Source organism: Myxine glutinosa, chromosome 1, assembly GCF_964187855.1.
Source record: "Myxine glutinosa chromosome 1, kmMyxGlut1.1, whole genome shotgun sequence".
Taxonomy (NCBI): domain Eukaryota; kingdom Metazoa; phylum Chordata; class Myxini; order Myxiniformes; family Myxinidae; genus Myxine; species Myxine glutinosa.
In genome coordinates, this window is record NC_136261.1 from 38,058,578 (window position 1) to 38,130,442 (window position 71,865).

Consider the following 71,865-nt stretch of genomic DNA (forward strand, 5'->3'; position numbering starts at 1 on the left):
TTGTCGAACTAGCCGACATGGATACTACTTCTCTCCGTTCCCCCAGTAATTCCAGCTCCTTGAGTTTAAGTTCCTTCTGGTAATCCATGTCCAGTTCCTTTAACTCCCTTTCGGCTCTCCTTTCCTCTGCTCTTTCCTCTGCTCTTCTTTCCTCGAGTTCTCGTTCCTGTTCTGTTCTTTCCTTTTCAGCTCTCCTTTCCTCTGCTCTTTCCTCGGCTCTTCTCTCCTCGAGTTCTCGTTCCCGTTCTGCTCTTTCCTTTTCCACTTTCCATTCCAACTCTTTTATCCTTTCCTGGCTCTGCAGTTGCATCTCCATTTTCCAGGGCTCCACATTTCCTTTTTCCTCTGGTAACCAATCCAAGGCTACCTCTTCCCATGTTCCTTGTCCCACTAGAGAATCTACCACCAAGGTCTGAATCTCTGCTTTCTTCATACGAACTCGGACCTCCAAGTTACAATATTTGGCCAATATCATGAGTTCCGATCTTTTTAACGCCTGGAACTGTGCCTCATTAGGGGACGCCGCAAACTTTTCGGCGTCAAACACCATGGTGACTATTAGTTAGCACCTGTTAACCTTCACACAAAAAAAATCCAATTTTTTGAAAAATTTGGGAATGTTAGAAAATTCCAAATTTGGGAATTTTGGGAATGTTTGGGAAATCGATCCCGGACAAGGCCCCCAATTTCTGTTACGTGCTCCTCCCCAAACCCCGGTCACGGTGTACCTCCGAGCCCCGAAAAGAGTCACGGCAGAAAGATGTGTTATTCTGTGTGTCAATGACCAATGGTGAAACCACACCAATTGTTCCCAAAAAACAAGTACTGTATTAAGGTCACACAATAATAACACCACAAGAACAATACTAATCAATTGTACAACAAATATTATATCATTCCGATAATGGTACCATCAGTTTCTTACAATATAACTCACTGTGCTCCAAGTGAGCGCAAAAAACATTCCCAAAGTCTGTGTCCCGGCACCAAGCCAAAGTCGATCCACGCTCAGGTGATCGCAAGAAAAATGCCGTATCGAGACCAGAATCTAGTTCGGCTGACAGTCAACGCTGCCAAAGAGGCGCAAAGGTGCCCTCAAAAGGCGACTGGGAAATCACACCTTCGGGTATGAACGTTCAACGGCTCCCAAACGTAGAACCACAAATTCCGAATCGAAATCCACGTTACACATGCAAACCAGGCTAACGGCTGGGTGCGGTGAAATGGCTGGAGCCCGGTGAAAAGGCTGGAGCGATGTGAAATGGCGAAAGCGAGGCAAAATGGCCAACGGGCCCGTACCGGAGGCGTACCTGCACTCCAATGATTCTCTTCGGAATCGACCGCAAAACCCGACACTCAGGTTTATCTGTCACAGCGATAACCACTCTGTCACAGGAATCCCTTTCCCAGGAAACCCAAAGTTCGCGCATGACCCCCGTTCGCCAGCGTCTACTTGAGACCTCAAAGCAGCTCGGCTTTTCTTCCCGACCTCACTTGCTCCGCTTTTCGCTTCCTCATCTTCTTCTTCCGGTTTTCTCTCGATCCGATGTCCGGTTTCTTTTAAAACACTAATTTTTTCACCTTTTGCAAACAGTTATCTCCATTTCACTTAAACGATAACAATAATAGTACATGGAACCAAAAATGCTTACAGTGGATGAAAACCACAACGACGGAAGTGACGAATCCGTAACACCTGTTTCGGTTATAGTCCGTCCTTTGTCATTGAATACCGCTCGCTCGTGAACCATCGTCGTCTCCTGACTTGTCCATCCCTATAATCACCAGTGATTTTGTTAATCCCTCATACCTTTCGCATAGTGAAGGGTCACGGCAAACGCATTTGTCTGCTTAAGTTGAGGAGAGGCTGATGGACCAAGCCGCACTCTGTTTCTTTCTTCTTTGAACTCTAAATTTGTTCGGGTGTGTGTTTGATTGGTACCATTGTGTTGTTTAATGCAGGTAGAATTGTTAAGGGAATCTTTAGACTGGGTTAAGAAATGGACATTGGCTTGTTTCTTCTACATTGCTATCCCCTCACATATCCGGTGCGTGTCTGGCCATTCCACTCAGGTGGCTCACCTGATAAAATAGATAAGCACACATGCATGGATGGTGCAATCTGCATTCAGGTCAACCATCTCATCTTCAGGTAAACAGGTACTTAGACGGAGGATTCGGGGAGATCTGCTAGACTGATTGGAATGCGTGGTTGACTCGCAGCCCGCAGGACAGTGGAGTTATCTGCGACCGGTGACCTCAGGACCGGAGGTGGAGCAGAGCCCGAGGAGTCTTTTGGAGCCCCCTATTGGTGAACACTCTAACCCAGGGGCCGTAAGAATATATATATATTGTTACGGAACCCAGCGTCGGCCTATGGTTCCCCTTTGAGGGGGGATTAGTCCCCTCGTTTGTCACTGACCGACGGGGTCCCTGAAGCTGCACCACGACCTCCGGAAAGGCCGGTGAGCAGCTTCGTTCGCGACCGCGGAAATTTCCATGGATACCAAAGGAGGAGTGTTTGGTGAGCAGAGCAGGGTGCCAGACCGTATCGAAGGCACGTGATATGTCAAGGGAGACTGCTCTAATTTCCTGTTTGGCATTGAGGACCTCCATCCATTGTTGAGAAAGCAGAAGCAGCATGTCCAGAGTAGAGTGACCAGGTCTGAAACCAAATTGATGATCAGAGATCAAGCCATTGGAGAAGAGGAAAGATTTCATATCTGAAGCAATGATGGATTCCATGACTTTGCTGATAATTGGGAGAAGGCTGATTGGTCTGTAGTTGCTAGGATCTGTTTTTGCACCTTTTTTGTGCAAAGCGGTGATGTTGGCTGATTTCCAAGCACATGGCAGATCACCTTGAGCAAAAGAGAGGGTGAAGAGAACAGAGAGAGGGAGTGAAAGAGCGGGAGAACAGGATTTTAGGACCCATGGTCAGGTCCAGTTGCAGAATCAGAGTCGAGGGTTGACAGGAACTTTTCCACCTTGTCAGGAGGAAAGGACACAGAGTCCAGGAGCAGCTGGGTACGACTGGGTACGGTGGGTACAGAGAGGATGGGTTTGGGACACAAGATTTAGAGGCAAACACAGAGTTGAGGCATTCAGCTTTTTCACGTGCGGAGTCAGCCATGTAGCCGTTTGAGGTGAGGGAGGGGATGGAGGGGGAACAAATATCAGAAACAGATTTGACCAGACGCCACCAGGATTTGGAAGAGGGAGACAGATAAGAGAGTTCGGTCTTGAGAACGGAGAGATATTTTTTCCTGGCTCTCCTAAGGGTGGACACACTTGTTTCGGGCTTTGTGAAAGGAAATGAGATTTCCTTCCGTTGGATTTGCTTTCCAGGAGACGAAAGCAAGTTGTTTCTGGGCAACAGCCTCACCACAAGAATCCGTGTACCATGGACGGGAGGAAGGGTATGACAACTGAAGGCGAGATGGGATAAATCTGTGCATGAGAGAGAGAAATTTACTTTGGAAGAATTCCCAGGATGAGTTGATGTCAGAGGCGGTAGAGATGGGAGACCAGTCCAGATGATTGATGGCTGCTTGAAGACCGTGCCAGTTGGCCTGAGTGAAATGCCAGACTCGTCGACGCTGAGGAGGCTCTCTGAGAATGGTCAGAGAGATGTCCACTTTAACAAGCACATGATCAGATGAGCCGATTGGATCAGAAGAAGAGCAGCAGACATTTTCAGGGAAGTTAGTCATAACCAAGTCCAGAAGAGAAGATGCTCCGTTGACAGAGATCCGGGTCGGGAAATTGACAGATTGTGTCAGTCCCAGTGAGTCGCAGAAGTCCTTTGCTGAAGAGCCATGGCTGGTGGGAGAGGTACCCAGGGAGAGGTTAATGAAGAGGAAGGGGGATCATCGGTTTCAGAACAGGGGGGGAGGGGTAGGGTAAGATGTGGAAGAGGAGGAAGAGGTAGGGAGAGCTGTTGAAGGTGTGTCAGAGATTTCAGAATAGCTTGGAGAAAGGGAAGAATGGGGTGGACAAAAGGTTTGATGGTGATTGGGTGAGGCACAGTGGGATGTTATTTGAGGAGGGGGAAGAGTGAGGCAGAAGGTTGGGGGAGATGAAGGTGAAAGTTGGAAGGGGGAAAAAGCGGGGAGGACGCTTTGAGGAGGAGGGGTGAGAGGGGCGTCTAGGAGGGGAGGCGCGAGGGAGAGTCTCGGAGGGGAGGGGTGTGGGGGGAGTTTAGGAGGGAAGGGGCAAGGGGGGAGATTTGAAAGGGATGGGTGATGGAGAAGATTTGGAGGGGAGGGGCAAGGGTGAAGATTTGAAAGAGATGGGTGATGGGGAAGATTTGGAGGGGAGGGGCAAGGGGGTAGATTTGGAGGGGAGGGGTGATGGGGAAGTTTTGGAGGGGAGGGGTGATGGGGAAGTTTTGGAGGGAAGGGGTGATGGGGAAGATTTGGAGGGGAGGGGCAAGGGGGAAGATTTGAAAGGCATGGGTGATGGGGAAGATTTGGAGGGGAGGGGCAAGGGGGAATATTTTAAAGAGATGGGTGATGGGGAAGATTTGGAGGGGAGGGGCAAGGGGGTAGATTTGGTGGGGAGTGGTGATGGGGAAGTTTTGGAGGGGAGGGGTGATGGGGAAGTTTTGGAGGGAAGGGGTGATGGGGAAGATTTGGAGGGGAGGGGCAAGGGGGAAGATTTGAAAGGGATGGGTGATGGGGAAGATTTGGAGGGGAGGGGCAAGGGGGAATATTTGAAAGAGATGGGTGATGGGGAAGATTTGGAGGGGAGGGGCAAGGGGGTATATTTGGAGGGGAGGGGTGATGGGGAAGTTTTGGAGGGAAGGGGTGATGGGGAAGATTTGGAGGGGAGGGGTGACATTGGATTTTGAAAAGTGTACGATTAATGGGAAACGAACATTTATTGCAAAATGAGTTTCTTGAGACCTTCGAGTCAAAAATACGTTTGAGGACGCTGAAGGAGGGGTGGAGTGCAGGAGAGTTTCGGGAATGTAGAAAAGAGGAACTGAAAGAGATGGAATTTTTTTTTGGAATGAATAGATTTGGTGAGCAAGTCGAAAGCATCCTTTTATATAAGAAGAAGAAAAAGGTGTTATAATATACGATAGAATACAGTTCTTCAGGTGAAAGTTTAAACATTTTTAACAACGTGATCACGTGATCTCGAACAACGTGGTCGAAGAACGAACGAAGAAATAAGAACAACGATTAAATGAATAAGAGCAGAGAAGGAAAGATTTTTTGGGTTTTTTTTTTCTGAGTTGAGATTTTAAACAAGGAAGTATGGGGTGAAAGACTGGGACAAAAAACAGGGAACGAAAGTAATTGCAGCGCAATCGACGAACCGCTGGGAGAAAAACAAAGCCTCAAGGTTGGACACGGAAGCCTACTAGGCCTCAGAATATGCGACACGAATTAACCGACGATTTTGTATGCAGGTATGAAAAATTAACACCGAGAATCTTACTAAAGACACACTATAAGTATACACACCGAAAGATAGATACAGTTACGACAAAAACACAATTGTAATATTCTTGCAGCGCGTAGTGACTGGGGATGAAAGCTGGGTCCACTACTTTCAGCCATAAATGAAGAGGGCAAACAAAGAGTGGTGCCATTCAACTTCACCGAAGCCCAAAAAATTCCGCACACAGCCGTCCACTGGAAAGGTGATGCTGATGCTCTTCTGGAATATCCGACGCCCACTTGTCGAGCATTACATGCCCAGAGGGACCACAGTCACCAGTGCATCATACTGCGACCTCCTTAAAAATCATCTGAAACCAGCAATAAGATAAAAACGTCATGGACTACTCACTACCGGTGTTTTGCTGCAGCAGGACAATGCTCGGCCCCATACTGCCCGCGCTACAGCTGCAACAATCGGGGACCTGCATTTCGAGTGTATTCCTCATCCTCCCTACTCGCCAGATCTCACCCCTTCGGAGGACCACATCTTTTGGCCACTTAAAAAAGGCGCTTGGTGGAACTCTACTTTCCTGTCCGACAAAGAGGTCCAAGAGGCGGTGCACGAGTGGCTGCAAAAGCAGCCAAATTTTTTTTTTTTCTAGAGAATCCAGGCCTTAGTAAAGCACTGGAAAAATGCATTGAATGCAATGGAGATTATGTTGAAAAATAACACAGAAAACAAGATGGTGGTCATATAATTTAATCTCGGCACGATGGTGGGTGGAGTCAAACTGAAGATGTGGACGTGGTCCAGGAGCTCTCCGACCAATTGGTGCACATTTTAAAAATCAACCCACAACAAGAACCCCAAACTGCAACAGCAACATGAAGCTCTTGTAGACCTGCAATGTCGCAGGCATAAATAACTAACGGGTGTAGGGACGAATGAGGGCCTGGGGGAGGACACATGGGGTAGACCGGTTAGGTTGACAATATATGGATACCAACCGCAAGTTCTCAGGAAGGAAAAACTAGAAATTTGGAAAGGTGGGCTTTGAGATGGGGGTTAACGAGGGTAGCAAACATCATGGTTTTGGATTGGGGATGATCTATGATGTGGTGAACAGTTTCTTGAAGACCTGGTGGGATTTGAGATCTCGCGAGATCTTGTCGGGGTGGTAATGGTTTTCCGAAGCTGTTCCACGATCTCCATCGAAATCGAAGTTAAGTAATTGTTCCCATTTGTATTTTCGTTATAACTGTATTTATTTTATGGTGTATGTACGTATAGTGTGTCCCGAGGAAGATTTTCGGTGCAAATCTTTCATACCTGTATAGAAAATCGTGTTAATTCGTGTCGTGTCTTTTGAGGCCTTGTACAGTGTCCAACCTTGAGGCTTTGTTTTTCTCTCAGCGGTCCGTCGTTTGTGCTCCAATAACTTTCGTTCTCTGTTTTCCCAGTCTTTTCACCCAATAGCCTACTTCCTTGTTTAAAATCTCGACTCAAAAACAAACAAAAAAAACAAAAAAACCATTTCCTTCTCTGTTCTTATTCGTTGTTCTCATTCGTTTATTCGTTCTTATTCGTTCGTTCGTTCTTCGACCACGTGTTTCTCCCCCATTTCCCCAGATAGTTTTCACTGTTAAACTTAAAATGTTTACACTTTCCCCTCAAGTTCTGTATTCCGTCGTATATTATAACACCTTTTTCTTCTTCTTCTTTAAAAGGTTGCTTTCGACTTGCTCACCAAATCTATTCATCCCCCAAAAAAATTCCATCTCTTACAGTGCCTCTTTTCTACATTCCCTAAACTCTCCTGCACTCCATCCTCCCTCCAGCGTCTTAAACGTATTTTTGACTCGAAGGTCACAAGAAACTCATTTTGCAATAAATGTTCGTTTCCCATTAATCATACACTTTCTAAAATCCAATCTCACCCCTCCCCTCCAAATCTTCCCCATAACCCCTCCCCTCCAAATCTTCCCCATCACCCCTCCCCTCCAAATCTTCCCCATCACCCATCCCTTCCAAATCTTCCCCCTTACCCCTCCCCTCCAAATCCTCCCCATCACCCATCCCTTTCAAATCTCCCCCCTTGCCCCTTCCCTCCTAAACTCCCCCCACACCCCTTCCCTCCAAGACTCCCCCTCGCCCCTCCCCTCCTAGACTCCCCCCTCCCCTCCAAATCTCCCCCATATCCCATCCCTTTCAAATCCCTCCCCTTGTCCCTTCCCTCCAAAACTCCCCCCTCGCCCCTCCCCTTCAAATCTACCCACCCTCATTTCTTCTCAATTTCCCCCCTCTCACTCCCTCTCCTCAAAGCGTCCTCCCGCTTCTTCCCCCTTCCAACTCTCACCTCCATCTCCCCCAACCTTCTGCGTCGCTCTTCCCCCTCCTCAAATAACTCCTCATTGTGCCTCACCCAATCACCATCAAACCTTTTGTCCGCCCCATCCTTCCCTTTCTCCGAACTATTCTGAAATCTCTGACACACCTTCAACAGCTCTCCCTACCTCTTCCACCTCTTCCACATCTTATCCTACCCCTCCTCCCCCTGTTCTGTATCCGATGCTCCCCCTTCCTCTTCATTAACGGTATGGACCTCAAACATCCAGGGCCTTCGTTCAAACTTAACTGATCTCTCCATACAGGTTGCTTCTGACAAAACAGACATGATCTGCTGAACAGTAACTTTCCTCCTTCATGATGTCTCTGATTCCTTAGTATCTCTCCCGGGTTACTCCCTTATCCGGTATGATAGACCTGAGCCTCGTCCTGGAGGTGGGGTTGCTATCTTTATCAAAAACTCTCTTCCTCACTCACCCTGCACTGCGCTCTCTCCACCTCACCCCCAGGAATACCTCTGGCTACGGCTTCCCCTTCGCTCCCACCTCTTGTTCATATGTGTGTTGTACAGTCCACCTAACAGTGATGACTCCATCTACATCTCGCTGCCTGATAATATGGACCAACTTATATCTACTCATCCCAACTCTCTCTTCCTCATATGTGGTGATTTCAATTGTCACCATGCCAGTTGGCTGGGTGTGGGTACCTCTCTCACCAGCCATGGCTCCTCAGCAAAGGACTTCTGCAACTCACTGGGACTGACACAATCTGTCAATTTCCCGACCCGGATCTCAGTCAACGGAGCATCTTCTCTTCTGGACTTGGTTATGACTAACTTCCCTGAAAATGTCTGCTGCTCTTCTTCCGCTCCAATCGGCTCATCTGATCATGTGCTTGTTAAAGTGGACATCTCTCTGACCATTCTCAGGGAGCCTGCTCAGCGTCGACGAGTCTGGCATTTCATTAAGGCCAACTGGCACGGTCTTCAAGCAGCCATCAATCATCTGGACTGGTCTCCCATCTCTACCGCCTCTGACATCAACTCATCCTGGGAATTCTTCCAAAGTAAATTGCTCTCTCTCATGCACAGATTTATCCCATCTCGTCTTCAGTTGTCATACCCTTCCTCCCGTCCATGGTACACAGAAGCTTGTGGTGAGGCTGTTGCCCAGAAACAACTTGCCTTCGTCTCCTGGAAAGCAAACCCAACGGAAGGAAATCTCATTTCCTTTCACAAAGCCCGAAACAAGTGTGTGTCCAGTGTCCACCCTCAGGAGAGCCAGGAAACAATATCTCTCGTTTCTCAAGACCGAACTCTCTTATCTGTCTCCCTCTTCCAAATCCTGGTGGCGTCTGGTCAAATCTGTTTCTGGTGTTTGTTCCCCCTCCATCCCCTCCCTTACCTCAAACGGCTACACAGCTGACTCCGCACGTGAAAAAGCTGAATGCCTCAACTCTGTGTTTGCCTCTAAATATTGCGTCCCAAACCCATCCCTCTCTGTACCCACCATACCCAGTCGTACCCAGCTGCTCCTGGACTCCGTGTCCTTTCCTCCTGACAAGGTGGAAAAGTTTCTGTCAACCCTCGACTCTGATTCTGCAAATGGACCTGACGGCATCAGCCCACGGGTCCTAAAATCCTGTTCTTCCACTCTTTCACTCCCTCTCTCTGTTCTCTTCACCCTCTCTTTTGCTCAAGGTCAACTGCCATCTGCTTGGAAATCAGCCAACATCACCGCTTTGCACAAAAAGGTGCAAAAACAGATCCTAGCAACTAGAGACCAATCAGCCTTCTCCCAATTATCAGCAAAGTCATGGAATCCATCATTGCTTTGGATAGGAAATCTTTCCTCTTCTCCAATGGCTTGATCTCTGCTCATCAATTTGGTTTCAGACCAGGTCACTCTACTCTGGACATGCTGCTTCTGCTCTCTCAGCAATGGATGGAGGTCCTCAATGCCAAACAGGAAATTAGAGCTGTCTCCCTCGACATATCACGTGCCTTCGATACGGTCTGGCACCCGCTCTGCTCACCAAACGCTCCTCCTTTGGTATCCATGGAAATCTCCACGCATGGCTGGCAGACTTCCTCTCTAGTCGTAGTCAACATGTGGCCCTGAATGGGTTTCTCTCATCTCCTCTTCCTGTTCAGGCTGGAGTTCCCCCAAGGCAGTGTTCTGGGCCCTGTGCTTTTTCTGGTCTTCATCAATGATCTCTCTGACTCTCTTGAAAATCCTCTCTATCTCTTTGCTGATGACTCCACTCTCTGCCGCTCCATTCCTCATCCCTCAGATCGGCAGTCTGCAGCCTCCTCACTCTCTGCAGACCTGGACAAAATCACAGCATGGGCAAACAAGTGGCACATGTCTTTCAATCCTGACAAATCTCACACTCTTACGATGTCTCTCCGAAAACACCGACTGGACAACCATCCCATCTACTTTCTGAATAATCCTCTTCAATAAGTTCTGTCACTCAAGCTTTTGGGTCTCACGATCTGCCATGATCTTTCCTGGGAAAACCACATTTCCAAGCTGGCCTCCAAAGCCAGTCGCCGACTGGGCATCCTCCGTCGTGCGAAGTCCTTCCTTGGCACACCTGAGCTCCTCATCACATACAAGGCTTTCATCCGCAGCTCAATGGAGTACTGCTCTCCCTTCTGGGCTGGTGCTCCTGCCTCACACCTAGCTCGTCTTCACGCTGTTGAAACCAAAGCGTTCAGAATCATTGGAATCTCCCGCGATGACGCTATCTCCGAGGGCCTTTCACTTACTCACCGCAGGCAGGTTGGTGGTCTTTCCGTCTTCTACCGACTCCTCTCCGGCCTTGCTCCCCCAGCTCTCTCTGGGCTCTGTCCCCCAAATATTCCTACAGGTCGCACAAGATCTGCCTGCAACCCTCTTATGGTTAAACTGCCAAAATCAAGACTCTCTGCTCACCTTCGCTCCTTCATTCCTCTTTTCTCCCGCCTCTGGAACAAACTCCCTCACTCTCTTCAATCCCACTCCTCCCTACAGGTCTTTAAAACGGCTGTTCACCACCATCTCTTATCTTCCCCAATCCAAAACCTTGATCTTTTCTACCCCCGCTAATTTCACCCCAAATCCACTTTTTTGAGGTGCCGAATTCTTTCCTGGAAGTCCTTGGTGTCCTTGCGTTTTATACCTATCCTGCCTCCCCCCAGGCCCTCTCCCTCCCACACATCTCCCGATGTCCCTGCTCTCAAATGTTGTGTTTGTGTGCTTCCTTTCCTTCTCTCCCCATCTTGTCGACCGCTCCCCTTTTTATATACTTTGTTTGCTTGTTTGTTTGATTTGTTTGTTTGATAAATGTTAGCTCTTTCACGAGCCTCGACTCTGTATACAAAAAAGAAAGAAAGAAAAAAAGAAAAAAAAGAATGAGATTGACGAGAACGTGGAAGTTGGTTCATGGGCAGAAAGAAAAGAAGAATGTGAAGTGTGGTGCTGCGCACACAACTTGCTTGCCAAAGAGGTAGGCCACAACGCGTTTGACAATCAAAAGAGTCTTTATTAAGAAAGCTCAAACTGCAGCACTGGGCGGGCTCGAGCCTGGAGCCCGCATATATGTGCCGAGGCCACGCCTAGTCCCCGGGCGTGGCCGATCGGTCGATAGGCGGGGCATGCCTTCCATTTCCCGGCCTGGACGTTCGCGCCACCTGCTGGTGCGCTGAATTAGTGTCCTCTTGCTTGTGTCCGCCACACGCGCCCCCCCAGAATTCCCGCGCACCTGAAGGGTGAGTTTGCGGGGAAGCCGGATGACCCGGCCGATTCGCCCCCTGGCGATGGGTGCCGGTCTGGGGGGTGGCGGGACGGCGGGGCTGGGGGGTGCCGGGGGTCCGACCGCCGGGGGGCAGCCTCGACGCGGAGGAAGAGCTGCTGGCGGGGGGTGGTCCGGATCGAGGTGGGCCGGCTTGAGGCGGTCCACGGAAATGCGATCCGGGGCACCGCCGATGTCGACCGTGAAAAATTTGTCCCCGGTCTCCAACACGCAGAAGGGCCCATCGTACGGGGGCCGTAGCGGTGCCCGGTGGTCGTCGTGCCGGATGAACACGTACTTTGCCGTGCGAAGCTCCGGGGCGACGCGGGAAGGCGGGCAACCGTGGTGTGCCGTTGGCACCGGGGCGAACCTCCGGGCGGTCTCCTGAAGGGCGGAGCGCTGTTGTGCCGCGGACCAAGAAGCCGTGGAGTCGGGGATAAATTCACCCGGTACCCGCAGTGGTTGCCCGAATACCAGCTCCGCCGAGGACGCGCGCAGGTCGTCCTTGGGCGCCGTCCTGAGGCCCAGCAGGACCCAGGGGTGTCTGTCGACCCAACCGCCGTCGCAGAGGCTGGCCCAGAGCGCGGCCTTCATGGAGCGATGAAAGCGCTCGCACAGGCCATTGGCCTGGGGGTGGTAGGCTGTGGTGCAGTGTAGTTTCACCCCGAGCCCTTGCGTCACCGAGGCCCAGAGCTCCGAGGTGAACTGGGGGCCGCGGTCAGACGAGATGTCCGAGGGGGCACCGAACCGGGCAACCCAAGTGGCGATAAAGGCTTGTGCCACCTCAGCCGCAGACGTCGCCGCCAATGGGACGGCCTCCAGCCACCGTGTGGTGCGGTCGACCATGGTGAGGAGGTGGGTGAACCCTCGCGAGGGTGGCAGAGGTCCCACCAAGTCGACGTGCACGTGGTCGAACCGCCGCTCGGGCACCGTGAATGGGGCCAACGGTGCCTGGGTGTGGCGGTGGACCTTTGCGCACTGGCACGCGTGGCACATCCTGGCCCAGTCGCGGACGTCTTTCCGGAGGCCATGCCAGATTAACTTTGCCCCGACGAGTTTCTGGGATGCCCTCGCGCCAGGGTGGGACAGGCCGTGGATGGCGTCGAACACCGGGCGCTGCCAGCCAGCGGGCACGATGGGGCGAGGCTGGCCGAGGGAGATGTCGCATAGGAGGGCCGTGCCCGCGGCGTCGAACGGCACCTCGGTGACGCGGAGGCCCGTGATGGCGGTCCGCAAGGCCTGGATGCCGGGGTCGGCGGTCTGGGCCTCCGCCATCCGGGCATAGTCGACCCCGAGGTGGACCGCGTGCACGACGGACCGGGAAAGGCAATCCGCCACCGGGTTGTCCTTACCCGCCACGTGACGGTTGTCCGTCGTGTACTCGGACACGGCAGAGAGGTGGCGCTGCTGCCGTGCCGACCATGGCTCGGCGACCTTGGCCATCGCGAACACAAGGGGCTTGTGGTCAACGAAGGCCGTGAACGGGCGGCCCTCCAGCAGATGGCGGAAGTGTCGAACCGCCAGGTGGAGTCCGAGCAACTCGCGGTCGAAGGTGCTGTACCGGCGTTCGTGCGGGCGAAGCTGCCGGCTGAAAAACGCCAGCGGTTGCCAAGCACCACGCACCCATTGCTCGTGCACCGCGCCCACCGCGTAATCCGATGCGTCGGTGGTGAGGGCGATCGGTGCATCGGGTGCCGGGTGCGCCAGCATGGTGGCATCGGCCAGAGCCAGCTTTGCGCCCGTGAACGCCGCGGCCATCGGCTCCGACCATGTGATGTCACCTTTGCCCGGCTTGCCCCGGAGGGCCTCGTGCAAGGGGCGGAGGAGCTGGGCGACGTGGGGCACAAAGCGGTGGTAAAAGTTTACCATGCCCAGGAACTCCTGGAGCCCCTTGATCGTGCGGGGCCGCGGGAAATCCCTGACCGCCTCCACCTTGGCCGGTAAAGGGACGGCCCCGTGCTCGGTGATGCGGCGCCCCAAGACGTCGATGGTGGTGACACCGAAACGGCACTTGGCAGGGTTGATGATTAGGTCATGCTGGCCCAGGCGTTCGAACAGCGTGTGGAGGTGGAGCAGGTGGTCCTCCCGGGACGCGCTCGCGACTAGGATGTCGTCCAGGTAGACGAACAGGAAAGGTAAGTCGCGCAAGACGCTATCCATAAGCCGCTGGAATGCCTGAGCCGCATTCTTCAACCCGAAGGGCATCCTTAGAAATTCGAAGAGGCCGAAAGGGGTGATGACGGCCGTCTTCGGGACGTCGTCCGGTTGGACGGGGACCTGATGGTAGCCCCGGATGAGGTCCACCTTCGAAAACACGGTCGTGTTGGCCAACCGGGCGGAAAAGTCCTGAATGTGTGGGACCGGGTAGCGGTCGGGGGTGGTGGCATGGTTGAGCCACGAGGCCACAACGCGTTTGATAACCAAAAGAGTCTTTATTAAGAAAGCTCAAACTGCAGCACTGGGCGGGCTCGAGCTTGGAGCCCGCATATATGTGCCGAGGCCACGCCTAATCCCCGGGCGTGGCCGATCGGTCGATAGGCGGGGCATGCCTTCCAAGGTCCAGTTCCCCGCCTGGACGTTCGCGCCACCTGCTGGTGCGCTGGATTCGTGTCCTCTTGCTTGTGTCCGCCACAAACGAACGATATAATGACGCTTGCTCTCAAATATCTCCAAACTATTTTGGTTGTCTTTTTAGGTTATTTTAGTTCTACAAATATTCTATAAATCACCAGGTATTTAAAACAAATATACTTGTTTGACAAATTGTGATAATCGTTTGAAAACGCCCCATTTTTCTGTGACGGAGGACAAATACTCAGAGGAGGGTGATACATCGACATGTCCACCGTCCTTCGGATGGACCTGAAGCTGGGTGTCCCTTCTGCCGGCATTAGTTGGTGGACCTTAAAGATCCAACGATGCCCTTCGTGAAGAACTAAAGGCTCTTCCTCGGAAATGATGCAACCAGCAGGCTTAAGTCAGATTTCAATCCCAGTCCATTGTGTGTTTTTGTATGCATTTCCTAACACTCAGAGGGAATCTACTTATTACGTATGCAAATGTACCGTGTACAACGCAGATGCTCCTCTCCTAACTCCAGTCCCTCACCGTTCTCGACACGCTCTTCTTCTTCCCTATCTGACGATGATTATCGCGTTGTTTTATCAAATTAAATTCTCTATATTCAGCTCTTTCTCATACGTCAAGAATAGATCATACGTGGTGCAAAAATCAACATGGTTTGCTCTCATGAGTTGACCACGTGAATAGCCACGTGGCTAAAGGAAGCAGATCCTCGGAGTTATGATGAGCACTTTTGTAAATCGTCCCATCTCTCCCACCATCTTCTTCCAACCTAATGTAAAGAATCGGAATGTGTTCCGCCCGTTGGGAATGAAAATGTTCCGGATGTCGTCAATTTCGGCCATGCCTCGAGTGAATTGTTCCAGTGGAGTATGTCCCCATCTATATAAATAAAACACAGTTTGTGTGTTTGTGTGTGTGTGTGTGTGTGTGTATGTATGTGTGTGTGTGTGTGTGTGTGTGTATGTTACCGATAGACTCCTAAACGGAGAGGCTCACATACTTGATATTTGGCATAGACATGGCCATTGAGCCTGGGAAGGACATGGCCTACCTAAAAATATTTGATGAGATCCATATTTTTTATTCATATTTACCTCAGCGCATTTCAGCGAGGAACATTATACACGGAATCTCAGCCTGTGCCGGAGCAGCTCGCTGATTCGCTCAGAGCGATCACGTGATGTTCCATCCTCGCCGCCAGACCATTGAACTTAAAATATATAGAATGGCCATTGCCATTCACATCACATAGGTGGAGATGCAGCTACCGGCGCAATCTTGGTTGGCACTCGATGCTGGGCGATGGTGATTTCTGTCACACGTTTGCACGTAATTCATAGCGAAAAGCGATTGCGTTTTTTCACCTTTTGTGCGATCGTGTTTTGTGTCGATTTTTGTCGATTTTGTTCGATATGAATTAAACGTCTTTGAAACAGCTGTGAAACGTCTTTCCACAACCCTTCCTTAACCGATTGGAGCAGTTTATTGCCGCACAAAATGGCATTTTAACAGTTGTCTGGCTTTTAGAATCTGGGACGCGTTCAAAACAAACGAGATCCGCGATGCGAGTTCGTCGAGTCGTGCGAGTCGTGCTAACCAAGATGGTGACACGGCGGCTACACTTTTCACGGAGTATGAGCGTTCTATATCTATCTATAATTCCGGTAATCTCTGTGTGTATGTGTGTATGTTTGTATGTTTGTTTGTGACCGCTGTTTCTCGACAACCACGGGTCCGATATACTTTAAACTTGCCAGGTATATTGCTGGGGACCCGAGGATGTGCCTTTTCAAGGTTTGAAATTAATCGGACAAGTACTTACCGAGCTATGTCCAAAAAACGATTCAACCAATCAGAGAGCAGCGAGTTATCGCGTGTGCCGAACGTGGCGAACACACTCTGCCTCGGACGGCACATTTGAGAGCGTCTTCATTTATTTCACGTTGGCAAACTATGTTGCCGCTATGTTGGCGTTAAACTATGTTTTAAAACTAATTAAAACCATTTCATGTAAATAGAGGGGGGGATTGTCACTGTACTCGCAAGCCGTTCGCCGTTCGCTTTGGCGTTGCGAATGGACCAAAACATTTCATGGACCAAACCATTTCATGTAAAGCGTTCGCCGTTCGCTTTGGCGTTGCGAATGGACCAAAACATTTCATGGACCAAACCATTTCATGTAAATAGAGGGGGGGGGGATTGTCACCGTACTCGCACCCACGTACCCACGTACCCACGTACGGGCATTGCACCCACGTACGGGCATGCCCTAGTCTATCTATAATTCCGGTAATCTCTGTGTGTATGTCTGTATGTATGTCTGTGACCGCTGTTTCTCGACAACCACGGGTCCGATATACTTGAAATTTGCCAGGTATATTGCTGGGGACCCGAGGATGTGCCTTTTCAAGGTTTCATATTAATCGGACAAGTACTTACCGAGCTATGTCCAAAAAACGATTCAACCAATCAGAGAGCAGCGAGTTATCGCGTGTGCCGAACGTGGCGAACACACTCTGCCTCGGACGGCACATTTGAGAGCGTATTCATTTATTTCACGTTGGCAAACTATGTTGCCGCTATGTTGGCGTTAAACTATGTTTTAAAACTAATTAAAACCATTTCATGTAAATAGAGGGGGGGGGATTGTCACTGTACTCGCAAGCCGTTCGCCGTTCGCTTTGCGTTGCGAATGGACCAAAACATTTCATGGACCAAACCATTTCATGTAAAGCGTTCGCCGTTCGCTTTGGCGTTGCGAATGGACCAAAACATTTCATGGACCAAACCATTTCATGTAAATAGAGGGGGGGGGGGATTGTCACCGTACTCGCACCCACGTACCCACGTACCCACGTACGGGCATTGCACCCACGTACGGGCATGCCCTAGTATTTTCAATTCAGTGCGTCAGCCTCGCTCACGTACTTGATTTGTGGCATAGACATGGCCATTGGGCCTTCACGGTGTAATTTGTGCGAGGCTTTTGTCCGAGTGAGCTTGAGTCGAGAGGGCGAATGTACGGGTTGGGAATGTACGGGTCTCCCTTCCCCCGCCCGGCAACGCCGGTACTGGAGGGCGTCACAGGATCGGTGAGTCTCCAAAATCCGCTTCGTGCTGTTGTTGCAAGATGCAGGACGATGTCGCGATTGTTGTGCTGCTCTCCCACCATGCGAACTGCAACGTCATTGTTGACTGGCCCTCCCCTTCCCCCTCCCACCTCTCCCCCATCCCCTTCCCCTCCCCCCTACCCTTCCCCCTCCATTTCCCTACTCCCCCCTCCATTTCCCTACCTCCCCCTTCCCCCTCCACTTCTCCCCTCCCTCCTCTCTTCCCCCTCCCCCCTCTCCTCCCACCTCCCCCTCTCCTCCCCCTCCCCCTCTCCCTCTCCCTCCCCCCCCTCCCCCTCCCCTCCCCATCTCCCCTCCCCTCCCCATCTCCCCTCCCCCCTCCCCTCCCCATCTCCCCTCCCCTCCCATCTCCCCTCCCATCTCCCCTCCCCATCTCCCTCCCCCCTCCCCTCCCCATCCCCCTCTCCTCCCCATCTACCCTCCCCATCTCCCTCCCCCCTCCCCTCCCCATCTCCCTCCCCCCTCCCCTCCCCATCTCCCTCCCCCCTCCCCTCCCCATCTACCCTCTCCTACCCGCCCTGCAATGCCGGGTACTTCTGCTAGTACTGTATATACACACTGCGTCGTATGAGGCGCCTTTTTTATAATAAAAAAGGTGAAAAATCAAATATTTAAACAGCCTTGGACGTGCACCTTGACCCCACGGCCAAGGCACACCGTCTATCAAGGCTGTCCATTAGCATACACATACACCTCAACCCCAAGGCTGAAGCACATGGTCATTCAAAACACATGCATCCTGACCCCGAAGGGCCAGATCGCATGGTCATACAATTGGACCCCTCCTCCATAGGAGTGAGTCCACCGTCCACCAGTGGCTTTAACGCAACAAGTGGCTTTAACTTTAACGTTTCCACGCAACGCAACACTGCGTTCTAACGTGTGGGCGCGGACTGTTAACTTGCTCCGCCCATTGTGGGAGGGCACTGTAAATGTGTTCCGACTTATGGGCGGAGCCTGTGATTCAGTTCCAGTGGAGAATGTCCATGTACTGTATATACACCGCATTCTAAATGTAGGCGGTGACTATGAACTTTCTCCGCCCATTATGGGAGGGCATTGCAAATGGGTTCCAGCTTATGGGCGGAGCCTGTATTACATTTCCAGCGTGCCTTCCTGTTGGTCCTTGTGTGTTCCGGTTTGTGCCCAGAATCTGCCATTGTTTTTATATCGTGCGAGGGATGAACATTGTGAAAGTGGAAAATGACGCTGGAGAGCCGCGTACTCCACCTCTGAGGCACACAGGTGAGGATCTTGTCCATGCAGGGGTGTTATGTTTGGTAATTGCTGCCTCTTTGCGAAGATTCACATATTTATGAACCACCGATAAAGCTGGAACATTTGATAAAAACAGATCTGTCCAAAAGTGTCCTTGATTTCGGGTGATCTCAATGGAACTTGTGCACAAATCACGTGCGATCCAAACATGTGACCATCAGATCGGTGTACTTTACATCTTCAGCAAGGTGGGGACGCCAAATATACCGAACAAACAAACCACCCCATCAAAGTCCTGCGCAGTCCATTCTGACTTCATTGCTGTTTTATATTTTTCTACACAACATCGATGCTCATGATTATGGAGATTGGGTGATGGAGGGTAAAAGGCTTATGGAAGAGTGGGCTATGGAGGGTAAAAGGCTTATGGAAGAGTGGGCTATGGAGGGTAAAAGGCTTATGGAGGGTAAAAGGCTTATTGAGAGTGGGTTATGGAGGGTAAAAGGCTTATGGAGGGTAAAAGGCTTATGGAGAGTGGGTAAAAAAAAAAAAATACCACCTTTAGAGGCCATTTTTCCCCGCAAGCGGGGGTTGGCCTTTTTCGGGAACCGTGGTTGTTGTTGTTTTTCGGTCCCCTTTTTGAAGCAATGTTTTACGGCCGGATGCCCTTCCTGACGCCAACCCTTTTTGCCACCTTTAACGACAAACAGGGAATTACCAGTGAACTGGTACTCAATTAGCCGACCTCGGAAGGTATGACAGGCTGAGTCAACCCCCCTGGCGTTAATTCAGCAATCGGACCGGGATTCAAACCCAGGATCCTTGGTATCCAAAGCCGGCACCCTAGCCGCTAGCCCAACACCAGAGTGGGTTATGGAGGGTAAAATGCTTATGGAAGAGTGGGTGATGGAGGGTAAAAGGCTTATTGAAGAGTGGGCTATGGAGGGTAAAAGGCTAATAGAAGAGTGGGCTATGGAGAGTAAAAAGGCTTATGGAGGGTAAAAGGCTTATGGAGGGTAAAAGGCTTATGGAAGAGTGGGCTATGGAGGGTAAAAGGCTTATGGAGGGTAAAAAGGCATATGGAAGAGTGGGTGATAGAGGGTAAAAGACTTATGGAAGAGTGGGTGATGGAGGGTAAAAGGCTTATGGAGGGTAAAAATGCTTATGGAAGAGTGGGTGGTGGAGAGTAAAAAGGCTTATGGAAGACTGGTTGATGGAGGGTAAAAGGCTTATGGAAGAGTGGGTGGTGGAGAGTAAAAAGGCTTATGGAAGAGTGGGTGGTGGAGATTAAAAAGGCTTATGGAAGACTGGGTGATGGAGGGGAAAAGGCTTATGGAAGAGTGGGCTATGGGGGGCAAAAGGCTTATGGACGAGTGGGTAATGGAGGGTAAAAGGGCTTATGGAAGATTGGGTGATGGAGGGTAAAAGGCTCATGGAAGAGTGGGTGATGGAGGATAAAAGGCTTATGGAAGAGTGGGCCATGGAGGGTAAAAAGGCTTCTGGACAAGTGCGTGATGGAGGGTAAAAAGGTTTATGGAAGAGTGGGTGATGGAGGGTAAAAGGCTTATGGAAGAGTGGGTAATGGAGGGTAAAAGGCTTATGGGATAGTGGGCTATGGAGGGTAAAAGGCTGATGGTAAAATGCTTATGGAGGGTAAAATGCTTATGGAGGGTAAAAGGCTTATGGAGATGGGTTATGGAGGGTAAAAGGCTCATAGAGAGTGGGTTATTAAGGGTAAAAAAGGCTTATGGAAGAATGGTATATGGAGGGTAAAAGGCTTATGGAAGAGTGGGTGGTGGAGGGTAAAAGGCTTATGGAAGAGTGGGCTATGGAGGGTAAAAATGCTTATGGAAGAGTGGGTGGTGGAGAGTAAAAAGGCTTATGGAAGACTGGTTGATGGAGGGTAAAAGGCTTATGGAAGAGTGGGTGGTGGAGAGTAAAAAGGCTTATGGAAGAGTGGGTGACGGAGGGTAAAAGGCTTATGGAAGAGTGGGTGATGGAGGGTAAAAGGCTTATGGAAGAGTGGGTGATGGAGGGTAAAAGGCTTCTGGAGAGTGGGTGATGGAGGATAAAAAGGCTTCTGGAAGATTCGGTGATGTAGGATAAAAGGCTTATGGAAGAGTGGGTGATGGAGGATAAAAAGGCTTCTGGAAGAGTCGGTGATGTAGGATAAAAGGCTTATGGAAGACTGGGTGATGGAGGGTAAAAGGCTTATGGAAGAGTTGGTGATGGAGGGTAAAAGGCTTTTGGAAAAGTGGGTGATGGATGGTAAAAGGGTTATGGAAGAGTGGGTGATGGAGGATAAAAAGGCTTATGGAAGAGTGGGTGATGGAGGGGAAAAAGCTTATGGAGAGTGGGTGATGGAGGGTAAAAGGCTTATGCAAGAGTGGGTGATGGAGGGCAAAAGGCTTATGGAAGAGTGGGTGATGGAGGGGAAAAAGGCTTATGGAAGATTGGGTGATGGAGGGTAAAAGGCTTATGGAAGAGTGGGCTATGGAGGGCAAAAGGCTTATGGAAGAGTGGGCTATGGAGGGTAAAATGCTTATGGAAGGTAAAAGGCTTATGGAGATGGGTTATGGAGGGCAAAAGGCTTATGGAAGAGTGGGTGGTGGATAGTAAAAAGGCTTATGGAAGAGTGGGTGGTGGAGAGTAAAAAGGCTTATGGAAGAGTGGGTGATGGAGGGTAAAAGGCTTATGGAAGAGTGGGTTATGGAGGGCAAAAGGCTTATGGAAGTGTGGGTTATGGAGGGTAAAAGGCTTATGGATGGCAAAAAGGCTTATGGAAGAGTGGGTGGTGGAGAGTAAAAAGGCTTATGGAAGAGTGGGTGATGGAGGATAAAAATGATTATGGAAGAGTGGGTGATGGAGGGTAAAAGGCTTATGGAAGAGTGGGTGATGGAGGGTAAAAGGCTTATGGAAGAGTTGGTAATGGAGGGTAAAAGGCTTATGGAAGAGTGGGTGATGGAGGGTAAAAGGGTTATGGAAGAGTGGGTGATGGAGGATATAAAGGCTTATGGAAGAGTGGGTGATGGAGGGGAAAAGGCTTATGGAGAGTGGGTGATAGAGGGTAAAAGGCTTATGGAAGAGTGGGTGATGGAGGGTAAAAGGCTTAATGGAAGAGTGGGTGATGGAGGGTAAAAGGCTTATGGGAGAGTGAGTGATGGAGCGTAAAAGGCTTATGGAAGAGTGGGTGATGGAGGGAAAAAAGGCTTATGGAAGATTGGGTGATGGAGGGTAAAAGGCTTATGGAAGAGTGGGCTATGGAGGGCAAAAGGCTTATGGACGAATGGGTGATGGAGGGTAAAAAGGCTTATGGAAGAGTTGGTGATGGAGGGTAAAAGGCTAATGGAAGAGTGGGTGATGGAGGATAAAAGGCTTATGGAAGAGTGGGCTATGGAGGGTAAAAAGGCTTCTGGACAAGTGCGTGATGGAGGGTAAAAAGGTTTATGGAAGAGTGGGTGATGGAGGGTAAAAGGCTTATGGAAGAGTGGGTGATGGAGGGTAAAAGGCTCATGGAAGAATGGGCTATGGAGGGTAAAAGGCTTATGGAAGAGTGGGCTATGGAGGGTAAAACGCTTATGGAGGGTAAAAGGCTTATGGAGATGGGTTATGGAGGGTAAAAGGCTTATGGAGAGTGGGTTATTAAGGGTAAAAAAGGCTTATGGAAGAATGGTTTATGGAGGGTAAAAGGCTAATGGAAGAGTGGGTGATGGAGGGTAAAAGGGTTATGGAAGAGTGGGTGATGGAGGATAAAAAGGCTTATGGAAGAGTGGGTGATGGAGGGGAAAGGCTTATGGAGAGTGGGTGATGGAGGGTAAAAGGCTTATGTAAGAGTGGGTGATGGAGGGTAAAAGGCTTATGTAAGAGTGGGTGATAGAGGGTAAAAGGCTTATGAGAGAGTGGGTGATGGAGGGTAAAAGGCTTATGGAAGAGTGGGTTATGGAGGGAAAAAAGGCTTATGGAAGATTGGGTGATGGAGGGTAAAAGGCTTATGGAAGAGTGGGCTATGGAGGGCAAAAGGCTTTTGGACGAGTGGGTGATGGAGGGTAAAAAGGCATATGGAAGAGTGGGTGATGGAGGGTAAAAGGCTCATGGAAGAGTGGGTGATGGAGGATAAAAGGCTTATGGAAGAGTGGGCTATGGAGGGTAAAAAGGCTTCTGGACAAGTGCGTGATGGAGGGTAAAAAGGTTTATGGAAGAGTGGGTGATGGAGGGTAAAAGGCTTATGGAAGAGTGGGTGATGGAGGGTAAAAGCCTTATGGAGGGTAAAAGGCTTATGGAGATGGGTTATGGAGGGTAAAAGGCTTATGGAGAGTGGGCTATGGAGGGTAAAATGCTTATGGAGGGTAAAAGGCTTATGGAGATGGGTTATGGAGGGTAAAAGGCTTATGGAGAGTGGGTTATTAAGGGTAAAAAAGGCTTATGGAAGAATGGTTTATGGAGGGTAAAAGGCTTATGGAAGAGTGGGTGGTGGATAGTAAAAAGGCTTATGGAAGAGTGGGTGGTGGAGAGTAAAAAGGCTTATGGAAGAGTGGGTGATGGAGGGTAAAAGGCTTATGGAAGAGTGGGTTATGGAGGGCAAAAGGCTTATGGAAGTGTGGGTTATGGAGGGTAAAAGGCTTATGGACGGCAAAAAGGCTTATGGAAGAGTGGGTGGTGGAGAGTAAAAAGGCTTATGGAAGAGTGGGTGATGGAGGATAAAAAGGATTATGGAAGAGTGGGTGATGGAGGGTAAAAGGCTTATGGAAGAGTGGGTGATGGAAGGTAAAAGGCTTATGGAAGAGTTGGTAATGGAGGGTAAAAGGCTTATGGAAGAGTGGGTGATGGAGTGTAAAAGGGTTATGGAAGAGTGGGTTATGGAGGGTAAAAGGCTAATAGAAGAGTGGGCTATGGAGAGTAAAAAGGCTTATGGAGGGTAAAAGGCTTATGGAGGGTAAAAGGCTTATGGAAGAGTGGGCTATGGAGGGTAAAAGGCTTATGGAGGGTAAAAGGCTTATGGAAGAGTGGGTGATAGAGGGTAAAAGGCTTATTGAAGAGTGGGCTATGGAGGGTAAAAGGCTAATAGAAGAGTGGGCTATGGAGAGTAAAAAGGCTTATGGAGGGTAAAAGGCTTATGGAGGGTAAAAGGCTTATGGAAGAGTGGGCTATGGAGGGTAAAAGGCTTATGGAAGAGTGGGCTATGGAGGGTAAAAGGCTTATTGAAGAGTGGGCTATTGAAGGTAAAAGGCTTATGGATGGTAAAAGGCTTATGGAGGGTAAATAGGTTTATGGAAGAGTGGGTGATGGAGGGTAAAATGCTTATGGAAGAGTGGGTGATGGAGGGTAAAAGGCTTATTGAAGAGTGGGCTATTGAAGGTAAAAGGCTTATGGATGGTAAAAGGCTTATGGAGGGTAAAAGGCTTCTGGAGATGGGTTATGGAGGGTAAAAGGCTTGTGGAGAGTGGGTTTTTAAGGGTAAAAAAGGCTTATGGAAGAATGGCTGATGGAGGGTAAAAGGCTTATGGAAGAGTGGGTGGTGGATAGTAAAAAGGCTTCTGGAAGAGTGGGTGGTGGAGAGTAAAAAGGCATATGGGAGAGTGGGTGATGGAGGGTAAAAGGCTTATGGAAGAGTGGGTTATGGAGGGCAAAAGGCTGATGGAGGGTAAAAAGGCTTATGGAAGAGTGGGTGTTGGAGGGTAAAAGGCTTATGGAAGAGTGGGTTATGGAGGGTAAAAGGCTTATGGAGGGTAAAAAGGCGTATGGAAGAGTGGGTGATAGAGGGTAAAAGACTTATGGAAGAGTGGGTGATGGAGGGTAAAAGGCTTATGGAGGGTAAAAATGCTTATGGAAGAGTGGGTGGTGGAGAGTAAAAAGGCTTATGGAAGACTGGTTGATGGAGGGTAAAAGGCTTATGGAAGAGTGGGTGGTGGAGAGTAAAAAGGCTTATGGAAGAGTGGGTGGTGGAGATTAAAAAGGCTTATGGAAGAGTGGGTGACGGAGGGTAAAAGGCTTATGGAAGAGTGGGTGATGGAGGATAAGAAGGCTTATGGAAGACTGGGTGATGGAGGGGAAAAGGCTTATGGAAGAGTGGGCTATGGGGGGCAAAAGGCTTATGGACGAGTGGGTAATGGAGGGTAAAAAGGCTTATGGAAGATTGGGTGATGGAGGGTAAAAGGCTCATGGAAGAGTGGGTGATGGAGGATAAAAGGCATATGGAAGAGTGGGCTATGGAGGGTAAAAAGGCTTCTGGACAAGTGTGTGATGGAGGGTAAAAAGGTTTATGGAAGAGTGGGTGATGGAGGGTAAAAGGCTTATGGAAGAGTGGGTAATGGAGGGTAAAAGGCTTATGGGATAGTGGGCTATGGAGGGTAAAAGGCTGATGGTAAAATGCTTATGGAGGGTAAAATGCTTATGGAGGGTAAAAGGCTTATGGAGATGGGTTATGGAGGGTAAAAGGCTCATGGAGAGTGGGTTATTAAGGGTAAAAAAGGCTTATGGAAGAATGGTTTATGGAGGGTAAAAGGCTTATGGAAGAGTGGGTGGTGGAGGGTAAAAGGCTTTTTGGAAGAGTGGGCTATGGAGGGTAAAAATGCTTATGGAAGAGTGGGTGGTGGAGAGTAAAAAGGCTTATGGAAGACTGGTTGATGGAGGGTAAAAGGCTTATGGAAGAGTGGGTGGTGGAGAGTAAAAAGGCTTATGGAAGAGTGGGTGGTGGAGATTAAAAAGGCTTATGGAAGAGTGGGTGACGGAGGGTAAAAGGCTTATGGAAGAGTGGGTGATGGAGGGTAAAAGGCTTATGGAAGAGTGGGTGATGGAGGGTAAAAGGCTTCTGGAGAGTGGGTGATGGAGGATAAAAAGGCTTCTGGAAGATTCGGTGATGTAGGATAAAAGGCTTATGGAAGAGTGGGTGATGGAGGATAAAAAGGCTTCTGGAAGAGTCGGTGATGCAGGATAAAAGGCTTATGGAAGAGTGGGTGATGGAGGGTAAAAGGCTTATGGAAGAGTTGGTGATGGAGGGTAAAAGGCTTATGGAAAAGTGGGTGATGGATGGTAAAAGGGTTATGGAAGAGTGGGTGATGGAGGGGAAAAAGCTTATGGAGAGTGGTTGATGGAGGGTAAAAGGCGTATGGAGGGTAAAAGGCTTATGGAGATGGGTTATGGAGGGTAAAAGGCTTATGGAGAGTGGGTTATTAAGGGTAAAAAAGGGTTATGGAAGAATGGTTTATGGAGGGTAAAAGGGTTATGGAAGAGTGGGTGATGGAGGATAAAAAGGCTTATGGAAGAGTGGGTGATGGAGGGGAAAAGGCTTATGGAGAGTGGGTGATGGAGGGTAAAAGGCTTATGTAAGAGTGGGTGATGGAGGGTAAAAGGCTTATGTAAGAGTGGGTGATAGAGGGTAAAAGGCTTATGAGAGAGTGGGTGATGGAGGGTAAAAGGCTTATGGAAGAGTGGGCTATGGAGGGAAAAAAGGCTTATGGAAGATTGGGTGATGGAGGGTAAAAGGCTTATGGAAGCGTGGGCTATGGAGGGCAAAAGGCTTTTGGACGAGTGGGTGATGGAGGGTAAAAAGGCATATGGAAGAGTGGGTGATGGAGGGTAAAAGGCTCATGGAAGAGTGGGTGATGGAGGATAAAAGGCTTATGGAAGAGTGGGCTATGGAGGGTAAAAAGGCTTCTGGACAAGTGCGTGATGGAGGGTAAAAAGGTTTATGGAAGAGTGGGTGATGGAGGGTAAAAGGCTTATGGAAGAGTGGGTGATGGAGGGTAAAAGGCTTATGGAGGGTAAAAGGCTTATGTAGATGGGTTATGGAGGGTAAAAGGCTTATGGAGAGTGGGCTATGGAGGGTAAAATGCTTATGGAGGGTAAAAGGCTTATGGAGAGTTGGGTTATTAAGGGTAAAAAAGGCTTATGGAAGAATGGTTTATGGAGGGTAAAAGGCTTATGGAAGAGTGGGTGGTGGATAGTAAAAAGGCTTATGGAAGAGTGGGTGGTGGAGAGTAAAAAGGCTTATGGAAGAGTGGGTGATGGAGGGTAAAAGGCTTATGGAAGAGTGGGTTATGGAGGGCAAAAGGCTTATGGAAGTGTGGGTTATGGAGGGTAAAAGGCTTATGGACGGCAAAAAGGCTTATGGAAGAGTGGGTGGTGGAGAGTAAAAAGGCTAATAGAAGAGTGGGCTATGGAGAGTAAAAAGGCTTATGGAGGGTAAAAGGCTTATGGAGGGTAAAAGGCTTATGGAAGAGTGGGCTATGGAGGGTAAAAGGCTTATGGAGGGTAAAAGGCTTATGGAAGAGTGGGTGATGGAGGGTAAAAGGCTTATTGAAGAGTGGGCTATGGAGGGTAAAAGGCTAATAGAAGAGTGGGCTATGGAGAGTAAAAAGGCTTATGGAGGGTAAAAGGCTTATGGAGGGTAAAAGGCTTATGGAAGAGTGGGCTATGGAGGGTAAAAGGCTTATGGAAGAGTGGGCTATGGAGGGTAAAAAGGCTTATGGACAAGTGGGTGATGGAGGGTAAATAGGTTTATGGAAGAGTGGGTGATGGAGGGTAAAAGGCTTATGGAAGAGTGGGCTATTGAAGGTAAAAGGCCTATGGATGGTAAAAGGCTTATGGAGGGTAAAAGGCTTATGGAGATGGGTTATGGAGGGTAAAAGGCTTGTGGAGAGTGGGTTTTTAAGGGTAAAAAAGGCTTATGGAAGAATGGCTGATGGAGGGTAAAAGGCTTATGGAAGAGTGGGTGGTGGATAGTAAAAAGGCTTCTGGAAGAGTGGGTGGTGGAGAGTAAAAAGGCATATGGGAGAGTGGGTGATGGAGGGTAAAAGGCTTATGGAAGAGTGGGTTATGGAGGGCAAAAGGCTGATGGAGGGTAAAAAGGCTTATGGAAGAGTGGGTGTTGGAGGGTAAAAGGCTTATGGAAGAGTGGGTTATGGAGGGTAAAAGGCTTATGGAGGGTAAAAAGGCGTATGGAAGAGTGGGTGATAGAGGGTAAAAGACTTATGGAAGAGTGGGTGATGGAGGGTAAAAGGCTTATGGAGGGTAAAAATGCTTATGGAAGAGTGGGTGGTGGAGAGTAAAAAGGCTTATGGAAGACTGGTTGATGGAGGGTAAAAGGCTTATGGAAGAGTGGGTGGTGGAGAGTAAAAAGGCTTATGGAAGAGTGGGTGGTGGAGATTAAAAAGGCTTATGGAAGAGTGGGTGACGGAGGGTAAAAGGCTTATGGAAGAGTGGGTGATGGAGGGTAAAAGGGTTATGGAAGAGTGGGTGATGGAGGATAAGAAGGCTTATGGAAGACTGGGTGATGGAGGGGAAAAGGCTTATGGAAGAGTGGGCTATGGGGGGCAAAAGGCTTATGGACGAGTGGGTAATGGAGGGTAAAAAGGCTTATGGAAGATTGGGTGATGGAGGGTAAAAGGCTCATGGAAGAGTGGGTGATGGAGGATAAAAGGCTTATGGAAGAGTGGGCTATGGAGGGTAAAAAGGCTTCTGGACAAGTGCGTGATGGAGGGTAAAAAGGTTTATGGAAGAGTGGGTGATGGAGGGTAAAAGGCTTATGGAAGAGTGGGTAATGGAGGGTAAAAGGCTTATGGGATAGTGGGCTATGGAGGGTAAAAGGCTGATGGTAAAATGCTTATGGAGGGTAAAATTCTTATGGAGGGTAAAAGGCTTATGGAGATGGGTTATGGAGGGTAAAAGGCTCATGGAGAGTGGGTTATTAAGGGTAAAAAAGGCTTATGGAAGAATGGTTTATGGAGGGTAAAAGGCTTATGGAAGAGTGGGTGGTGGAGGGTAAAAGGCTTTTTGGAAGAGTGGGCTATGGAGGGTAAAAATGCTTATGGAAGAGTGGGTGGTGGAGAGTAAAAAGGCTTATGGAAGACTGGTTGATGGAGGGTAAAAGGCTTATGGAAGAGTGGGTGGTGGAGAGTAAAAAGGCTTATGGAAGAGTGGGTGGTGGAGATTAAAAAGGCTTATGGAAGAGTGGGTGACAGAGGGTAAAAGGCTTATGGAAGAGTGGGTGATGGAGGGTAAAAGGCTTATGGAAGAGTGGGTGATGGAGGGTAAAAGGCTTCTGGAGAGTGGGTGATGGAGGATAAAAAGGCTTCTGGAAGATTCGGTGATGTAGGATAAAAGGCTTATGGAAGAGTGGGTGATGGAGGATAAAAAGGCTTCTGGAAGAGTCGGTGATGAAGGATAAAAGGCTTATGGAAGAGTGGGTGATGGAGGGTAAAAGGCTTATGGAAGAGTTGGTGATGGAGGGTAAAAGGCTTATGGAAAAGTGGGTGATGGATGGTAAAAGGGTTATGGAAGAGTGGGTGATGGAGGGGAAAAAGCTTATGGAGAGTGGGTGATGGAGGGTAAAAGGCTTATGTAAGAGTGGGTGATGGAGGGTAAAAGGCTTATGGAAGAGTGGGTGATGGAGGGGAAAAAGGCTTATGGAAGATTGGGTGATGGAGGGTAAAAGGCTTATGGAAGAGTGGGCTATGGAGGGCAAAAGGCTTATGGAAGAGTGGGCTATGGAGGGTAAAATGCTTATGGAAGGTAAAAGGCTTATGGAGATGGGTTATGGAGGGTAAAAGGCTTATGGAAGAGTGGGTGGTGGATAGTAAAAAGGCTTATGGAAGAGTGGGTGGTGGAGAGTAAAAAGGCTTATGGAAGAGTGGGTGATGGAGGGTAAAAGGCATGGAAGAGTGGGTTATGGAGGGCAAAAGGCTTATGGAAGTGTGGCTTATGGAGGGTAAAAGGCTTATGGATGGCAAAAAGGCTTATGGAAGAGTGGGTGGTGGAGAGTAAAAAGGCTTATGGAAGAGTGGGTGATGGGGGATAAAAATGATTATGGAAGAGTGGGTGATGGAGGGTAAAAGGCTTATGGAAGAGTGGGTGATGGAGGGTAAAAGGCTTATGGAAGAGTTGGTAATGGAGGGTAAAAGGCTTATGGAAGAGTGGGTGATGGAGGGTAAAAGGGTTATGGAAGAGTGGGTGATGGAGGATATAAAGGCTTATGGAAGAGTGGGTGATGGAGGGGAAAAGGCTTATGGAGAGTGGGTGATAGAGGGTAAAAGGCTTATGGAAGAGTGGGTGATGGAGGGTAAAAGGCTTAATGGAAGAGTGGGTGATGGAGGGTAAAAGGCTTATGGGAGAGTGAGTGATGGAGGGTAAAAGGCTTATGGAAGAGTGGGTGATGGAGGGAAAAAAGGCTTATGGAAGATTGGGTGATGGAGGGTAAAAGGCTTATGGACGAATGGGTGATGGAGGGTAAAAAGGCTTATGGAAGAGTTGGTGATGGAGGGTAAAAGGCTAATGGAAGAGTGGGTGATGGAGGATAAAAGGCTTATGGAAGAGTGGGCTATGGAGGGTAAAACGGCTTCTGGACAAGTGTGTGATGGAGGGTAAAAAGGTTTATGGAAGAGTGGGTGATGGAGGGTAAAAGGCTTATGGAAGAGTGGGTGATGGAGGGTAAAAGGCTCATGGAAGAATGGGCTATGGAGGGTAAAAGGCTTATGGAAGAGTGGGCTATGGAGGGTAAAACGCTTATGGAGGGTAAAAGGCTTATGGAGATGGGTTATGGAGGGTAAAAGGCTTATGGAGAGTGGGTTATTAAGGGTAAAAAAGGCTTATGGAAGAATGGTTTATGGAGGGTAAAAGGCTTATGGAAGAGTGGGTGATGGAGGGTAAAAGGGTTATGGAAGAGTGGGTGATGGAGGATAAAAAGGCTTATGGAAGAGTGGGTGATGGAGGGGAAAAGGCTTATGGAGAGTGGGTGATGGAGGGTAAAAGGCTTATGTAAGAGTGGGTGATGGAGGGTAAAAGGCTTATGTAAGAGTGGGTGATAGAGGGTAAAAGGCTTATGAGAGAGTGGGTGATGGAGGGTAAAAGGCTTATGGAAGAGTGGGCTATGGAGGGAAAAAAGGCTTATGGAAGATTGGGTGATGGAGGGTAAAAGGCTTATGGAAGCATGGGTTATGGAGGGCAAAAGGCTTTTGGACGAGTGGGTGATGGAGGGTAAAAAGGCATATGGAAGAGTGGGTGATGGAGGGTAAAAGGCTCATGGAAGAGTGGGTGATGGAGGATAAAAGGCTTATGGAAGAGTGGGCTATGGAGGGTAAAAAGGCTTCTGGACAAGTGCGTGATGGAGGGTAAAAAGGTTTATGGAAGAGTGGGTGATGGAGGGTAAAAGGCTTATGGAAGAGTGGGTGATGGAGGGTAAAAGGCTTATGGAGGGTAAAAGGCTTATGGAGATGGGTTATGGAGGGTAAAATGCTTATGGAGAGTGGGCTATGGAGGGTAAAATGCTTATGGAGGGTAAAAGGCTTATGGAGAGTTGGGTTATTAAGGGTAAAAAAGGCTTATGGAAGAATGGTTTATGGAGGGTAAAAGGCTTATGGAAGAGTGGGTGGTGGATAGTAAAAAGGCTTATGGAAGAGTGGGTGGTGGAGAGTAAAAAGGCTTATGGAAGAGTGGGTGATGGAGGGTAAAAGGCTTATGGAAGAGTGGGTTATGGAGGGCAAAAGGCTTATGGAAGTGTGGGTTATGGAGGGTAAAAGGCTTATGGACGGCAAAAAGGCTTATGGAAGAGTGGGTGGTGGAGAGTAAAAAGGCTTATGGAAGAGTGGGTGATGGAGGATAAAAAGGATTATGGAAGAGTGGGTGATGGAGGGTAAAAGGCTTATGGAAGAGTGGGTGATGGAAGGTAAAAGGCTTATGGAAGAGTTGGTGATGGAGGGTAAAAGGCTTATGGAAGAGTGGGTGATGGAGTGTAAAAGGGTTATGGAAGAGTGGGCTATGGAGGGTAAAAGGCTAATAGAAGAGTGGGCTATGGAGAGTAAAAAGGCTTATGGAGGGTAAAAGGCTTATGGAGGGTAAAAGGCTTATGGAAGAGTGGGCTATGGAGGGTAAAAGGCTTATGGAGGGTAAAAGGCTTATGGAAGAGTGGGTGATGGAGGGTAAAAGGCTTATTGAAGAGTGGGCTATGGAGGGTAAAAGGCTAATAGAAGAGTGGGCTATGGAGAGTAAAAAGGCTTATGGAGGGTAAAAGGCTTATGGAGGGTAAAAGGCTTATGGAAGAGTGGGCTATGGAGGGTAAAAGGCTTATGGAGGGTAAAAGGCTTATGGAAGAGTGGGCTATGGAGGGTAAAAAGGCTTATGGACAAGTGGGTGATGGAGGGTAAATAGGTTTATGGAAGAGTGGGTGATGGAGGGTAAAAGGCTTATGGAAGAGTGGGTGATGGAGGGTAAAAGGCTTATTGAAGAGTGGGCTATTGAAGGTAAAAGGCTTATGGATGGTAAAAGGCTTATGGAGGGTAAAAGGCTTATGGAGATGGGTTATGGAGGGTAAAAGGCTTGTGGAGAGTGGGGTTTTAAGGGTAAAAAAGGCTTATGGAAGAATGGCTGATGGAGGGTAAAAGGCTTATGGAAGAGTGGGTGGTGGATAGTAAAAAGGCTTCTGGAAGAGTGGGTGGTGGAGAGTAAAAAGGCATATGGGAGAGTGGGTGATGGAGGGTAAAAGGCTTATGGAAGAGTGGGTTATGGAGGGTAAAAGGCTTATGGAGGGTAAAAAGGCGTATGGAAGAGTGGGTGATAGAGGGTAAAAGACTTATGGAAGAGTGGGTGATGGAGGGTAAAAGGCTTATGGAGGGTAAAAATGCTTATGGAAGAGTGGGTGGTGGAGAGTAAAAAGGCTTATGGAAGACTGGTTGATGGAGGGTAAAAGGCTTATGGAAGAGTGGGTGGTGGAGAGTAAAAAGGCTTATGGAAGAGTGGGTGGTGGAGATTAAAAAGGCTTACGGAAGAGTGGGTGACGGAGGGTAAAAGGCTTATGGAAGAGTGGGTGATGGAGGGTAAAAGGCTTATGGAAGAGTGGGTGATGGAGGGTAAAAAGGCTTCTGGAAGAGTCGGTGATGTAGGATAAAAGGCTTATGGAAGAGTGGGTGATGGAGGGTAAAAGGCTTATGGAAGAGTGGGTGATGGAGGGTAAAAGGCTTATGGAAGAGTTGGTGATGGAGGGTAAAAGGCTTATGGAAGAGTGGGTGATGGAGGGTAAAAGGGTTATGGAAGAGTGGGTGATGGAGGATAAGAAGGCTTACGGAAGACTGGGTGATGGAGGGGAAAAGGCTTATGGAGAGTGGGTGATGGAGGGTAAAATACTTATGTAAGAGTGGGTGATGGAGGGTAAAAGGCTTATGGAAGAGTGGGTGATGGAGGGTAAAAGGCTAATGGGATAGTGGGTGATGGAGGGTAAAAGGCTTATGGAAGAGTGGGTGATGGAGGGAAAAAAGGCTTATGGAAGATTGGGTGATGGAGGGTAAAAGGCTTATGGAAGAGTGGGCTATGGGGGGCAAAAGGCTTATGGACGAGTGGGTAATGGAGGGTAAAAAGGCTTATGGAAGATTGGGTGATGGAGGGTAAAAGGCTCATGGAAGAGTGGGTGATGGAGGATAAAAGGCTTATGGAAGAGTGGGCTATGGAGGGTAAAAAGGCTTCTGGACAAGTGCGTGATGGAGGGTAAAAAGGTTTATGGAAGAGTGGGTGATGGAGGGTAAAAGGCTTATGGAAGAGTGGGTAATGGAGGGTAAAAGGCTTATGGGATAGTGGGCTATGGAGGGTAAAAGGCTAATGGAAGAGTGGGCTATGGAGGGTAAAATGCTTATGGAGGGTAAAAGGCTTATGTAGATGGGTTATGGAGGGTAAAAGGCTCATGGAGAGTGGGTTATTAAGGGTAAAAAAGGCTTATGGAAGAATGGTTTATGGAGGGTAAAAGGCTTATGGAAGAGTGGGTGGTGGAGGGTAAAAGGCTTATGGAAGAGTTGGCTATGGAGGGTAAAAATGCTTATGGAAGAGTGGGTGGTGGAGAGTAAAAAGGCTTATGGAAGACTGGTTGATGGAGGGTAAAAGGCTTTTGGAAGAGTGGGTGGTGGAGAGTAAAAAGGCTTATGGAAGAGTGGGTGGTGGAGATTAAAAAGGCTTATGGAAGAGTGGGTGACGGAGGGTAAAAGGCTTATGGAAGAGTGGGTGATGGAGGGTAAAAGGCTTATGGAAGAGTGGGTGATGGAGGGTAAAAGGCTTCTGGAGAGTGGGTGATGGAGGATAAAAAGGCTTCTGGCAGATTCGGTGATGTAGGATAAAAGGCTTATGGAAGAGTGGGTGATGGAGGATAAAAAGGCTTCTGGAAGAGTCGGTGATGGAGGGGAAAAGGCTTATGGAGAGTGGGTGATGGAGGGTAAAAGGGTTATGGAAGAGTGGGTGATGGAGGATAACAAGGCTTATGGAAGAGTGGGTGATGGAGGGGAAAAGGCTTATGGAGAGTGGGTGATGGAGGGTAAAAGGCTTATGTAAGAGTGGGTGATGGAGGGTAAAAGGCTTATGGAAGAGTGGGTGATGGAGGGGAAAAAGGCTTATGGAAGATTGGGTGATGGAGGGTAAAAGGGTTATGGAAGAGTGGGCTATGGAGGGCAAAAGGCTTATGGACGAGTGGGTGATGGAGGGTAAAAAGGCTTATATGGAAGAGTGGGTGATGGAGGGTAAAAGGCTCATGGAAGAGTGGGTGATGGAGGATAAAAGGCTTATGGAAGAGTGGGCTATGGAGGGTAAAAAGGCTTCTGGACAAGTGTGTGATGGAGGGTAAAAAGGTTTGTGGAAGAGTGGGTGATGGAGGGTAAAAGGCTTATGGAAGAGTGGGCTATGGAGGGTAAAAGGCTCATGGAAGAGTGGGCTATGGAGGGTAAAATGCTTATGGAAGGTAAAAGGCTTATGGAGATGGGTTATGGAGGGTAAAAGGCTTATGGAGAGTGGGTTATTAAGGGTAAAAAAGGCTTATGGAAGAATGGTTTATGGAGGGTAAAAGGCTTATGGAAGAGTGGGTGGTGGATAGTAAAAAGGCTTATGGAAGAGTGGGTGGTGGAGAGTAAAAAGGCTTATGGAAGAGTGGGTGATGGAGGGTAAAAGGCTTATGGAAGAGTGGGTTATGGAGGGCAAAAGGCTTATGGAAGTGTGGGTTATGGAGGGTAAAAGGCTTATGGATGGCAAAAAGGCTTATGGAAGAGTGGGTGGTGGAGAGTAAAAAGGCTTATGGAAGAGTGGGTGATGGAGGATAAAAATGATTATGGAAGAGTGGGTGATGGAGGGTAAAAGGCTTATGGAAGAGTGGGTGATGGAGGGTAAAAGGCTTATGGAATAGTTGGTAATGGAGGGTAAAAGGCTTATGGAAGAGTGGGTGATGGAGGGTAAAAGGGTTATGGAAGAGTGGGTGATGGAGGATATAAAGGCTTATGGAAGAGTGGGTGATGGAGGGGAAAAGGCTTATGGAGAGTGGGTGATAGAGGGTAAAAGGCTTATGGAAGAGTGGGTGATGGAGGGTAAAAGGCTTAATGGAAGAGTGGGTGATGGAGGGTAAAAGGCTTATGGGAGAGTGAGTGATGGAGCGTAAAAGGCTTATGGAAGAGTGGGTGATGGAGGGAAAAAAGGCTTATGGAAGATTGGGTGATGGAGGGTAAAAGGCTTATGGAAGAGTGGGTGATGGAGGGTAAAAGGCTCATGGAAGAATGGGCTATGGAGGGTAAAAGGCTTATGGAAGAGTGGGCTATGGAGGGTAAAACGCTTATGGAGGGTAAAAGGCTTATGGAGATGGGTTATGGAGGGTAAAAGGCTTATGGAGAGTGGGTTATTAAGGGTAAAAAAGGCTTATGGAAGAATGGTTTATGGAGGGTAAAAGGCTTATGGAAGAGTGGGTGATGGAGGGTAAAAGGGTTATGGAAGAGTGGGTGATGGAGGATAAAAAGGCTTATGGAAGAGTGGGTGATGGAGGGGAAAAGGCTTATGGAGAGTGGGTGATGGAGGGTAAAAGGCTTATGTAAGAGTGGGTGATGGAGGGTAAAAGGCTTATGTAAGAGTGGGTGATAGAGGGTAAAAGGCTTTTGAGAGAGTGGGTGATGGAGGGTAAAAGGCTTATGGAAGATTGGGTGATGGAGGGTAAAAGGCTTATGGAAGAGTGGGCTATGGAGGGCAAAAGGCTTTTGGACGAGTGGGTGATGGAGGGTAAAAAGGCATATGGAAGAGTGGGTGATGGAGGGTAAAAGGCTCATGGAAGAGTGGGTGATGGAGGGTAAAAAGGCTTCTGGACAAGTGCGTGATGGAGGGTAAAAAGGTTTATGGAAGAGTGGGTGATGGAGGGTAAAAGGCTTATGGAAGAGTGGGTGATGGAGGGTAAAAGGCTTATGGAAGAGTGGGCTATGGAGGGTAAAATGCTTATGGAGGGTAAAAGGCTTATGGAGATGGGTTATGGAGGGTAAAAGGCTTATGGAGAGTGGGTTATTAAGGGTAAAAAAGGCTTATGGAAGAATGGTTTATGGAGGGTAAAAGGCTTATGGAAGAGTGGGTGGTGGATAGTAAAAAGGCTTATGGAAGAGTGGGTGGTGGAGAGTAAAAAGGCTTATGGAAGAGTGGGTGATGGACGGTAAAAGGCTTATGGAAGAGTGGGTTATGGAGGGCAAAAGGCTTATGGAAGTGTGGGTTATGGAGGGTAAAAGGCTTATGGACGGCAAAAAGGCTTATGGAAGAGTGGGTGGTGGAGAGTAAAAAGGCTTATGGAAGAGTGGGTGATGGAGGATAAAAAGGATGATGGAAGAGTGGGTGATGGAGGGTAAAAGGCTTATGGAAGAGTGGGTGATGGAAGGTAAAAGGCTTATGGAAGAGTTGGTGATGGAGGGTAAAAGGCTTATGGAAGAGTGGGTGATGGAGTGCAAAAGGGTTATGGAAGAGTGGGTGATGGAGGATAAAAAGGCTTATGGAAGAGTGGGTGATGGAGGGGAAAAGGCTTATGGAGAGTGGGTGATGGAGGGTAAAAGGCTTATGGAAGAGTGGGTGATGGAGGGTAAAAGGCTTAATGGAAGAGTGGGTGATGGAGGGTAAAAGGCTTATGGAAGAGTGGGTGATGGAGGGTAAAAGGCTCATGGAAGAATGGGCTATGGAGTGTAAAAGGCTTATGGAAGAGTGGGCTATGGAGGGTAAAACGCTTATGGAAGAGTGGGTGGTGGATAGTAAAAAGGCTTATGGAAGAGTGGTTGATAGAGGGTAAAAGGCTTATGGAAGAGTGGGTTATGGAGGGTAAAAGGCTTATGGAAGAGTGGGTGATGGAGGATAAAAGGCTTATGGAAGAGTGGGTGATGGAGGGGAAAAGGCTTATGGAAAAGTGGGTGATGGAGGGTAAAAGCCTCATGGAGAGGACGCACAGATCAACACGAGCCTCAATCTTGTACACAAAAAAAATAAGAAAAAATCCATGCGGTTACTTGCCTGGGTCAGGTGCAGAAGCTGGGGCACTGGGACGAGATCCAGGTGAGACCTCGACTGAGAGTCTACATTTCCTTAATAACCCGTGGAATGCGCATTTGCTGGCTGTGACCAAGGTGATTTCGGAGCACATTGTCCTTCAGACTGTGTATAAAGTCTGTTCTTTTTCTGTGCACTTGTATATTACAGACACACTGAAGAAAATGAAGGTGGAAGTTGATGATGCAGAGGATGGAGATACGAGAGGTAACGAAATATGAATAGGTTCATACTCTTCAATAGTCTAGTGCTCTACACAGCCGATAAATGAGAACGGTGGAGAGCACACCTCTGCCAAGCTGAACAGTTTACGTGTTGCATCCCACTGATAGGTTGGATCTGGCATGCCTGCGTGCGTGCGTCCGTGCATCCATCCATCTGTGCGTCCTCTCCTTCAACATTTTCCTTGAGGGGATTTATATGCCGTAGCCATCAATTCTGATCGCCATCTTTTTATCAATCAGATGCCAGGAGAAACAGGTTGAGATGGTTTGGTCATGTGTTGAGGAAGGATGAAAGTGACTGGTTACCCTGCGTTCGCAAAGCGAAAAGTGGGGTTAAGCAATCGGGTCTGTACGTGTGCCGTGTGCCATGTCTGCATTTTATAAATTCATTTTCTCGGAAATCGTTGGTCCGATTGGCATTAATTTTTACCGTAGGAGTGCCTCTGCCTGTAGATTTTTTTGCTGATAATTATGACGTCATCGGTCATGTGGTACGGACACCATCTTTGAAAAAGTTACAACTCCATATCTCCCAAACTGCTTCATGGAAAAAATTGAAACATGCCTCATTGTCAAGTACACCCCATGGGGAATAACATATGTTAATGATGATGTCATAGGTGCCTCCATTATGACGTCATAATTCGACAAGTACAACGCTTGATCTGATCAGTTTGAAAAAAAAATTCATCTGCAACTGTTAGTCCGATGAACACGAAATTTTCAGATTATGAGCGGCTCCTCCTGTACAATTGTTCTAATGATAATTATGACGTCATTGGTCACGTGGTACAGGCGCAATCTTGGAAAAATCGAAAAAAGTTGCACCTCTATATCTCCAAAACCACTCCATGGAAAAAATTGAAATATGGCTCAATGTCAAGCACTCCCCTTGGGGAATAAGATATGTTAATGATTAGTCCGTCATGTACGACCCCAAAATTGAGCCACCGGTACCACTCGGGGTGGCCAAGGTTCATGAGTACCATATGAAAGCTCTGCTATTCAGAAACACATTTCTGCCTGGTAGCAGTCTTTCTGTAAGTCGCAGCTTTCACCCTGAAATATGATGTTGAAAAGGCCCCCTTTTGGTTCGATTTTTAGCAATAGTATATGTTGTACAGACATACTAGGCTTCAGAAGATCACATGTAAGCTCTTGCAAACAGTTTATTTTGCATTTACAGCCACCTTACATTACACTTTAATCATCATCATCTTACTATAATTCACCAAATGTCCGTCCGTCCGTTCGAAGGTACCGCAAAAACGGCTCAACCGATCGTAACGATATTTTGGGTGGGTATTCCTGGGACCCCTGGGAGTAAAATAGGCTATGTTATTTTTCCACGTTTTCCAATTTTCCAGATTTTCCAAACACGATGGAATCATATTTACCGATATGAACAGTGATTTGGCTTTTGTTGAAATTCTACAAATACTGTTTATTCTACATACCAGGAGAGAGTAGATCGACTCCTGATGAACTCTTCCTATATAAACGTGCGGCTCCGAAGTAACATGGCAGCGTGTGCAAAGCGACTGAGAAACAGGTGTAGCGGCCGCCTCCGTGTTACAGATTCGGCGCGCACTCTTCACACATAAACGTGCGACTGAGAAAGACGTGTAGTGGCCGCTTCCATTTTGCAGAATTCAATCTTTTTTTCAAAATTGGCTCCATGTACTGTTTAGATTTTGATGATTTGCGTGTGATATGATTCAACGGATGTTTATATGAATCGTTTAAAATAAAAAAAAGCCTTCAATTTCTGATATTTTGCCTTTTCATTTGGGCTTCCCAATTGAAGCCCCGCCCATAGGGCGGGTACCGTTGCTAGTCATCAAAATGGAAATAACTTGACTTTTCATCAAAATAAATGAATTAATTTCATCAAAATAAATGAACATAACCATGGAAATCATTGGCATCATCAATTGCAGAAGAATAATTAATTAATGAAGATCTTCAAGTTCACCAACATCATCAGCATCATGCTGCACAACCGTGTCCTCTCCCTCCTCAGACAGCTGGTTGTCACATGTCTTTAGTTTGCAGGGCTCGGAGCACCCGAGGTTATTCATCAAGCAGGTGCACCCAGGCCGTCGGCATGACCTGGAACAGTCACACGAAAGGAGTTCTATTACAGCTTCTGGAGCAGGTGAACTGTCTAACCAGTCAACTTTGTAGAGAGACGATGCTTTGTAGAGAGATGATACGAGCACAGATGCGATTTTTTTTAATGTCCATGTAATGTGACTTTGCCTGGGATTCATATTTCATATACAGTGTTGCACTGATGTCTTCCGTAAAGGCCAGTAAGAGCATAAACACATCAGTGTCATCAGCTACGAGTACAATAGACTGGAAGCCTTGAACTGCTGCATGTACAACAGGCATTTTAAGGCCATTTTCCCTGCAAGAGCGGGGGTTAGCCTTGCGGTCCCCATGACAATGTTCTCCATTTTTCCCTATTTTCTGCATCTCCCCTTGTTAACCCCCTTGCCCGCATTTCTTCTTCGACCATCTTTAGCCAAGTCTTTCTCGGTCTTCCCCGTCCTCTACTTCCTTCTACATTCATTTCCATCACTCTTCTCAACCAGTCACTTTCATCCTTCCTCAACACATGACCAAACCATCTCAACCTGTTTCTCTTCACAGCATCCACCACAGTCTCTATTCCCATCATCTTTCGCAATTCATCATTTGTCTTCCTCTCTCTCAACGATACTCCACACATTCACCGAACCATTCGCATTTCCACCCTTTCCAGCCTTCCAGCATGTAAAATGAGTCGCATATCTGCCTCTTCTTGTGAAGAGCAGAGCTCTGGGACCAGAACACTTCCTCCGTGTGTGATTTGAAGCAGTTCTCTCCAGAGGTTATATAGAGAACCTTTCCTCTTAGTTGTTCTGTGTATTTTGGCTGCTTCCACTCTTGTGCAAGAAATTCAATGAGACTGGTTTTGTTTTGAGTTGCTGAGAGAAATTTCTTCTACTGGACTACTGTCTGCTTTGCTGTGATGTTCTTCAACTATATAGATCCAGTGTTTGATTGTCTGCCTTCTCTTTCCACTTCTTTGATGGAACTCTCTCTGTAAGTATCAAAGACAATATCAATACGAGAAGACTGAGAAGCTTCGTTGACGGCCTTTGAGTGTATGAGAGAGGCGATGTCACCAAACGTCTTGTACTCACTTTTTGTCTTGTGCACAAGTGCCATTTCATCAATGAGGCATGCCGACTTTGGTTGTTTGAATTCCACGGGTGAGATGTTTTTCCTGAGTTCCTTAGCGAGAGCTGATTTGTTGGTTTTCCTTGGTATGTCATCTGCAGTGGCTAGGGACCTTGGAAGTGGACCCAAGGGATGCTTCAGAACCTCTCACATGTCAAGCTGTCTTGTCTGTACCTTAGGAGGGAATTCCAGGATTCCAGATCCCTTGGTGAAGTGAGACCAGTATGTGGATCCTCACCAGTCGTGTGAATAATGCAAATCGTTTCTGTGCTGTCCATTTTTGAATTGACCTAAAATAAATAAAATGGCATTAGAAATAATCACAGCAATTTCTGAAGTGTTAAGAAACAATAAGGAAGTCAGTACTCTACTCTCTGTCGCTCCATTCTTCATCCCTCAGATCGGCAGTCTGCAGCCTCCTCACTCTCTGCAGACCTGGGCAAAATCACAGACTGGGCAAACAAGTGGAACATGTCTTTCAATCCTGACAAATCTCGCACTCTTACGATGTCTCTCCGAAAAGACCGACTGGACAACCCTCCCATCCACTTTCTGAATAATCCTCTCCAAGAAGTTCTGTCACTCAAGCTTTTGGGTCTCACTATCTGCCATGATCTTTCCTGGGAAAACCACATTTCAAATCTGGCCTCCAAAGCCAGTCGCTGACTGGGAATCCTCTGCCATGCGAAGTCCTTCCTTGGCACACCTGAGCTCCTCACCACATACAAGGCTTTCATCCGCAGCTCAATGGAATTTCATCCGCAGCTTGGCACACCTCTGGGCTCTCCCCTCTGGGCTGGTGCTCCTGCCTCACACCGAGCTCGTCTTCACGCTGTTGAAACCAAAGCATTCCGAATCATTGGAATCTCCCGCGATGAAGCTAACTCCAAGGGCCTCTCACTCACTCACCGCAGGCAGGTTGGTGGTCTTTCCGTCTTCTACCGACACCTCTCTGGCCCACCAACCAATTTGTACATCTGGAACCCAATAAAATATTCATTTGGCTATTAACTGTTGCAGTTTCTTCCTGGTGGTGTTATCACTGAAATTGGCATTTGCCTCCATGTAAACCACTATCCCACACCTGTTTTGCAGAACTTTTGAATATCGTAAAGATTGAACCCGAAAATCTGGAGGTCTTGGAAGAAAGTGGTGAGTAAGAGCACGGGTTTTACATCTATCATTACCTCCGCAACCGAAGGTTGACAGGGGTTACATTTTCACCTCTGTTTGTCTGTCCTGTCTGCCTGTCTGTCTGTTGGTGAGCAGGATATCTCAAAAAGTTATGGATGGCTTCGGAGAAACTTGGATTGTTGTTGTTGTTGTTGTTGTTGTTTAGCCCTGGACACTGTTCTCTCGAACAAGCCCGTGGCACGGAGACAGCCGATCGATCTCGCAGGAGCGATCCAGAGATCTCCCACATCAAGGATGGTGTACCCCTGCCTTCACAAACTCAGGGCCATTGCAGGGTTGGAGAAAGAGAGAGAGAGAGCGAGACATAGTTAGAGAGAGAAGAGGAGAGAGAAAGAGAGACATAAAGAGAGAGGAGGAGAGAAAAAGAGAGACATCGAGACATAGAGAGAGAGAGAGAGGAGGAGAGAGAAAGAGAGAGAAGAGACAAGACAAGAAGAGAAGAGACAAACACATGAGGGAAAAGGCCGGTCCATGGGGACCGATCGGCACTCTGACCGTTACCATGCTGCCCTGACGAATGCCAGGCAGCAGAAAAGAATGGGGAAGAATTGGCCCACGACTTGCATTAGTGGGTACAACCAGCAAGAAGAGGTGTCCGCGATTGTTGATTAAATTCGGTGGATGAGTTGGGTCGGTCACAAGAACAAGCTGATTATATTTTGGTGAAGGTACGGAGGTAGATCTGGCCTATCAATGGGATACCAAATTTTAACTGTCCAGCCTGGCAGAGGTATGTGCTACATAGTGTTGTTTTAGTTTTTTATGAAATTGTTATGATCAGAATTGGTGGCAAAATGGATAGAAGAGCATCCGTTTTGGGTCCTGAAGGCCAGCAGGTGAATTCCAATCCTGGCCGAGCCACACCAATAACTTTTAAAAAGGTATGTGCTGCTTCCTCACTTGATGTTTAGCATTTAAAGAACTGGACGGGGGTAACATTGACTGTGGAGAGGAAGGTGACGTCACAAGATGGTGGCGCCGGCACCCAGCGTGCACAAGAATGTTACGTCACTTATCCCCTAAGGTCACTGGCTCTGTTTCTCTGATATGAAGTCATATCCATTGTTGTCTTATGTCTCTGCACATAACAGTTCCTAGAGGGAAGAGTGCGATTGAACCACTTCCAGGGTTAATAGGGGTATAAAAAAATCATGCGTTATGGATGGGGAATGACATGAGAAGGTGAAGCATGGCCTGCCTGTCTGGACCCCTGGAGGCAAAAGTGTGATTGAACCACCTTCTGAATGAATTAGAATGAGGCGCAACTTCTTTAACGTAATAAATATTTCGATGAAATTCCCCGAAGTACCCCAGAATACTGTGCAACGTTGGCTAGATTTGTAACTGGGGTGAATTGAAAACCTCCAAGTCGACAAGCTATCATAGCCCATTTATATGTACCAGTACACCTACTCCCTATGGGAGCAGCAGAAAGGGTCATGTTATTATCCTCTTTGAGATATATACTGTAGATTACTGTAGATTTAGGCTCAGTTCCGTTAGTCCGTGGGGGATGTGATAAGCGTATAAGGCCTTGAGAACTTCGGGTTTCCTCCCTTTCAGTTTAGTGATAAGCAGCAGTAGCGACTGTTTAAAAAGGTAATCAGACATGTTTGTGATTTATCGTTTTTTTCCTTCTTGTAGGGGTGCCACACGAAACACCAAGATAAGCTATTTATAAATGTTAACAGCGTTTGTCCAAGAAGGAAAAACCTCTTGGGGAGAGGGGATATTATTAGTAATAATAGTGTTTTTTGTAAATTTTATTTTATTTTATACAGGGGCTAAAGCTCATAATCGAGCTCTCTCTCTCTCTCTCTCTCTCTCTCTCTCTCTCACACACACACACACACACACACACACACACACACACACACACACACACACACACACACACACACACACACACACACACGACAAACACTTAACACAGCCACTGAGCTTGGGGTAAGTGCTGTCACTACCGTCACTTCCCGGGATACTCTGGGTACCAGTGACGTCAAAACAATGACACCGCTTTTCTCACTGTACTCAGTGGGACATTTCCTCAAGAGAAATTTCCTCCTCCCCATGGATGCCAACTGATGGGGATTGAACATGCTCTTTCCTTTTCAAGCAGGAAGCAGCACGTACCATTTGTGAAGTCTTTGGTATGACATGAACCGGTCCAAACCGGATGGGTGTTTTTTTAGGAGACACCATCTCCTTACTGGATGTGACCCTTAGTCCTCCTGTCGAATCTGGTTGAGATTGGATAAGTAACAACCGAATGTATCCCGGTCAAAAATACAGACAGACAGACAGACACCAAATTGCGCATTTTGGTTTGATAATTAACCATGTGACATGGTGTGTGAACGTGTTCACATAGATGAAGAACCATCAAAGCATGGTTCAACATTTGCCTCGGATCTGATCGACGCGCCACAGGTGGCTGGTACGAGCTACTCTGCATTAAACCAAGAATTGCCTTCGTCCACATCGTCTTCCAGAAAGCCTGCTCGGGATTTTACAAGATTCAGAGGTGGATGGCTTCTTTTTTTTTTAATACAAATTGCAGAACATCTGTTGGAAACGTAATTCGACTAACATTTATGTTCTAACTTCCCTCGGTTCTGGGTGCAGCAAATCGGAAAAGGAAATTGGGCGTTTGTGTGGAATTTACGAAGACCTTGCGAGAGATGCAGAGGAAGCAGCTCGAATGGGACACTAGTCAGAGGAGGTTGGACCGAGAGGCGAGCAGGCGGCGCGACAAGGAGAGACGAGAAGAGAAGAGGTGGCGCGAAGAGGAAGAAAGGAGGCGCGAGGATGAAGAGAGGCGGCTCGATGAAGAGAGGAGGCGTGATGAGGAGGAGAGGCGGCGAGACAGAGAGAGTTTCTATGCTCTGAATGCGCAGCTCATTTCCGCTATTAACAATGTCGCTACGGCGCTGATTGCTAAAAGACGTCCGAAGTGAGTCCGTTGAGGAGAAAGAGTTGATTTGTTTATCTTGTATATAAGAATGCGTTTTTGTCATCATTGTGTAATGACATTTTGTGTATTTTCGAATGAAAGAGAAACTGGAGAATTGGTTGGCATTGTTGGAAGTTATTTAATGGGTTTGGGGAGGGGTTGAGGGGAGTGTGGTTCAGGGATGTTTGGAAGGTTGGGGTTTCTTTGTGAGATGAAGGGGTTTGCTTGTGAGGTTGTAGGTGGGCTCGGAGTTGGGGGTTGTGGGTTTGGGAAGTGGGGAGTTGGTGGGTTTGGGAGGTGTTGGTGAGGTGCGGGCTGGAAGTTTTGACAGGTGGGGTTGGGAGTTGGTGGGTTTTGGATGGTTGGTTGGATTTGGGGTTTGGTGGGGTGATTAGGTTTTAGATAGGTTTGGGAGGGAGGTGTGGATTGGTAGTTTTTGGAGGTGGGTTGGGGAGTTTGTGAGTGTGGGAAGTGGGGGGTTGATGTACGTAACAAACACGAGCTTGCTATGTGTAAATGCTTTGATAGTGAAATGTGTAACTAGAACAGCTTTTTGGGCTTGGCAGAACTTTTGTTCCACTCCCCTTGTATGGGCCACATAGACGACTGGTCGTTATTCTCATAATTGTAAACCCACGGGCGTTTCTTTGAGAAAGTCGGCAACATATCTTTTTCGATGTGTTTTTGTATGCTGAATCCAAAAAACAATGTTGCCAAGCTGAATTTCGAAGTTAACATGCCCAAAATGACAAAATTCAAAATGGCTGCCAATCCACACTAAAAAGCTTATATTTCAGCGACTAAACAATGTAGAAAGTTGATTTTGGTGGCTATACCCACATTTTTGGGGACATGAAAGTTGATTAAGCCTAAATAAATTCTTATTATGGCCACCATCTTGGATTTCAAGATGGCCACCATGGTCAAACAGGTATGATTTCTAATATATCAGAACTTGAAAGCCATCAAAAGATTAATTCTTGTGGTAATACATCCGCTTTTATTCTGCCAAAAAATCTGGCCATGATGATAACTTTTCACATTTCATTCAATAGTAACCCAACCACCCAGACCCAGAGTAACCAAACCACCCAGACCCAGAGTAACCAAACCACCCAGACCCAGAGTAACCAAACCACCCAGACCGAGAGTAACCAAACCATCCAGACCCAGAGTAACCAAACCATCCAGACCCAGAGTAACCAAACCACCCATACCCAGAGTAACCAAACCACCCAGACCCAGAGTAACCAAACCATCCAGACCCAGAGTAACCAAACCACCCAGACTGAGAGTAACCAAACCATCCAGACCCAGAGTAACCAAATCATCCAGACCCAGAGTAACCAAACCACCCATACCCAGAGTAACCAAACCACCCAGACCGAGAGTAACCAAACCACCCAGACCCAGAGTAACCAAACCATCCAGACCCAGAGTAACCAAACCACCCATACCCAGAGTAACCAAACCACCCAGACCCAGAGTAACCAAACCATCCAGACCCAGAGTAACCAAACCACCCAGACTGAGAGTAACCAAACCATCCAGACCCAGAGTAACCAAACCACCCAGACCCAGAGTAACCAAACCACCCAGGCCGAGAGTAACCAAACCACCCAGACCCAGAGTAACCAAACCACCCAGACCGAGAGTAACCAAACCACCCAGACCCAGAGTAACCAAACCACCCAGGCCGAGAGTAACCAAACCACCCAGACCCAGAGTAACCAAACCACCCAGACCCAGAGTAACCAAACCACCCAGACCCAGAGTAACCAAACCACCCAGACCCAGAGTAACCAAACCACCCAGGCCGAGAGTAACCAAACCACCCAGACCCAGAGTAACCAAACCATCCAGACCCAGAGTAACCAAACCATCCAGACCCAGAGTAACCAAACCACCCATACCCAGAGTAACCAAACCACCCAGACCGAGAGTAACCAAACCACCCAGACCCAGAGTAACCAAACCATCCAGACCCAGAGTAACCAAACCACCCATACCCAGAGTAACCAAACCACCCAGACCGAGAGTAACCAAACCACCCAGACCCAGAGTAACCAAACCACCCATACCCAGAGTAACCAAACCACCCAGACCCAGAGTAACCAAACCACCCAGACCCAGAGTAACCAAACCACCCAGACCCCCAGAGTAACCAAACCACCCATACCCAGAGTAACCAAACCATCCAGACCCAGAGTAACCAAACACCCAGACCCAGAGTAACCAAACCACCCAGGCCGAGAGTAACCAAACCATCCAGACCCAGAGTAACCAAACCACCCAGACCGAGAGTAACCAAACCATCCAGACCCAGAGTAACCAAACCACCCAGACCCAGAGTAACCAAACCATCCAGACCCAGAGTAACCAAACCACCCATACCCAGAGTAACCAAACCACCCAGACCCAGAGTAACCAAACCACCCAGACCGAGAGTAACCAAACCATCCAGACCCAGAGTAACCAAACCATCCAGACCCAGAGTAACCAAACCATCCAGACCCAGAGTAACCAAACCACCCAGACCCAGAGTAACCAAACCATCCAGACCTAGAGTAACCAAACCATCCAGACCCAGAGTAACCAAACCATCCAGACCCAGAGTAACCAAACCACCCAGACCCAGAGTAACCAAACCATCCAGACCTAGAGTAACCAAACCACCCAGACCCAGAGTAACCAAACCATCCAGACCCAGAGTAACCAAACCACCCAGACCCAGAGTAACCAAACCATCCAGACCTAGAGTAACCAAACCACCCAGACCCAGAGTAACCAAACCATCCAGACCCAGAGTAACCAAACCATCCAGACCCAGAGTAACCAAACCACCCAGACCCAGAGTAACCAAACCACCCAGACCCAGAGTAACCAAACCATCCAGACCTAGAGTAACCAAACCACCCAGACCCAGAGTAACCAAACCATCCAGACCCAGAGTAACCAAACCATCCAGACCCCGAGTAACCAAACCACCCAGACCCAGAGTAACCAAACCACCCAGACCCAGAGTAACCAAACCATCCAGACCCCGAGTAACCAAACCACCCAGACCCAGAGTAACCAAACCACCCAGACCCAGAGTAACCAAACTACCCAGACCCAGAGTAACCAAACCACCCAGACCCAGAGTAACCGAACCACCCAGACCCAGAGTAACCAAACCATCCAGATCTAGAGTAACCAAACCACCCAGACCCAGAGTAACCAAACCATCCAGACCCAGAGTAACCAAACCACCCAGACCCAGAGTAACCAAACCACCCAGACCCAGAGTAACCAAACCACGCAGACCCAGAGTAACCAAACCACCCAGACCCAGAGTAACCAAACCATCCAGACCCAGAGTAACCAAACCACCCAGACCCAGAGTAACCAAACCATCCAGACCTAGAGTAACCAAACCACCCAGACCCAGAGTAACCAAACCATCCAGACCTCGAGTAACCAAACCATCCAGCATAGCCCTTTGTCCAAGAACTGCTTCAGCAGCCTCGATGCTCTGTAAAGATGATGGTACATTTACTATACTAGCAACGGTACCCGCCCTACAGGCGGGGCTTCAATTGGGAGGCCCAAATGAAAAGGCAAAATATCAGAAATTGAAGGCTTTTTTTATTTTAAACTATTTATATAAACATCCGTTGAATCATATCACACGCAAATCATCTAAATCTAAACAGTATTTGTAGAATTTCAATAAAAGCCTCATCACTGTTCATATCGGTAAATATTATTCCATTGTGTTTCAAATCGTGATATCAACTGTATGCTTTTCTTTAGGAAAAAATAGTCAGGTTCACGATGTCAATAAATTATATTTCGTTCAAAATCATGGTAGATTAGCAAACCTATACATTTTTGGAAAGGTTATCGCATAAGGAAACTAAAAATCAATGTTTACATTTGGAGAGATACCTGTATGGCGGCCATTTTGGATTTTCAAAATGGCCACTGTAAAATACATATTTTGTTCTATTTCTGCCTCTAATTACCCTAAAAACTTTTTAAAATATACTAAACCTATATTTTCAGGGACAAGGAATCCAATGAAAGTATCAAATTAGTGCTATGGGGAATGGTAAGACACGAATCAAAGGTTTTGAATTGCAAAATACTGTCTTTATATTCGCGATAAGTTGCATAATCAAATACACGTTATCATTTTGTACAGGGAGTTAATAACATCAAAATGTGTCACAATAATTCATATCACCAAACATACACAGGCAGTCAGCAAAATCATATATACACATGCAGTCAGTATAACTTCACATCTGCACAGGCAGTCAATGACAAAATATACACAGGCAGTCAATGGCATCAAACATACACGATTACAGAATATGCCATTTAGAGTTCGTCATCACTGTCCTGTGTGTCGTATCCGACAATATAGTCCGCATCGTTTTCACAGTCCGTTCCACACAAGCAAAGGTCGGTCAAATTGATTGGCAAATCGAATTGGTCGAATGGTCGATCGAATCGAATTCGATGAATCGAATCGAATCGATCGAATTGGTCGAATGGTCGAATGGTCGATCGAAGCGATTGGTCGAATGGTCGATTTGGTCGAATGGAATTGGTCGATTGGTCGAATTGGTCGAATCGAATTGGTCGGAATTGGCAAATGTAAACATTGATTTTCAGATTTTCCATGTAATAACGTTTCCAAAAATGTATAGGTTTGCTAATCTACCATGATTTTGAACGAAAAAACATAGTGAACCTGACTAAAAATGGAATGATTTTGTACCTCTTCTTCAGCTTAGAACTTCAGGATAGACGACATTGCTGATAAAAGTTCCTTTTCTCTCTTTGAAGTTCTTGGCAAACATTTTAATATTGTCACTGCTGCCAACGCGACTCATGGCGACATAAAGCTGTCCATGGCTGAAGAAATGTGTCTTTAGGTAGATGCCTACCTTTCCTAATGTCTGACCTTGAGCCTTGTTACTGGTCATTGCAAAGCAGAGTCGGACAGGGAATTGTTTTCGCTGCATCTGGAAGGGGAACAGGTTTTCGGATGGAATGATTGGAATCCTCGGTATGAAGATCTTGTTTCCAGCATGAGGCCCAGGAGCTAGTGTCGCATCGATGAGATTCGGCATCAGGTTGTCCATGCTGTTACGACTCCCATTGCAGTGGCCATTTTTAGGATCAATGTTTCACAACAGCATGATCGGAGCTCCCTTCTTGAGGCAGAGTTTGTGAGGAGGCATTCCTGATGCGCATATCGAGTTAAGGAATTCTACTGGATATTGGTGTCTGTTCTCTACTTCCATTATCTTGTCGCTGCTCAAGTAGACAGATTCCTTCCCAGGGTATTGCCGCAGTACGATCGCATTCACTTCATCAACTGCCTCATTCGTAGGACAGAGGATGGTTCAGCTGCAAAGCCAGTTCCTGTCAGCATGCAAGGTGCTCAGGTTGCTGAATATGATGTCAGTGAGGCTCTTGACATTTTCTCCTTGGGTCAGGTAGTCCTCCTTGACTTGAACTTTAAACTCGCCGATTTCTGTATCGATGGGTAGCCTTCCCTCTCCAATTCACAAAAGTTCCTTGGCAAACTCTTCATCTCCACTTCCTGTGTTATGCACCCGCATGTTGTTTGACAGCCGATGCACCTGGACTTGACTCCAGAGGGGGGAGGACTGCTTCAGGGTTGCAGCAACCGTGTCAGCGCGGCCTCCTCTTCGGATGACAGGCAGGATCTGTCTCCAGTCTCCAGAGAAGATGACGGTGATACCTCCAAAAGACCGATCTGTCTCACGGATATCACGGAATGTCCGGTCAACGCTTCGATGATACGCCTGTCACACGTGGAGACTTCGTCAATGACCAAGAGATGACATTGCTTGATCAATTGCCCTGTATTGTCTCTCTTGGTGATGTTGCACACCGAGTCCTCCTTGATTGACAGTGGTACTTTGCAGCGAGAGTGAAGCGTACGACCATTTGGAAGAAGGTTTGCTGCAATTCCACTCATAGCTGTGGCGAACACAACTTTCTTCTCAGAGTGAACTTGAGCCAGCAGTATACAGATGAGAAAGGTTTTTCCAGTACCTCCAGGAGCATCCAAGCTGAACAACTGACCCTTCTCATTCCTCACCGAGTCGATGACTGCTTCATAGAACAGTTGCTGCTCCTCATTCAGCTTTGGCTGATTCTCAGTGACGTACCCTTCCAGTTCTTGCACATTGTAGTTGGTCTCTTCTTCGATGATTCTCACCTGCTCAAGTTGCTCCGCAAGGGCCATTTTCGGTTTAGGAAGCTGGAAGTCTTTCTCCAGATCAAGCCCATGCCGCTGAACAATCATTTCAAGCTGCAGCAGGGTGGTATGCACTGCAGCTTCTGTTGGTTCCGACAGGTTGTGCTTGTGAAGGAGATCTTCCATCAGTATCCCCTTGTGGCGGTTCCAGAAATCCAACGGATTCGCAGGTTGCATGAAGATCAGGATGTGAGCGAAGACCTCATGCAGTGCAGATCCAAATCTGATGGAGGCAGCCTCCATCAAGGAGGTCATCATCAAGGAGGCCTATGGCAAAGCAGGCAGCTTGGTAGGTGGGATGCTCCACTCCATTGTAGGTTGTCAGCTCTCTGTAGGACTTTGGTCCGGCCACCATGTGAAGCAACATCCGCATGTAGAAAAGCTCGCTCTGCCTTGCAGTCAGGTTTATGACTGGAATCCTTCCAATCATGTCTGAGCAGGCTTGGTTGGCATCCTCATCACTGTGATTCAGCTTTGTCACATGAGCCCGCTTCTTCCAGGTATTCTGCACACACCTGAAGTGCTTAAATACATCAGGGTAGGTGATCTTCACTTCAGTATTCTGGTTCAGCTTGAATAATTATGTGAGCTTTGTTTGCGGTGGACCATTGTTGAAGATGTCATGCAGATCTTCTGGTTGGAACAGGATGAATTGCTCATCTTCCAAGTGGATTGGAAGCTTCTGCACTGGAGGCTTCATCTGCTGGATAGGGAAGTCGTACAGGCGACAGTAAGCTGCAGAGGCACTGATGCAGCTTGCATCCACGAAGCACTGTATTTCGTCATTGGTGATATTTCTTTCTTCACCATTGGCCAGCTTCATGGTAACACGGTCAGTGCGCTTGGTCACATATTTACCCTCGCCAGAGGAAGATGGGTATTGCATTTGAGTCCGTTTGTTTGTTACTTGCCAGAAAAGATTCTGGCAAGTAGATTGATCGGTTGGTTTGTTACTTGCCGGAAAAGATTCCAGCAAGTATGTTGATCTGTTCGTTTGTCTGTCTGTTTGTGACTTGCCGGAAAAGATTCCGGCAAGTATGTTGATCTGTTCGTTACTTGCCGGAAAAATTTTTCCGGCAAGTATGTTGATCTGTTCGTTTGTCTGTTTGTTACTTGCCGGAAAAGATTCCGGCAAGTATGTTGATCTGTTCGTTACTTGCCGGAAATTTTTTTCCGGCAAGTATGTTGATCTGTTCGTTTGTCTGTTTGTTACTTGCCGGAAAAATTTTCCGGCAAGTATGTTGATCTGTTCGTTTGTTTGTTACTTGCCGGAAAATTTTTTCCGGCAAGTATGTTGATCTGTTCGTTTGTCTGTTTGTCTGTTTGTCTGTTTGTTACTTGCCGGAAAAATTTTTCCGGCAAGTATGTTGATCTGTTCGTTTGTTACTTGCCGGAAAAATTTTTCCGGCAAGTATGTTGATCTGTTCGTTTGTCTGTTTGTCTGTTTGTCTGTTTGTCTGTTTGTCTGTTTGTCTGTTTGTCTGTTTGCAGCACTACGTCTACACCGTTGCACGTAGAATAGCCAAACTTTGCACACATATTGGTCTTGCCCTCTAATATACTGTGCCCAAATGATGACGTCATGGGTCACGTGGTTCGGCCGCCATCTTGGAAAAACCGAAAAATTTTGCACCTCGATATCTCAGTGCTGAACAGAAAAAATTGAGACATGGCTCATTGTGAAGAACTCTCCAAGGGGAATAAAACATGTTCATGATGACGTCATCAGTCACGTGGTTCGGCCGCCATCTTGGAAAAACCGAAAAATTTTGCACCTCCATATCTCCGAAAGTACTGAACAGAAAAAATTGAGACATGGCGCATTGTAAAGAACTCTCCATGGGGAATAAAATATGTTAATGATGACGTCATAGGTCACGTGGTTCGGCCGCCATCTTGGAAAAACGGCAAAAGTTTGCACCGCTATGTCTCCAAAAGTACTGAACAGAAAAAATTGAGACATGGCTCATTGTAAAGAACACTCCATGGAGAATAAAATATGTTAATGATGACGTCACAGGTCACGTGGTTCGGCCGCCATCTTGGAAAAACGGCAAAATTTTGCACCGCTATATCTCCAAAAGTACTGAACAGAAAAAATTGAGACATGGCTCATTGTAAAGAACTCTCCATGGGGAATAAAATATGTTAATGATGATGTCATATGTCACGTGGTCGGCCGCCATCTTGGAAAAACCGAAACCTCCACATCTCCGAAAGTGCTGAATAGAAAAAATTGAGACATGGCTCATTGAAAAGAACTCTCCATGGGGAATAAAATATGTTAATGATGACGTCATCGGTCACGTGGTTCGGCCGCCATATTTGTCCTAAATGGCCAATAAAAAAGTACATTCCGGCAAGTCCTCGGTCTCTGACCGATTTTTCATCTGTTTGTTACTTGCCGGAAAAGATTCCGGCAAGTATGTTGAGCTGTTCGTTTGTCTGTTTGTCTGTCTGTTTGTCTGTTTGCAGCACTGCGTCTACACCGTTGCACGTAGAATCACCAAACTTTGCACACGTATTTGTCTTGCCCTCTAATATACTGTGCCCAAATGATGACGTCATCGGTCACGTGGTTCGGCCGCCATCTTGGAAAAACCGAAAAATTTTGCACCTCGATATCTCAGTGCTGAACAGAAAAAATTGAGACATGGCTCATTGTAAAGAACTCTCCATGGGGAATAAAATATGTTAATGATGACGTCATCGGTCACGTGGTTCGGCCACCATCTTGGAAAAAACGAAAATTTTTGCACCTCCATATCTCCGAAAGTCCTGAACAGAAAAAATTGAGGCATGGCTCGTTGGAAAGAACTCTCCATGGGGAATAAAATATGTTAATGATGATGTCATCGGTCACGTAGTTCGGCCGCCATCTTGGAAAAACGGAAAAACTTTATACCACGAAAGCTCCAAAAGTGCTGAACAGAAAAAAATGAGACATGGCTCATTGTAAAGAACTCTCCATGGGGAATAAAATATGTTAATGATGATGTCATATGTCACGTGGTTCGGCCGCCATCTTGGAAAAACCGAAAAACCTCGCACCTCCATATCTCCGAAAGTGCTGAATAGAAAAAATTGAGAAATGGCTCATTGTAAAGAACTCTCCATGTGGAATAAAATATGTTAATGATGACGTCATCTGTCACGTGGTTCGCCCGCCATCTTGGAAAAACCGAAAAACCTCGCACCTCCATATCTCCGAAAGTGCTGAATAGAAAAAATTGAGAAATGGCTCATTGTAAACAACTCTCCATGGGGAATAAACTATGTTAATGATGACATCATCGGTCACGTGGTTCGGCCGCCATATTTGTCCTAAATGGCCAATAAAAAAGTAAATTCCGGCAAGTCCTCGGTCTCTGACCGATTTTTCATCTGTCTGTCTGTTTGTCTGTTTGCAGCACTACATCTACACCGTTGCACGTAGAATCACCAAACTTTGCACACGTATTTGTCTTGCCCTCTAATATACTGTGCCCAAATGATGACGTCATCGGTCACGTGGTTCGGCCGCCATTTTGGAAAAACCGAAAAATTTTGCACCTCGATATCTCAAAGTGCTGAACAGAAAAAATTGAGACATGGCTCATTGTAAAGAACTCTCCATGGGGAATAAAATATGTTAATGATGACGTCATCAGTCACGTGGTTCGGCCGCCATCTTGGAAAAACCGAAAATTTTTGCACCTCCATATCTCCGAAAGCCCTGAACAGAAAAAATTGAGACATGGCTCATTGTAAAGAACTCTCCATGCGGAATAAAATATGTTAATGATGACGTCATCAGTCACGTGGTTCGGCCGCCATCTTGGGAAAACCGAAAAACGTTGCACCACTATATCTCCAAAAGTGCTGAACAGAAAAAATGGAGACATGGCTCATTGCAAAGAACTCTCCATGGAGAATACAATATGTTAATGATGACGTCATCGGTCACGTGATTCGGCCGCCATCTTGGAAAATCCGAAAAACTTTGCACCTCCATATCTCCGAAAGTGCTGAATAGAAAAAATTGAGACATGGCTCATTGTAAAGAACTCTCCATGGGCAATAAAATATGTTAATGATGACCTCATCAGTCACGTGGTTCGGCCGCCATCTTGGAAAAACGGCAAAACTTTGCACCACTATATCTCCGAAAGTGCTGAATAGAAAAAATTGAGACATGGCTCATTGTAAAGAACTCTCCATGGGGAATAAAATATGTTAATGATGACGTCATCGGCCATGTGGTTCGGCCGCCATATTTGTCCTAAATGGCCAATAAAAAAGTATATTCCGGCAAGTCCTCGGTCTCTGACCGATTTTTCATTTGTCTGTCTGTTTGTCTGTCTGTCTGTTTGCAGCACTGCGTCTACACCGTTGCACGTAGAATCGCCAAACTTTGCACACATATTGGTCTTGCCCTGGAATAGACTGTGCCCAATTGATGACGTCATCGGTGACGTGGTTCGGCCGCCATCTTGGAAAAACGGCAAAACGTTGCGCCACTATAACTCCAAAAGTGCTGAACAGAAAAAATTGAGACATGGCTCATTGTAAAGAACTCTCCATGGGGAATAAAATATGTTAATGATGACGTCATATGTCACGTGGTCGGCCGCCATCTTGGAAAAACGGCAAAACTTTGCACCACTATATCTCCAAAAGTGCTGAACAGAAAAAATTGAGACATGGCTCATTGTAAAGAACTCTCCATGGGGAATAAAATATGTTAATGATGACGTCATCAGTCACGTGGTCGGCCGCCATCTTGGAAAAACGGCAAAACTTTGCACCACAAAATCTCCAAAAGTGCTGAACAGAAAAAATTGAGACATGGCTCATTGTAAAGAACTCTCCATGGGGAATAAAATATGTTAATGATGATGTCATATGTCACGTGGTCGGCCGCCATCTTGGAAAAACGGCAAAACTTTGCACCACTATATCTCCAAAAGTGCTGAACAGAAAAAATTGAGACATGGCTCATTGTAAAGAACTCTCCATGGGGAATAAAATTTGTTAATGATGACGTCATCAGTCACGTGGTCGGCCGCCATCTTGGAAAAACGGCAAAACTTTGCACCACGAAATCTCCAAAAGTGCTGAACAGAAAAAATTGAGACATGGCTCATTGTAAAGAACTCTTCATGGGGAATAAAATATGTTAATGATGATGTCATCGGTCACGTGGTTCGGCCGCCATATTTGTCCTAAATGGCCGATAAAAAAGTACATTCCGGCAAGTCCTCGGTCTCTGGCCGATTTTTCATCTGTTTGTCTGTTTGTCTGTTTGTCTGTTTGTCTGTTTGCAGCACTGCGTCTACACCGTTGCACGGAGAATCGCCAAACTTTGCACACATATTGGTCTTGCCCTGGAATAGACTGTGCCCAATTGATGACGTCATCGGTGACGTGGTTCGGCCGCCATCTTGGAAAAACCGAAAACCTTTGCACCTCTATATCTCCGAAAGTACTGAACAGAAAAAATTGAGACATGGCTCATTGTAAAGAACTCTCCATGGGGAATAAAATATGTAAATGATGACGTCATCAGTCACGTGGTTCGGTCGCCATCTTGGAAAAACGGCAAAACGTTGCGCCACTATATCTCCAAAAGTGCTGAACAGAAAAAATTGAGACATGGCTCATTGTAAAGAACTCTCCATGGGGAATAAAATATGTTAATGATGACGTCATATGTCACGTGGTCGGCCGCCATCTTGGAAAAACGGCAAAACTTTGCACCACTGTATCTCCAAAAGTGCTGAACAGAAAAAATTGAGACATTGCTCATTGTAAATAACTCTCCATGGGGAATAAACTATGTTAATGATGACGTCATCAGTCACGTGGTCGGCCGCCATCTTGGAAAAACGGCAAAACTGTGCACCACTATATCTCCAAATGTGCTGAACAGAAAAAATTGAGACATGGCTCATTGTAAAGAACTCTCCATGGGGAATAAAATATGTTAATGATGACATCATAGGTCACGTGGTTCGGCCGTCATCTTGGAAAAACCGAAAAACGTAGCACCTCCATATCTCCAAAAGTGCTGAATAGAAAAAGTTGAGACATGGCTCTTTGTAAAGAACTCTCCATGGGGAATAATATATGTTAATGATGACGTCATCTATCACGTGGTTCGGCCGCCATATTTGTCCTAAATGGCCGATAAAAAAGTACATTCCGGCAAGTCCTCGGTCTCTGACCGATTTTTCATCTGTTTGTCTGTTTGTCTGTTTGCAGCACTGCGTCTACACCGTTGCACGGAGAATCGCCAAACTTTGCACACATATTGGTCTTGCCCTGGAATAGACTGTGCCCAATTGATGACGTCATCGGTGACGTGGTTCGGCCGCCATCTTGGAAAAACCGAAAACCTTTGCACCTCTATATCTCCGAAAGTACTGAACAGAAAAAATTGAGACATGGCTCATTGTAAAGAACTCTCCATGGGGAATAAAATATGTAAATGATGACGTCATCAGTCACGTGGTTCGGTCGCCATCTTGGAAAAACGGCAAAACGTTGCGCCACTATATCTCCAAAAGTGCTGAACAGAAAAAATTGAGACATGGCTCATTGTAAAGAACTCTCCATGGGGAATAAAATATGTTAATGATGACGTCATATGTCACGTGGTCGGCCGCCATCTTGGAAAAACGGCAAAACTTTGCACCACTGTATCTCCAAAAGTGCTGAACAGAAAAAATTGAGACATTGCTCATTGTAAATAACTCTCCATGGGGAATAAACTATGTTAATGATGACGTCATCAGTCACGTGGTCGGCCGCCATCTTGGAAAAACGGCAAAACTGTGCACCACTATATCTCCAAATGTGCTGAACAGAAAAAATTGAGACATGGCTCATTGTAAAGAACTCTCCATGGGGAATAAAATATGTTAATGATGACATCATAGGTCACGTGGTTTGGCCGTCATCTTGGAAAAACCGAAAAACGTAGCACCTCCATATCTCCAAAAGTGCTGAATAGAAAAAGTTGAGACATGGCTCTTTGTAAAGAACTCTCCATGGGGAATAATATATGTTAATGATGACGTCATCTATCACGTGGTTCGGCCGCCATATTTGTTCTAAATGGCTGATAAAAAAGTACATTCCGGCAAGTCCTCGGTCTCTGACCGATTTTTCATCTGTTTGTTACTTGCCGGAAAAATTTTCCGGCAAGTATGTTGATCTGTTCGTTTGTTTGTCTGTTTGTCTGTCTGTTTGTCTGTCTGTCTGTCTGTCTGTTTGCAGCACTGCGTCTACACCGTTGCACGTAGAATCGCCAAACTTTGCACACATATTGGTCTTGCCCTGGAATAGACTGTGCCCAATTGATGACGTCATCGGTGACGTGCTTCGGCCGCCATCTTGGAAAAACCGAAAAACTTTGCACCTCTATATCTCCGAAAGTACTGAACAGAAAAAATTGAGACATGGCTCATTGTAAAGAACTCTCCATGGGGAATAAAATATGTAAATGATGACGTCATCAGTCACGTGGTTCGGTCGCCATCTTGGGAAAACGGCAAAACGTTGCGCCACTATATCTCCAAAAGTGCTGAACAGAAAAAATTGAGACATGGCTCATTGTAAAGAACTCTCCATGGGGAATAAAATATGTTAATGATGATGTCATAGGTTCCTCCATTATGACGTCATAATTCGCCAAGTACAAAACTTCATCCGATCAAGATGAAATTTCTTGAGCATCATCAAGGAATAAATTAGTTTAGAAAACAAGTAATGATGACTTCATCGGTCACGTGGTTTGGCCGCCATATTTGTCCTAAATGGCCGATAAAAAAGTACATTCCGGCAAGTCCTCGGTCTCTGACCGATTTTTCATCTGTCTGTTTGTTACTTGCCGGAAAAATTTTCCGGCAAGTATGTTGATCTGTTCGTTTGTTTGTCTGTTTGTCTGTCTGTTTGTCTGTCTGTCTGTCTGTCTGTTTGCAGCACTGCGTCTACACCGTTGCACGTAGAATCGCCAAACTTTGCACACTTATTGGTCTTGCCCTGGAATAGACTGTGCCCCATTGATGACGTCATCGGTGACGTGGTTCGGCCGCCATCTTGGAAAAACCGAAAAAATTTGCACCTCTATATCTCCGAAAGTACTGAACAGAAAAAATTGAGACATGGCTCATTGTAAAGAACTCTCCATGGGGAATAAAATATGTTAATGATGACGTCATATGTCACGTGGTCGGCCGCCATCTTGGAAAAACGGCAAAACTTTGCACCACTATATCTCCAAAAGTGCTGAACAGAAAAACTGGAGACATGGCTCATTGTGAAGAACTCTCCATGTGGAATAAAATATGTTAATGATGACGTCATCAGTCACGTGGTTCGGCCGCCATCTTGAAAAAACCGAAAAACTTTGCACATCCATATCTCTGAATGTACTGAATAGAAAAAATTGAGACATGGCTCATTGCAAAGAACTCTCCATGGAGAATACAATATGTTAATGATGACGTCATCGGTCACGTGATTCGGCCGCCATCTTGGAAAATCCGAAAAACTATGCACCTCCATATCCCCGAAAGTGCTGAATAGAAAAAATTGAGACATGGCCCATTGTAAAGAACTCTCCATGGGGAATAAAATATGTTCATGATGATGTCATCAGTCACGTGGTTCGGCCGCCATCTTGGAAAAACCGAAAAACTCTGCACCTCCACATCTCCAAAAGTCCTGAATAGAAAATATTGAGGTATGGCTCATTGTAAACAACTCTCCACGTGGAATAAAATATGTTAATGATGACATCATCGGTCACGTGGTTCGGCCGCCATATTTGTCCTAAATGGCCGATAAAAAAGTACATTCCGGCAAGTCCTCGGTCTCTGACCGATTTTTCATCTGTTTGTCTGTCTGTTTGCAGCACTGCGTCTACACCGTTACACGGAGAATCGCCAAACTTTGCACACATATTGGTCTTGCCCTGGAATAGACTGTGCCCAATTGATGACGTCATCGGTGACGTGGTTCGGCCGCCATCTTGGAAAAACCGAAAAACTTTGCACTTCTATATCTCCGAAAGTACTGAACAGAAAAAATTGAGACATGGCTCATTGTAAAGAACTCTCCATGGGGAATAAAATATGTTAATGATGACCATCAGTCACGTGGTCAGCCGCCATCTTGGAAAAACGGCAAAACTTTGCACCACGAAATCTCCAAAAGTGCTGAACAGAAAAAATTGAGACATGGCTCATTGTAAAGAACTCCATGCGGAATAAAATATGTTAATGATGATGCCATAGGTCACGTGGTTCGGCCGCCATCTTGGAAAAACGGCAAAACTTTGCACCACTATATCTCCAAAAGTGCTGAACAGAAAAAATTGAGACATGGCTCATTGTAAAGAACTCTCCATGGGGAATAAAATATGTTAATGATGACGTCATATGTCACGTGGTTCGGCCGCCATCTTGGAAAAATCGAAAAATTTTGCACCTCCATATCACTGAAAGTGCTGAACAGAAAAAATTGAGACATGGCTCATTGTAAAGAACTCTCCATGGGGAATAAAATATGTTAATGATGACGTCATATGTCACGTGGTCGGCCGCCATCTTGGAAAAACGGCAAAACTTTGCACCACTATATCTCCAAAAGTGCTGAACAGAAAAAATTGAGACATGGCTCATTGTGAAGAACTCTCCATGGGGAATAAAACATGTTAATGATGACGTCATCAGTCACGTGGTTCGGCGGCCATCTTGGAAAAACCGAAAAATTTTGCACCTCCATTTCTCCGACAGTACTGAACAGAAAAAATTGAGACATGGCTCATTGTAAAGAACTCTCCATGGGGAATAAAATATGTTAATGATGACATCATCAGTCACGTGGTTCGGCCGCCATCTTGGAAAAACCGAAAGACCTAGCACCTCCATATCTCCAAAAGTGCTGAATAGAAAAAATTGAGACATGGCTCATTGTAAAGAACTCTCCATGGGGAATAAAATCTGTTAATGATGATGTGATCAGTCACGTGGTTCGGCCGCCATCTTGGAAAAACCGAAAAACTTTTCACCACTATATCTCCGAAAGTACTGAACAGAAAAAATTGAGACATGGCTCATTGTAAAGAACTCTCCATGGGGAATAAAATCTGTTAATGATGACGTCATCAGTCACGTGGTCGGCCGCCATCTTGGAAAAACGGCAAAACTTTGCACCACTATATCTCCAAAAGTACTGAACCGAAAAAATTGAGACATGGCTCATTGTAAAGAACTCTCCATGGGGAATAAAATGTGTTAATGATGACGTCATCAGTCACGTGGTTCGGCCGCCATCTTGGAAAAACCGAAAAACTGTACACCTCCATATCTCTGAAAGTGCTCAATAGAAAAAATTGAGACATGGCTCATTGTAAAGAACTCTGCATGGGGAATAACATATGTTAATGATGACGTCATCGGTCACGTGGTTCGGCCGCCATATTTGTCCTAAATGGCCGATAAAAAGTACATTCCGGCAAGTCTTCGGTCTCTGACCGATTTTTCATTACTTGCCGGAAAAGATTCCGGCAAGTATGTTGATCTGTTCGTTTGTTACTTGCCGGAAAAATTTCCGGCAAGTATGTTGATCTGTTCGTTTGTTACTTGCCGGAAAAGATTCCGGCAAGTATGTTGATCTGTTCGTTACTTGCCGGAAAAGATTCCGGCAAGTATGTTGATCTGTTCGTTTGTTTGTCTGTCTGTTTGTCTGTTTGTCTGTCTGTTTGTCTGTTTGCAGCACTACGTCTACACCGTTGCACGTAGAATCGCCAACTTTGCACACGTAGTTGTCTTGCCCTCTAATATATTGTGCCCAAATGATGACGTCATCGGTCACGTGGTTCGGCCGCCATCTTGGAAAAACCGAAAAACCTAGCACCTCCATATCTCCGAAAGTGCTGAATAGAAAAAATCGAGACATGGCTCATTGTAAATAATTCTCCATGGGGAATAAAATATGTTAATGATGACGTCATCGGTCACGTGGTTCGGCCGCCATCTTGGAAAAACGGCAAAACTTTGCACCTCCACATCTCCAAAAGTCCTGAATAGAAAAAATTGAGGCATGGCTCATTGTAAAGAACTCTCCATGGGGAATAAAATAAGTTAATGATGACGTCATCTATCACGTGTTTCGGCCGCCATATTTGTCCTAAATCGCCGATAAAAAAGTACATTCCGGCAAGTCCTCGGTCTCTGACCGATTTTTCATTACTTGCCGGAAAAATTTTTCCGGCAAGTATGTTGATCTGTTCGTTTGTTACTTGCCGGAAAAATTTTCCGGCAAGTATGTTGATCTGTTCGTTTGTTTGTCTGTCTGTCTGTTTGTCTGTCTGTTTGTCTGTTTGCAGCACTGCGTCTACACCGTTGCACGTAGAATCGCCAAACTTTGCACACATATTGGTCTTGCCCTGGAATAGACTGTGCCCAATTGATGACGTCATCGGTGACGTGGTTCGGCCGCCATCTTGGAAAAACCGAAAAACTTTGCACCTCTATATCTCCGAAAGTACTGAACAGAAAAAATTGAGACATGGCTCATTATAAATAACTCTCCATGGGGAATAAAATATGTTAATGATGACGTCATCAGTCACGTGGTTCGGTCGCCATCTTGGAAAAACGGCAAAACGTTGCGCCACTATATCTCCAAAAGTGCTGAACAGAAAAAATTGAGACATGGCTCATTGTAAAGAACTCTCCATGGGGAATAAAATTTGTTAATGATGACGTCATATGTCACGTGGTTCGGCCGCCATCTTGGAAAAACCGAAAAACTTAGCACCTCTATGTGTCCAAAAGTGCTGAATAGAAAAAATTGAGACATGCCTCATTGTAAAGAACTCTTCATGGGGAATAAAATATGTTAATGATGACGTCATCGGTCACGTGGTTCGGCCGCCATATTTGTCCTCAATGGCCAATAAAAAAGTACATTCCGGCAAGTCCTCGGTCTCTGACCGATTTTTCATCTGTTTGTCTGTCTGTTTGTCTGTCTGTCTGTTTGCAGCACTGCGTCTACACCGTTGCACGGAGAATCGCCAAACTTTGCACACATATTGGTCTTGCCCTGGAATAGACTGTGCCCAATTGATGACGTCATCGGTGACGTGGTTCGGCCGCCATCTTGGAAAAACCGAAAAACTTTGCACCTCTATATCTCCGAAAGTACTGTACAGAAAAAATTGAGACATGGCTCATTGTAAAGAACACTCCATGGGGAATAAAATATGTAAATGATGACGTCATCAGTCACGTGGTTCGGGCGCCATCTTGGAAAAACGGCAAAACGTTGCGCCACTATATCTCCAAAAGTGCTGAACAGAAAAAATTGAGACATGGCTCATTGTAAAGAACTCTCCATGGGGAATAAAATATGTTAATGATGACGTCATATGTCACGTGGTCGGCCGCCATCTTGGAAAAACGGCAAAAATTTGCACCACTATATCTCCAAAAGTGCTGAACAGAAAAAATTGAGACATGGCTCATTGTAAAGAACTCTCCATGGGGAATAAAATATGTTAATGATGACGTCATATGTCACGTGGTCGGCCGCCATCTTGGAAAAACGGCAAAACTTTGCACCACTTTTTCTCCAAAAGTGCTGAACAGAAAAAATTGAGACATGGCTCATTGTAAAGAACTCTCCATGGGAAATAAAATATGTTAATGATGACGTCATCAGTCACGTGGTCGGCCGCCATCTTGGAAAAACGGCAAAACTTTGCACCACTATATCTCCAAAAGTGCTGAACATAAAAAATTGAGACATGGCTCATTGTAAAGAACTCTGCATGGGGAATAAAATATGTTAATGATGATGTCATATGTCACGTGGTCGGCCGCCATCTTGGAAAAACTGCAAAACTTTGCACCACTATATCTCCAAAAGTGCTGAACAGAAAAAAATCAGACATGGCTCATTGTAAAGAACTCTCCATGGGCAATAAAATATGTTAATGATGACGTCATATGTCACGTGGTTCGGCCGCCATCTTGGAAAAATCGAAAAATTTTGCACCTCCATATCACTGAAAGTGCTGAACAGAAAAAATTGAGACATGGCTCATTGTAAAGAACTCTCCATGGGGAATAAAATATGTTAATGATGACGTCATATGTCACGTGGTCGGCCGCCATCTTGGAAAAACGGCAAAACTTTGCACCACTATATCTCCAAAAGTGCTGAACAGAAAAAATTGAGACATGGCTCATTGTGAAGAACTCTCCATGGGGAATAAAACATGTTAATGATGACGTCATCAGTCACGTGGTTCGGCGGCCATCTTGGAAAAACCGAAAAATTTTGCACCTCCATTTCTCCGACAGTACTGAACAGAAAAAATTGAGACATGGCTCATTGTAAAGAACTCTCCATGGGGAATAAAATATGTTAATGATGACATCATCAGTCACGTGGTTCGGCCGCCATCTTGGAAAAACCGAAAGACCTAGCACCTCCATATCTCCAAAAGTGCTGAATAGAAAAAATTGAGACATGGCTCATTGTAAAGAACTCTCCATGGGGAATAAAATCTGTTAATGATGATGTGATCAGTCACGTGGTTCGGCCGCCATCTTGGAAAAACCGAAAAACTTTTCACCACTATATCTCCGAAAGTACTGAACAGAAAAAATTGAGACATGGCTCATTGTAAAGAACTCTCCATGGGGAATAAAATCTGTTAATGATGACGTCATCAGTCACGTGGTCGGCCGCCATCTTGGAAAAACGGCAAAACTTTGCACCACTATATCTCCAAAAGTACTGAACCGAAAAAATTGAGACATGGCTCATTGTAAAGAACTCTCCATGGGGAATAAAATGTGTTAATGATGACGTCATCAGTCACGTGGTTCGGCCGCCATCTTGGAAAAACCGAAAAACTGTACACCTCCATATCTCTGAAAGTGCTCAATAGAAAAAATTGAGACATGGCTCATTGTAAAGAACTCTGCATGGGGAATAACATATGTTAATGATGACGTCATCGGTCACGTGGTTCGGCCGCCATATTTGTCCTAAATGGCCGATAAAAAGTACATTCCGGCAAGTCTTCGGTCTCTGACCGATTTTTCATTACTTGCCGGAAAAGATTCCGGCAAGTATGTTGATCTGTTCGTTTGTTACTTGCCGGAAAAATTTCCGGCAAGTATGTTGATCTGTTCGTTTGTTACTTGCCGGAAAAGATTCCGGCAAGTATGTTGATCTGTTCGTTACTTGCCGGAAAAGATTCCGGCAAGTATGTTGATCTGTTCGTTTGTTTGTCTGTCTGTTTGTCTGTTTGTCTGTCTGTTTGTCTGTTTGCAGCACTACGTCTACACCGTTGCACGTAGAATCGCCAACTTTGCACACGTAGTTGTCTTGCCCTCTAATATATTGTGCCCAAATGATGACGTCATCGGTCACGTGGTTCGGCCGCCATCTTGGAAAAACCGAAAAACCTAGCACCTCCATATCTCCGAAAGTGCTGAATAGAAAAAATCGAGACATGGCTCATTGTAAATAATTCTCCATGGGGAATAAAATATGTTAATGATGACGTCATCGGTCACGTGGTTCGGCCGCCATCTTGGAAAAACGGCAAAACTTTGCACCTCCACATCTCCAAAAGTCCTGAATAGAAAAAATTGAGGCATGGCTCATTGTAAAGAACTCTCCATGGGGAATAAAATAAGTTAATGATGACGTCATCTATCACGTGTTTCGGCCGCCATATTTGTCCTAAATCGCCGATAAAAAAGTACATTCCGGCAAGTCCTCGGTCTCTGACCGATTTTTCATTACTTGCCGGAAAAATTTTTCCGGCAAGTATGTTGATCTGTTCGTTTGTTACTTGCCGGAAAAATTTTCCGGCAAGTATGTTGATCTGTTCGTTTGTTTGTCTGTCTGTCTGTTTGTCTGTCTGTTTGTCTGTTTGCAGCACTGCGTCTACACCGTTGCACGTAGAATCGCCAAACTTTGCACACATATTGGTCTTGCCCTGGAATAGACTGTGCCCAATTGATGACGTCATCGGTGACGTGGTTCGGCCGCCATCTTGGAAAAACCGAAAAACTTTGCACCTCTATATCTCCGAAAGTACTGAACAGAAAAAATTGAGACATGGCTCATTATAAATAACTCTCCATGGGGAATAAAATATGTTAATGATGACGTCATCAGTCACGTGGTTCGGTCGCCATCTTGGAAAAACGGCAAAACGTTGCGCCACTATATCTCCAAAAGTGCTGAACAGAAAAAATTGAGACATGGCTCATTGTAAAGAACTCTCCATGGGGAATAAAATTTGTTAATGATGACGTCATATGTCACGTGGTTCGGCCGCCATCTTGGAAAAACCGAAAAACTTAGCACCTCTATGTGTCCAAAAGTGCTGAATAGAAAAAATTGAGACATGCCTCATTGTAAAGAACTCTTCATGGGGAATAAAATATGTTAATGATGACGTCATCGGTCACGTGGTTCGGCCGCCATATTTGTCCTCAATGGCCAATAAAAAAGTACATTCCGGCAAGTCCTCGGTCTCTGACCGATTTTTCATCTGTTTGTCTGTCTGTTTGTCTGTCTGTCTGTTTGCAGCACTGCGTCTACACCGTTGCACGGAGAATCGCCAAACTTTGCACACATATTGGTCTTGCCCTGGAATAGACTGTGCCCAATTGATGACGTCATCGGTGACGTGGTTCGGCCGCCATCTTGGAAAAACCGAAAAACTTTGCACCTCTATATCTCCGAAAGTACTGTACAGAAAAAATTGAGACATGGCTCATTGTAAAGAACACTCCATGGGGAATAAAATATGTAAATGATGACGTCATCAGTCACGTGGTTCGGGCGCCATCTTGGAAAAACGGCAAAACGTTGCGCCACTATATCTCCAAAAGTGCTGAACAGAAAAAATTGAGACATGGCTCATTGTAAAGAACTCTCCATGGGGAATAAAATATGTTAATGATGACGTCATATGTCACGTGGTCGGCCGCCATCTTGGAAAAACGGCAAAAATTTGCACCACTATATCTCCAAAAGTGCTGAACAGAAAAAATTGAGACATGGCTCATTGTAAAGAACTCTCCATGGGGAATAAAATATGTTAATGATGACGTCATATGTCACGTGGTCGGCCGCCATCTTGGAAAAACGGCAAAACTTTGCACCACTTTTTCTCCAAAAGTGCTGAACAGAAAAAATTGAGACATGGCTCATTGTAAAGAACTCTCCATGGGAAATAAAATATGTTAATGATGACGTCATCAGTCACGTGGTCGGCCGCCATCTTGGAAAAACGGCAAAACTTTGCACCACTATATCTCCAAAAGTGCTGAACATAAAAAATTGAGACATGGCTCATTGTAAAGAACTCTGCATGGGGAATAAAATATGTTAATGATGATGTCATATGTCACGTGGTCGGCCGCCATCTTGGAAAAACTGCAAAACTTTGCACCACTATATCTCCAAAAGTGCTGAACAGAAAAAAATCAGACATGGCTCATTGTAAAGAACTCTCCATGGGCAATAAAATATGTTAATGATGACGTCATATGTCACGTGGTCGGCCGCCATCTTGGAAAAACCGAAAACTTTTGCACCACTATATCTCCAAAAGTGCTGAACAGAAAAAATTGAGACATGGCTCATTGTAAAGAACTCTCCATGGGGAATAAAATATGTTAATGATGACGTCAGCAGTCACGTGGTCGGCCGCCATCTTGGAAAAACGGCAAAACTTTGCACCACGAAATCTCCAAAAGTGCTGAACAGAAAAAATTGAGACATGGCTCATTGTAAAGAACTCTCCATGGGGAATAAAATATGTTAATGATGATGTCATATGTCACGTGGTCGGCCGCCATCTTGGAAAAACGGCAAAACTTTGCACCACTATATCTCCAAAAGTGCTGAACAGAAAAAATTGAGACATGGCTCATTGTAAAGAACTCTCCATGGGGAATAAAATTTGTTAATGATGACATCATATGTCACGTGGTTCGGCCGCCATCTTGGAAAAACCGAAAAATTTTGCACCTCCATATCTCTGAATAGAAAAAATTGAGACATGGCTCATTGTAAAGAACTCTCCATGCGGAATAAAACATGTTAATGATGACGTCATCGGTCATGTGGTCCGGCCGCCATCTTGGAAAAACCGAAAAACTTTGCACCTCCAGTGCTGAATAGAAAAAATGAGACATGGCTCATTGGAAAGAACTCTCCATGGGGAATAAAACATGTTAATGATGACGTCATCGGTCACGTGGTTCGGCCGCCATCTTGGAAAAACCAAAAAACCTAGCACCTCGATATATCTCCGGAAGTGCTGAATAGAAAAAATTGAGACGTGGCTCATTGTAAAGAACTCTCCATGGGGAATAAAATATGTTAATGATGATGTCATCGGTCACATGGTTCGGCCGCCATATTTGTCCTAAATGGCCGACAAAAAAGTAAATTCCGGCAAGTCCTCGGTCTCTGACCGATTTTTCATCTGTTTGTCTGTCTGTTTGTCTGTCTGTCTGTTTGCAGCACTGCGTCTACACCGTTGCACGGAGAATCGCCAAACTTTGCACACATATTGGTCTTGCCCTGGAATAGACTGTGCCCAATTGATGACGTCATCGGTGACGTGGTTCGGCCGCCATCTTGGAAAAACCGAAAAACTTTGCACCGTTATATCTCCGAAAGTACTGTACAGAAAAAATTGAGACATGGCTCATTGTAAAGAACACTCCATGGGGAATAAAATATGTAAATGATGACGTCATCAGTCACGTGGTTCGGGCGCCATCTTGGAAAAACGGCAAAACGTTGCGCCACTATATCTCCAAAAGTGCTGAACAGAAAAAATTGAGACATGGCTCATTGTAAAGAACTCTCCATGGGGAATAAAATATGTTAATGATGACGTCATATGTCACGTGGTCGGCCGCCATCTTGGAAAAACGGCAAAAATTTGCACCACTATATCTCCAAAAGTGCTGAACAGAAAAAATTGAGACATGGCTCATTGTAAAGAACTCTCCATGGGGAATAAAATATGTTAATGATGACGTCATATGTCACGTGGTCGGCCGCCATCTTGGAAAAACGGCAAAACTTTGCACCACTTTTTCTCCAAAAGTGCTGAACAGAAAAAATTGAGACATGGCTCATTGTAAAGAACTCTCCATGGGAAATAAAATATGTTAATGATGACGTCATCAGTCACGTGGTCGGCCGCCATCTTGGAAAAACGGCAAAACTTTGCACCACTATATCTCCAAAAGTGCTGAACATAAAAAATTGAGACATGGCTCATTGTAAAGAACTCTGCATGGGGAATAAAATATGTTAATGATGATGTCATATGTCACGTGGTCGGCCGCCATCTTGGAAAAACTGCAAAACTTTGCACCACTATATCTCCAAAAGTGCTGAACAGAAAAAAATCAGACATGGCTCATTGTAAAGAACTCTCCATGGGCAATAAAATATGTTAATGATGACGTCATATGTCACGTGGTCGGCCGCCATCTTGGAAAAACCGAAAACTTTTGCACCACTATATCTCCAAAAGTGCTGAACAGAAAAAATTGAGACATGGCTCATTGTAAAGAACTCTCCATGGGGAATAAAATATGTTAATGATGACGTCAGCAGTCACGTGGTCGGCCGCCATCTTGGAAAAACGGCAAAACTTTGCACCACGAAATCTCCAAAAGTGCTGAACAGAAAAAATTGAGACATGGCTCATTGTAAAGAACTCTCCATGGGGAATAAAATATGTTAATGATGATGTCATATGTCACGTGGTCGGCCGCCATCTTGGAAAAACGGCAAAACTTTGCACCACTATATCTCCAAAAGTGCTGAACAGAAAAAATTGAGACATGGCTCATTGTAAAGAACTCTCCATGGGGAATAAAATTTGTTAATGATGACATCATATGTCACGTGGTTCGGCCGCCATCTTGGAAAAACCGAAAAATTTTGCACCTCCATATCTCTGAATAGAAAAAATTGAGACATGGCTCATTGTAAAGAACTCTCCATGCGGAATAAAACATGTTAATGATGACGTCATCGGTCATGTGGTCCGGCCGCCATCTTGGAAAAACCGAAAAACTTTGCACCTCCAGTGCTGAATAGAAAAAATGAGACATGGCTCATTGGAAAGAACTCTCCATGGGGAATAAAACATGTTAATGATGACGTCATCGGTCACGTGGTTCGGCCGCCATCTTGGAAAAACCAAAAAACCTAGCACCTCGATATATCTCCGGAAGTGCTGAATAGAAAAAATTGAGACGTGGCTCATTGTAAAGAACTCTCCATGGGGAATAAAATATGTTAATGATGATGTCATCGGTCACATGGTTCGGCCGCCATATTTGTCCTAAATGGCCGACAAAAAAGTAAATTCCGGCAAGTCCTCGGTCTCTGACCGATTTTTCATCTGTTTGTCTGTCTGTTTGCAGCACTGCGTCTACACCGTTACACGGAGAATCGCCAAACTTTGCACACATATTGGTCTTGCCCTGGAATAGACTGTGCCCAATTGATGACGTCATCGGTGACGTGGTTCGGCCGCCATCTTGGAAAAACCGAAAAACTTTGCACTTCTATATCTCCGAAAGTACTGAACAGAAAAAATTGAGACATGGCTCATTGTAAAGAACTCTCCATGGGGAATAAAATATGTTAATGATGACCATCAGTCACGTGGTCAGCCGCCATCTTGGAAAAACGGCAAAACTTTGCACCACGAAATCTCCAAAAGTGCTGAACAGAAAAAATTGAGACATGGCTCATTGTAAAGAACTCCATGCGGAATAAAATATGTTAATGATGATGCCATAGGTCACGTGGTTCGGCCGCCATCTTGGAAAAACGGCAAAACTTTGCACCACTATATCTCCAAAAGTGCTGAACAGAAAAAATTGAGACATGGCTCATTGTAAAGAACTCTCCATGGGGAATAAAATATGTTAATGATGACGTCATATGTCACGTGGTTCGGCCGCCATCTTGGAAAAATCGAAAAATTTTGCACCTCCATATCACTGAAAGTGCTGAACAGAAAAAATTGAGACATGGCTCATTGTAAAGAACTCTCCATGGGGAATAAAATATGTTAATGATGACGTCATATGTCACGTGGTCGGCCGCCATCTTGGAAAAACGGCAAAACTTTGCACCACTATATCTCCAAAAGTGCTGAACAGAAAAAATTGAGACATGGCTCATTGTGAAGAACTCTCCATGGGGAATAAAACATGTTAATGATGACGTCATCAGTCACGTGGTTCGGCGGCCATCTTGGAAAAACCGAAAAATTTTGCACCTCCATTTCTCCGACAGTACTGAACAGAAAAAATTGAGACATGGCTCATTGTAAAGAACTCTCCATGGGGAATAAAATATGTTAATGATGACATCATCAGTCACGTGGTTCGGCCGCCATCTTGGAAAAACCGAAAGACCTAGCACCTCCATATCTCCAAAAGTGCTGAATAGAAAAAATTGAGACATGGCTCATTGTAAAGAACTCTCCATGGGGAATAAAATCTGTTAATGATGATGTGATCAGTCACGTGGTTCGGCCGCCATCTTGGAAAAACCGAAAAACTTTTCACCACTATATCTCCGAAAGTACTGAACAGAAAAAATTGAGACATGGCTCATTGTAAAGAACTCTCCATGGGGAATAAAATCTGTTAATGATGACGTCATCAGTCACGTGGTCGGCCGCCATCTTGGAAAAACGGCAAAACTTTGCACCACTATATCTCCAAAAGTACTGAACCGAAAAAATTGAGACATGGCTCATTGTAAAGAACTCTCCATGGGGAATAAAATGTGTTAATGATGACGTCATCAGTCACGTGGTTCGGCCGCCATCTTGGAAAAACCGAAAAACTGTACACCTCCATATCTCTGAAAGTGCTCAATAGAAAAAATTGAGACATGGCTCATTGTAAAGAACTCTGCATGGGGAATAACATATGTTAATGATGACGTCATCGGTCACGTGGTTCGGCCGCCATATTTGTCCTAAATGGCCGATAAAAAGTACATTCCGGCAAGTCTTCGGTCTCTGACCGATTTTTCATTACTTGCCGGAAAAGATTCCGGCAAGTATGTTGATCTGTTCGTTTGTTACTTGCCGGAAAAATTTCCGGCAAGTATGTTGATCTGTTCGTTTGTTACTTGCCGGAAAAG

General features: G+C 46.2%; 1 protein-coding gene across 3 annotated transcripts; it reads left to right on the forward strand.

Annotated features, from left to right (window-relative positions):
- The first annotated feature begins 18,346 nt into the window (after window positions 1-18,346).
- LOC137422986 (uncharacterized) lies at window positions 18,347-44,467 on the forward strand. 3 transcript variants are annotated; one of them, XM_068109718.2, is made up of 5 exons: window positions 18,347-18,482; window positions 36,897-36,953; window positions 41,297-41,353; window positions 43,767-43,919; window positions 44,021-44,467. In XM_068109718.2, the coding sequence occupies exons 1-5, from the start codon at window positions 18,419-18,421 to the stop codon at window positions 44,350-44,352; spliced, it is 663 nt and encodes a 220-aa protein (XP_067965819.1). In that variant the 5' UTR covers window positions 18,347-18,418; the 3' UTR covers window positions 44,353-44,467. The 3 variants fall into 3 exon arrangements, with proteins under 3 accessions (XP_067965819.1, XP_067965836.1, XP_067965829.1); XM_068109735.2 differs by lacking the exon at window positions 41,297-41,353; XM_068109728.2 differs by lacking the exon at window positions 36,897-36,953 and having other exon boundaries at window positions 18,358-18,482.
- Window positions 44,468-71,865: the final 27,398 nt, after the last annotated feature.

Coding starts and splice junctions, on each gene's coding strand:
- LOC137422986 (XM_068109718.2), top strand. CDS start 18,419: ATGAACATTGTGAAAGTGGAAAATGACGCTGGAGAGCCGCGTACTCCA. Junction 18,483..36,896: donor TCCACCTCTGAGGCACACAG/GTGAGGATCTTG, acceptor TGTATATTACAG/ACACACTGAAGAAAATGAAG. Junction 41,354..43,766: donor GGAGGTCTTGGAAGAAAGTG/GTGAGTAAGAGC, acceptor GTGTTCACATAG/ATGAAGAACCATCAAAGCAT.